At 32.2% G+C, this 71,207-nt stretch overlaps 7 protein-coding genes across 14 annotated transcripts; 5 read left to right on the forward strand and 2 right to left on the reverse strand.

Annotated features, from left to right (window-relative positions):
- Nucleotides 1-4,487: 4,487 nt before the first annotated feature.
- Nucleotides 4,488-18,478, forward strand: LOC137832274 (DUF21 domain-containing protein At4g14240). Of its 5 annotated transcripts, none has more exons than XR_016521348.1 (14): nucleotides 4,574-4,996; nucleotides 5,174-5,250; nucleotides 5,632-5,715; nucleotides 5,810-5,923; nucleotides 6,360-6,443; nucleotides 6,580-6,651; nucleotides 7,312-7,379; nucleotides 8,523-8,610; nucleotides 8,710-8,783; nucleotides 9,188-9,560; nucleotides 9,671-9,717; nucleotides 9,800-9,881; nucleotides 10,747-10,883; nucleotides 18,343-18,478. XR_016521348.1 is itself a non-coding variant. In XM_068640336.2 (13 exons), exons 1-13 carry the CDS (start codon nucleotides 4,774-4,776, stop codon nucleotides 10,816-10,818), a joined length of 1,458 nt encoding a protein of 485 aa, XP_068496437.1. In that variant the 5' UTR covers nucleotides 4,571-4,773; the 3' UTR covers nucleotides 10,819-10,977. The 5 variants fall into 5 exon arrangements, 2 of the variants coding, with proteins under 2 accessions (XP_068496438.1, XP_068496437.1); XR_011084531.2 differs by lacking the exon at nucleotides 18,343-18,478 and adding an exon at nucleotides 10,223-10,287 and having other exon boundaries at nucleotides 10,747-10,977; XM_068640336.2 differs by lacking the exon at nucleotides 18,343-18,478 and having other exon boundaries at nucleotides 4,571-4,996; nucleotides 10,747-10,977.
- LOC137832276 (Serinc-domain containing serine and sphingolipid biosynthesis protein) lies at nucleotides 18,405-23,126 on the forward strand. Of its 2 annotated transcripts, none has more exons than XM_068640341.2 (6): nucleotides 18,405-18,674; nucleotides 19,183-19,443; nucleotides 20,745-20,856; nucleotides 20,922-21,096; nucleotides 21,964-22,201; nucleotides 22,628-23,126. In XM_068640341.2, exons 2-6 carry the CDS (start codon nucleotides 19,311-19,313, stop codon nucleotides 22,918-22,920), a joined length of 951 nt encoding a protein of 316 aa, XP_068496442.2. In that variant the 5' UTR covers nucleotides 18,405-18,674; nucleotides 19,183-19,310; the 3' UTR covers nucleotides 22,921-23,126. The 2 variants fall into 2 exon arrangements, with proteins under 2 accessions (XP_068496442.2, XP_068496439.2); XM_068640338.2 differs by having other exon boundaries at nucleotides 18,467-18,674; nucleotides 19,207-19,443.
- A 1,889-nt stretch (nucleotides 23,127-25,015) lies between these two features.
- On the forward strand, nucleotides 25,016-30,775 carry LOC137832278 (Ribosomal protein L34e superfamily protein). 2 transcript variants are annotated; one of them, XM_068640344.2, is made up of 2 exons: nucleotides 25,016-25,756; nucleotides 30,500-30,775. In XM_068640344.2, exons 1-2 carry the CDS (start codon nucleotides 25,083-25,085, stop codon nucleotides 30,540-30,542), a joined length of 717 nt encoding a protein of 238 aa, XP_068496445.1. In that variant the 5' UTR covers nucleotides 25,016-25,082; the 3' UTR covers nucleotides 30,543-30,775. The 2 variants fall into 2 exon arrangements, 1 of the variants encoding a protein (XP_068496445.1); XR_011084533.2 differs by having other exon boundaries at nucleotides 25,025-27,929.
- A 3,696-nt stretch (nucleotides 30,776-34,471) lies between these two features.
- MEF18 (mitochondrial editing factor 18) lies at nucleotides 34,472-37,710 on the forward strand. The gene is made up of 2 exons (XM_068640342.2): nucleotides 34,472-36,752; nucleotides 37,382-37,710. The coding sequence occupies exon 1, from the start codon at nucleotides 34,559-34,561 to the stop codon at nucleotides 36,704-36,706; it is 2,148 nt and encodes a 715-aa protein (XP_068496443.1). The 5' UTR covers nucleotides 34,472-34,558; the 3' UTR covers nucleotides 36,707-36,752; nucleotides 37,382-37,710.
- A 2,244-nt stretch (nucleotides 37,711-39,954) lies between these two features.
- Nucleotides 39,955-41,370, reverse strand: LOC137832279 (uncharacterized). The gene has a single exon (XM_068640345.2). It carries the CDS (start codon nucleotides 41,148-41,150, stop codon nucleotides 40,212-40,214), a length of 939 nt encoding a protein of 312 aa, XP_068496446.2. The 5' UTR covers nucleotides 41,151-41,370; the 3' UTR covers nucleotides 39,955-40,211.
- A 5,052-nt stretch (nucleotides 41,371-46,422) lies between these two features.
- On the forward strand, nucleotides 46,423-47,353 carry LOC137832280 (uncharacterized). Its single transcript, XM_068640346.2, has one exon. It carries the CDS (start codon nucleotides 46,647-46,649, stop codon nucleotides 47,274-47,276), a length of 630 nt encoding a protein of 209 aa, XP_068496447.2. The 5' UTR covers nucleotides 46,423-46,646; the 3' UTR covers nucleotides 47,277-47,353.
- A 1,807-nt stretch (nucleotides 47,354-49,160) lies between these two features.
- On the reverse strand, nucleotides 49,161-57,806 carry RFR1 (REF4-related 1). 2 transcript variants are annotated; one of them, XM_068640347.1, is made up of 12 exons: nucleotides 57,295-57,806; nucleotides 56,148-56,258; nucleotides 55,517-55,864; nucleotides 54,872-55,191; nucleotides 54,683-54,774; nucleotides 54,178-54,544; nucleotides 53,014-53,224; nucleotides 52,423-52,537; nucleotides 52,147-52,308; nucleotides 51,204-51,858; nucleotides 50,754-50,960; nucleotides 49,161-50,497 (listed from the first exon to the last, which is right to left on the reverse strand). In XM_068640347.1, exons 1-12 carry the CDS (start codon nucleotides 57,585-57,587, stop codon nucleotides 49,380-49,382), a joined length of 3,999 nt encoding a protein of 1,332 aa, XP_068496448.1. In that variant the 5' UTR covers nucleotides 57,588-57,806; the 3' UTR covers nucleotides 49,161-49,379. The 2 variants fall into 2 exon arrangements, with proteins under 2 accessions (XP_068496448.1, XP_090159465.1); XM_090303339.1 differs by having other exon boundaries at nucleotides 52,423-52,532; nucleotides 57,295-57,640.
- Nucleotides 57,807-71,207: the final 13,401 nt, after the last annotated feature.

Here is a 71,207-nt window from a genome sequence, read left to right on the forward strand (position 1 = left end):
AGTGATATTTGAAGTCTACATTAGTTGATTCATTTCTCACTACCAAATCATAAACGCGTTAGCTTTTAGCCTCAGATTCTCCTAGATCAGAGAGAAAAAATTCACGGTTTTCGAGGCACTAGAATCTACAACTCTACACTCATCAAATCATTGTTAGCTCGAAATTCAAGATTTGACAACAGAAACGACTAGTACCGACATATAGTGACATGATTATATGAATCCTTTATCTAAGATAACAAACTTTTCAGTCAAATAAAGTTGGCAGGGACGTTCTAGGCAACATATATAATCAAATAAGGTCGGCCCATACAGTAAGTTTTTACATATCTTTTGAGAAGAAAAAAAATGGTGAAAGTACATAAAATTAAATAAAATTAATGTTCTGTTCGCCAAAGAAGAAACAATCAGAAAGAAAAGGCAGCAAGAAAAATATATGAGAAATAGAGTAGAAATAAGCGTTTAGTTAAAAAAATATGAGCAAATAATTTTATTATAATAATATTTTTATTATTTATACAATATATTTTCTTATTATATTAAATTTTTTGATTTTTTTATAAAGAAAATACATAATCACTAAAAACCAATTAAAAAACACAACATAATTTGTTCCTTTTTTACTTACTCCATCTGATTTTTAGAAGTTATTTCAACTTAGCCTCAAGCTTAGACTGCTTTATCTAAATTTTGATGAGGTTGTTTCTGCTTTATCTGAATGGTGCTTGTATTCAAAGATGTGTATTAAACGATAGCTAGAATGTATAAATAAAATCTTGGATGGTGTAGGAACAATGTCAGAATCGATTATGGTTGGACAAAGATAAATAATACCTACGCTCATATTATATATGAATTTTGTTTTATAAATAATTGATACGTAATGCTGATTTACTTACGGTTTTTTTTTAGTTACTTATGTAATTCTTTGATAGAATAATTGAATTTTTCTTGTAGTAAATAAATAATATTTATTTAAATAGACAACAACTTTTTATATCCAATAACCTATAACATATGTTGCAGATCCTACATCAACTAAAGATTAGAGTATTTAATAATATATAGTATATAAGTGGGTGCAAACCTCACCTTATAAGTTGGTTTTATGAGATTGAGTTATACTTGAAGTTTACTTTATAATATGGTATCATAGCCATTTTTTAACCTATCATAACAAATGTTTGTTGGACTTATCAAGACACCTGTTATCGAAATAAATTTTCAACAGAAATCTATATTTCGATGAATATAATCCTACCCAAAAGAAGCACATGAACTATGAACTATCTTGGTGCGCATCCAGATTGTATGTGATCAAAAGTTATGAAGGGTCGAAGCTTAAAAACAAAGGAGGGGTATGTACATAACTTATTGGATGAAGATTATTGAGAGTTGTATAATTTATATTTTAGGAATAGTAGAAAGAAATAGGTAGTCTTCCTAAGGTTATGTTCTAGGCTCCTTTATAGATTTTCTCTATTTTGTATATGAGTTGAACACCTCTTTATGTTTTTTTTTTATCAATTCAAAAATCCTAAGCATCAAAGTAGTTATGAATTTTATTTCGTAAAATAAAAAAGAAAGTGAGAAGCAGAAAGGAAGTGTTTTAAAAATTATGTAATTTTGATAGAATTTTGGATAATAAATAGTAAAGGAGTCTCTCTATTTTTTCTCTCTCTCAACCAAACAAACATAGCTAATTAATTTTCTCTATATCATTCTTTGTCCTCTCTACTAAACCTTAATAGTTGTTTATAAAATACAAAATTTGAAAAAAGAATTAACCGTTGAATTATTATTTTTTAATCATTATATATGCAAATATTTATTTAAATTTTTATTGTTAATGGTATTCATCAAAGTTTGACTTTGAGTAAAATGAAGAATTAAAAAGTTGCATCAAAAGGTTAGCATATTTTACCAGAAAATTCACATGTTGATTAATAACAATTTTGCTAAATATTTGGGCGTGGACCTGTCGAAATTTATTAATTTTATGGTTTCATTTATATATAGGTTAGAAGATTTTTTATTTAATATTTAATTATATTTTAGCATTTACTAATGTAAAGATAACATTGATTAATTGATAAAATACTAAATAATTTTAAATTATATTAAATTTTGTATATTTAATCTTCTTAAAAGTAATCTCATGAAACAGTGATTTGTTAAATCTAATACATTGTGTTATGAAAAGTGAATGACCAAAGTTAAATAAAAATAATTTTAAAGTAAATAGATAAAATCTGTTTGAATAAACTCATTAAAAGAATTTGTAGGAAAATAAGTTTTTAAAAATTCTAATGTGAAAAATTGTTTTTAGATAATCTATTTTTTGTAAAAGCACTTTTATATGATTAAATTTACCAAAAAGAACATATTTTAAAAATTAAATCATTTAAATGTTTACATAATATGAAGAAAAAAAATCTATTTTATTGATGAAACTATTTCCTCTTTGCCATTTTATTTGAAATTCTTTTCTTTATAAGTTTTCTATGATTGTCAGCTTCAAAATTCATTCCAAAAGTTAAAAAAAAATCAGATTTAAATAAATCAATTAAAAAACTATAATTCATTTCAGTTACATGAATGATATTTAACTTTTCTTTAACCTTGATATTTGTGGTAGTCATATGAATTCTGATTCGGCTACGATGGTGTTGAGATACTTCTCTTTCGGCCATTTTCCTATAATGGGCCTCATTCAAAAATTACCTTTGGCCTATTTGACTTGATAATTAATTTTCATTGATGAATGAAGAATCTATGACTGTTTCTTTATGCACCTCCATTGTTGTTGTGCCACCTCCATAAGTTTTTTATTCCAAAAATATATTTCTTTAATATTTTGAATTACATACTAGATTCGTAATTAGCTTCCGGATTATGTAATTCGAAAGCCTTTTGTGATTAGCTTTTGGATTACATAATTTGAATTTTTTTATATACATGAGATTAACTTCTGAATTGTATAATCTGAAAGTCTTTTTTCAGATGCGTGATTAACTTCCAAATTATATAATCCATAAATTTTTTCAGGATATAAGATTAGCTTCCGGATTGTGTAATCTATAAGTATTTTTTCAAATGCATGATTAGCTTTTGGATTACATAATCCAAAAGTCTTTTTTTTTATATGAGATTAACTTCTAGATTACATAATTCAAAAGTCTTTTATGATTATGAGATTAGCTTCCGAATTATGTAATTCAGAACATATCCATATTATATAATACATAGGCTTATGTTAAATCTATAAAAGACTAATGAGTTTTATAAATCTAAAAACACTTCCGAATCCCAAAATATCTTCCAGATTATGTAGGAGAGTGACAAATAAAGATAAAATAAGATTTTTAATAACATTACTTTTCGTTTCTGACAAAAAGTAATTCTATATGATTTATTAAATCAAGTTAAAAAATTCAATTTTAGGTAATAAGATTTTTAATAACATTACTTTTCGTGTGTGACAAAAAGTAATTCTATGAATATCATCGTTAAAATAAAATTTAATTAGATAAAGAAAAAGTATAGAGCTAGTTAATTGAATTCTATAGTTTACGTAGGATCATACCGGTAACTTGAAAACTTCAAATATTTATGGTCGATTGTGATTTGAAGTTGACTTGTGTTTGGAATGTTGCATAGTTTATCTCTGATATCTTTATTGGCATCATAAAGTAGAGTTCCTCAGATCTCCCTAAATATCAGACAAGTACCTGTAAAAGGTCTTATACTATATTCAATTTCTCATATTTTTTAAATGAAATTATTATTTTTAAAATTGTTAAACGAACATCTATAATCAATAATAAGATTTTATATACTTATTTTTTTTAAACTTTTTACCTTTTTAGTTTTTCATTTCTTTACTTTTATTAACCATTTTTTTTATATATACTAGAAATTATCAATGAATAAATTATCCGCAATAATGAAATATTGAAAATGTTCTTATTATATATATATGTATAAAAAAAATGAATGAAGATACTTTTTTTCATTAAGATAATTATTATGTATTTTTATCATTTTTGTTTTTTAACTAGATTTTTATCATGTTTTTTTACTTTTTACTTTTTATCTTCAGTTTTATTAACCAACTTCGTACTTTCCACAATACCCAATAGAAATTACCAACAATGATAGTATTTACCAGGATAGAATATTGAAAGTGATTTTTATTATATATTAAAATAATTAATAAAGATAGTTGTTTTTATAATTGTTACATCTGTAACGAATTGTAAAGAATCCACTTTTATAATTGTTGTTTTTTAAGTATATATTTTTTATGATTTAATCTTTTAATGATTTTTTTTTATTTTTATAATTATTATGGCGTTGTGCTTTCCCTAATCCAAATAATAACATTAATAATTCTATGTACCAAATTATAACGAACTAAAACTAATTTTTTTTGAAGGTCATTCCTTTGTAGTTAAAAAAAGATACACTTGAAAAAACAATTTCTTAATGGAACTTATCCATTTTCGTATTTTTTAAAAATATTATTACTTTTGCAAATACAAAAGTGGATTAGTATATTTTTGTAAAAAGTCTGAGATTCTGGTAGTCCAGTCCCGTCATCCACGTGTAAATTAGATCCACCGAATCCACGCAAAAGGTTATCGATTTCGCCAGGTGTTAAGAAGTTTGTTTGGACGTATAGCAGTTGCACTCTTGCATTTGCAGGCAGTAGAACAGAGCACAGAGAACAGAACAGAGAAAAGGAAGAAAAAGAATACGGAAAAATCGACGATGAATGTGGTGAATGCGTTAATGATGACTCAGGACCATTTCGGAGCACCTGAAGGCATACCCTTCGGATCCGTATGGTGGTTCGTCTACGCTGGAATCTCCGGCTTCCTTGTCATATTCGCCGGAATCATGTCCGGCCTAACCCTAGGTCTCATGTCTCTCGGTCTCGTTGACCTCGAGATTCTTCAGCGCAGCGGTTCTCCCTCCGAGAAAAGACAAGCAGGTTTTTCCTCTTCCTTTTTTCGTCGTCTACTCCATTTCTCTGTTTTCAGCGGTCGAATTTTCGAATAATCTTGTTAGATTACGTAATTTCGATGAACGCGCTTTTTGTAATTTAGTATAATTTTGTCGGATTACGTAACTAAGGAGTTGTACATAAAAAAGTTGTGTCCATATGCAGCTGTTATACTTCCTGTGGTTAAAAAACAACACCAGCTTCTTGTGACTCTGCTTCTTTGTAATGCTGCTGCCATGGAGGTAGGTAATTAGTTGGATTGCTAGCTCATTTACGTAAGAATTTTATTTCTAACTTGTTTGTTGGAGGAGAGGTTGTTATAATTAAGTAGATCAGTTTACTTTCATGCGATGTTTTTACGGGTGATCAATTTGAAACGAGGTCTCCTGTGAAACTAGCTTTTTGCGAATGGTTGTAGGTGCTTAAATTGAAACACTGCCGTGTTATGTAAGAAATGGATTAGACAGATTGATTAACCTGTTGAAAATGGTCACGTTGATTGGATTTGCTGTGATAGATGAATCTGCTTTTTGGATGTTGGAGACTTTGCTGAGTAATTGTATGCAATATATACTCTTTGCCTAACTTTTAAGCAGCTGTTGCTTTGAAACTTGCAATTGCAGGCCCTTCCAATATACCTAGATAAGCTGTTCAATCAGTTTGTTGCTATCATTCTCTCTGTGACTTTCGTTCTGTTTTTCGGAGAGGTACTCGGTTTTGTTTTATTTCATGGTTGTGGTTTAGCATCAACATTTGTATGCAATGAATATTATAGGCTCCTTTTTGCCCCTCTGGTTTCAGGTTATTCCGCAATCAATTTGTAGTAGATATGGCCTTGCTGTAGGTTCTAACTTCGTATGGCTTGTCCGAATTTTAATGATAATCTGTTATCCAGTTGCTTATCCCATTGGAAAGGTAATTAATCATATATTGGATAAATTAGCATATTTTCTAGTATATGAACAATTGATGCAGTTGATTACGCATCAACCCGTAGAGGTCATTTTTCTTTGTATTCTATTGTATGCTATATAACTAAGTAGAGGATGAAAAAGTGAAAATTAATAGCATTTCATCTTATGATCTTTCCATGAAACTTCACTTTGGAAAATCGTGTGTACAAGGTTTTTTCTAGTCTTTATTTCCTTACCATGTAAGCAAATGAGTATTAATGAAGTAGGATGCCTTTGGTCCAACACCAGATCATTAGGCTCGTCTTTTTGGGCAGTAATAGTCCTTTGAAAAAAAAAATAAAAAATAAATAAATAATATATATATATATATATATATATATATATATATATATATATACATACATACATTTTCCTTTTCTCACTGATATTTGTTCCAGGTTCTAGACTGGCTATTGGGGCATGATGAGGCTTTATTTAGGCGAGCTCAGTTAAAAGCTCTTGTCTCAATCCATGGCAAGGAGGTATGAAAATAATATGTTTTAGTATGAATGATTAGTTGAGGGATCTGTGATGTCAAAATGTGTAAAAAATTATCCAATTATTACCATTGTAGTCATTGCTGTTTGATTCAGAAATGTCGAACTTTCTTGTTTTCAGGCTGGGAAAGGTGGAGAGCTTACGCATGATGAGACAACAATTATAAGTGGAGCTCTAGATTTGACTGAAAAAGTAAACAGCACATTTCCCAGATGATATATTTTGAATATCAACATATCATCAATATTTCATAGGACATAATGACAGTACAATATAATTTGAAATATGAGATTCGTGTTTATAGCCTATCTTGTAACTTTATAATTTCAACACAACTTGAAGATGATGGAATGTGGAAACATGTGATGGTTGCTTCATGGATTTGATAATATCTAACTAGTTCTAGCGTGTGGGAATTCCCATTATGGGAATCTTTATGAGAGTAGAATTCCCTTTCAACATGCATCAGGATGTCAGAAACACCTTATCTGATTGCACTGTTAGTGTCTTCTGTTTTGGAATACTGGGAAAGATAAAGGGGTATTGGACATGGAATTGAAGGTACACGGGTATAAGCAATGCTTAAAGAGTGTCTTATTTTTTAAAATACTCTTTAGGCCTATCGAAGTATGACTTATTCTTGGTGCAAATTTTTCCATTCACTTCCCATGGTCTTGTATTCTCTAAATTATATATTGTCCTTTGTACTAAAGTCTTCTCTTTGTTTTACCTTAGTATTAGTTATCATGCTGTACTATTTTGACTTGTGCATGATATATTTTATACATCTGTTTTAGCAGCATACTTCTGTACAACTTTCCTTTCTCCAAATATTGATTTCTTTTTTACCAGACTGCTGAAGAGGCCATGACCCCTATCGAATCAACTTTTTCTTTGGATGTTAATTCAACATTGGACTGGTCAGTATGCATCTCCCTCTATCTTTTGGATTGAATTTGTGTTTTATTGTTCTTTGGTTTTTCCCTTAGTTTAGTTCTTATAATAGTGTGTAGAGATTATTGTGATTGTTATTCAGTGTGTGTGTGTTTTCAATGAAATAAATGTTTGTGTTGGGCTAAATAGACTTTTCAACAATGTAATATGACCAAATAGACAAGATGCAGGAAATCTAGTATATGAACTAGTCGATTGAAGATTGTAAAGGGACAATTGTTAAAATCAGCCTAAAAAGCCACAATTCTTAATTAATGTTCATGCTTGTATTCAGGTATTTGAGATATTAAGAAGAAAAGTCTAAGTTGCACCTCTTGGCACTCAGCTGCATATTATATATATTTGTGTGTGTAATGTATACATATTTGTGTGTTGGAGATCCCATAGCCACAAAAAGAGCAATGAGTACATTGAAAGAAAATAAAACAGAACAGACTGTGCCTATAGATAACAGTAGGCTACAGTTCAGAATAGGCTAAGAGAAAACAGTTTTTTACAATTACAAGGACATATTATATATTATCTTAAGTATCAATTTAACAAGGTGAATGTTTCACAAGTGACTTCAATGCTTTTCCTATTTCCTAACTGGGTTGTTCCCTTGTCTGACATACTTCTCATTAGTTCAAATACTAGCAACTAATGGATGCATTACCCAAGTTATGAAAAACATAGAACTGAGAGATCATGGTCAGAAATTTTTATACTTGTTGATTTACTTATTAAATCACTTATTATAGCTGTAGCCTGCTAAGATTGATCAATTCAACTGACAGGGGTGAGTTTAGTTGGCAGTCAAGTAACTTATTTTTGGTCACAAAGAGGGTGAATAGGTTGTAAATAGTTTATTGAAATTTGTTTGAAAAATGGATCTTTGACTGAAGTGGAATTTATTTGCTTACTTTTATAAGGACTTTTAGGTTGCTGAAGATATATTTATTTTCTACTGCACTTTCTGGAACATATTCTGTAGTTATTATCTCCCTCAAAATAAGTAGGACCTGAAGTCAGTTGCATACTGAGAGTAGAATTATTGGCTACGAAGTAGATCTATGTATTCACTCTTGCAAATTTCACCCCTTTAACCAGTGTTGTGAATCTCAAATCAGGGAGGCAATGGGGAAAGTTCTTGCACGTGGGCACAGCCGAGTTCCTGTCTATTCTGGAAATCCAAAAAACATTATTGGGCTTCTACTGGTGGGTGTTAAATCCTCCCCTGTAGACTTTAATTTAGTGTATCCCTTTTAATTACTTTCTATATTCTCTTTTCTTCACGTAAATTCTATTTAAAATTAGGTCAAAAGTCTTCTCATTGTACGGCCTGAAACAGAGACACCTGTCAGTGCTGTTTCCATCAGGAGAATCCCACGGTACATTTGTTGTCAAGGAGTAACTATGCTAAATTTTTAAATGGAGTCACAATGAGCTAAATTTTTAAATGGAGTCACAATTGTGAATTTTAAATCTTTGATATACCCTTGTGGAAGAGCCTTTTGGCCTTCCAACAGGGACAAAAAAACACTATCTCATTTAACTGATCCTGAAATTTAGTTCAATTAAGAATTGGGGTGTTAAGGATCAAATTCCTATCCGTTTAGTTATAAAGTCTACCCTTGTCAAGAATCAAGTCTCCTAAAAGCACAAGGGGATTAGATATCAGGATGTGAATATTTTCATGTCTTTAACTTTTGATCTATTAATTTATATTTGTTATTTTCTTTAAATCTAATTTCAATATAGGGAATATGTGGAATGTTTTATATTTTTTTTACAGAGTTCCTGCGGATATGCCTCTTTACGATATACTGAATGAGTTTCAGAAGGGCAGTAGCCACATGGCTGCTGTTGTTAGGGCTAGGGGGAAAGGAAAGTCTATTCCTGAAATAACTGGTGCAGAGACATCTGAAAGAAACAAAGGGGTTGCTGGGGATTCACAATTGACTATTCCATTACTTCTGAGGCAGGAAGGGAAGACGGAAAGTGTTGTGGTTGACATTCATAAGTTTTCAAGGCCTTCAAGCATAAATAAGTCTGCTGGTTTGCAACATAGTGATTCCACAACAAATGGATCCTTTTCGGATAATATTGATGATGGTGAAGTGATTGGTATTATCACATTAGAAGATGTATTTGAAGAACTTTTGCAAGTAAATTACAGTATTTTGAGATACGCCCCCATCGTCGGTACACACTAGTTGATGGAAACCACATCTTTCTTCTCTCAAACTATTGATTCCATGTGTTTCCAATGATGCAGGAGGAGATTGTGGATGAGACAGATGAATATGTTGATGTTCACAAGAGGTAATTTTTCAAATCTTAATCTGCTGACTAGTATGAAACTGCTGTAAATTAGAATTTGAATGTTACCTATTTTATATTTTAGAATACGTGTGGCTGCTGCTGCAGCTGCTTCTTCAGTGGCACGGGCTCCATCAATCCGAAGATTGACTGGTCAAAAGGGAGCAGTAAGTGATAAACTATTAGTCCTTTTAAAATAAATGATTTTAATGTCTATTTTATGTTTGTCATAGAATTGGATTTTTTTCATTCTGCTTGAACGAGAAAAATGTTCATTTTATGGGGAGTTGGATGAGGGAGGTTATGCAGGGACCAACCCAGCACCACAGGTTGAGTTCATAGGTGACTCAATGCTACTAACATTTGTCCCGAGCTAAGAAATTGCCGACCCTGCTCAACCCGTTTAAGTGTGTTTGTTTGCCACTTAAAATCTGGTGCTCACCTTGTCATTAAACTAAATGTGAAAGAAAATTATTGATGGCTCATGGACTGTGACCTATTTTAACAGTTATAGTTTGGATCGACATTTCGGCATATGGCCTACTTCTCATGCAACCGTGAATGATTTTGTAGGTATGCTAGGTACATTGAAATGATTTATATCTTGTTATACTTTTTCCCATGAAAGGCTTCATTGTATGACATCAGAATTAAAATGAATTTAAAACTGATGGTTTCAATGAGGACATTAGTGGTTTTTAGTTTGATTATGAAATTTGCATGCCCATATATATATATATATTGAAAATTACAACAGTCAACCACTTTGAAAGTAAGGATAAGTTGCATATTTCCCGACCCTCCGAAATTCTAATAAGTTGAAGTTAATTTCTTTAGCGTCAAGTAATATGAGATGAGTTATGTATATCATAAAATTTAAATTTTTTTAAGCCAGAAAGTTAGCTTAATTGTTGGGAATGTTATAACTTCAGTTTATTGAAAAGTTCTGTCTGTAATTCCTGCACAGACGCTCAATCTTTGTTTATTTTTGTGGCAACAAGTAATTTTTTGTCTTGATTTTTAATCATTCAGGGAGGCCAAAGTAAGACAGGACTGACTCTGAAGAAATCTGCTGAGAACGATGGATCGAATACAAGGCCATAGTGAGCTCTTTCTCCTATGGGGAGGGGATATTATACTTCCTTTTTTGTGCATAAATAGTACCAAAGGTAAGGATATGGTCATACGGTGATAAATGTTACATCTGCTAGTCAATATCTACCCTTTTCCTGGAAAAATAAATCTCTTACATAACTTTCATTATTCATGCATTCAAACTTTGTAGAAGTACAAATTTCATTAATAAATGATAAAATAAGCTATAGCTATGAATAAAAAATATATAAATTTTCTTTACTTTTTAAATTCACTCAAATAATCTAAATAGATGCTTTGTAATATTTTTATACATAATCAATTGTGTATATTCATACTTTATTATTTAAATTTATTATGAGTTTTTTTATAATAATAATAATAATAATAAATACTAAAAGCAAAAAATAAAAAATCCTACTTTTTTATTCATTTATATTCACTTTAATCATTTTTTTTTTTTTACTTTTCTTGTGTTTCTTTGATACCCTTATGTTGTGTTTGTTTTTGGATAGTTAGTATACACAACGCCCTTATGTTGTGTTTTGTTTTTGGTTAGTTAGTATACACAACGCAAATAATTATGTTCGTTTATATTCACTGATATTTGTGGATTTGTGAATGAGGAAATATACTGAAATAGGTTTTCTCCACATGTCTTCAAAGATTTATGAAGAAAATCATATAGATTATGCTAATTAATCGTATTACTCTTGAATTTTTCAAAGCAATTCTTGAAAAAAATATATTAAATATTAAATAAATTTATGTTATAAAATTATTTAATAATATTAATAATAATAATAAATATAATTATAATAATAATAATAAATATTTATAATAAAATATTATATAAAAATATTATTATTTAATATAGAAATAATTTTAAATATTTAAATATTATTTATTTTTATCAAAAAAAATTAATAGCTTTTTATAATTAGGTCATTTATATTTTTTTAAATGAAATATTTCATTAGTAATATTTTAAAATAGATTTTATATATAAACATAAATTAATAAATATGAAATTATTTTATTTATTATTTCAATTATAATATTAAATTAATATTTTTTTTATATAAATATATATAAGTAACACCATTTTAACATAATTGATTATTTTTACTATTATAATTTGAATATAATTAATTTTGAATTTTTTTTGCAAATTATTATTTTAAAAAGTGTAAAGTTTAATTCTTAAAAATCTTTTCATTTTTCTTTTACAAAATTTATATTAGTTTTCAATTTTCTTCTCATCTCATAAATAGTATTCCTATATATTATATAGACAGTACAACACGCTTGGAAATAGCATTAGTGTCGTATCATCCACCATTACACTTTAAGCTGATTGGTGTTTTTGTTATATTTTGCTTTTAGTTTCGACATTTTTTTTTTCATAAATTGATTCAATTTTGGTTGCATAATGCTGAATACATCGAAATCTTGAAATAACTTAATTACTGGTTTGTTTAGTACAGGGAGTTAAAAAAAAAGTGCCTGAAACCAAAATGATGATCCCCTATCAATTTAATCGAATTAATGCCATTTAATTTTTTAGAGTTAAATATATTTTTTATTCTTGTATTAAAACATAAAATTGATTTTTATTAATTTTATTTCTAATCCAAATTTTTAGACTATCCAAATTTTTAAACTATCTAAATAGTTGGTATTACTACAATCAAAACAATAATAAATTAAAAAAAATAAAAATCATTAAAAATAAAATAAATTATTTAACCTACAGTATGATCATTCCAATCATTTATTTAAAAAATATTTAATATTTGAATAATTTAAAGTTTGAATAAAAAAAATTAACTCTTTTTTACAAGTATTTGAATAATTTAAAGTTTGAATCGAAAAACAAAAATTAACTTTTTTTTATCAGCATTTAATATTATTTTGTAATAGACTTAATCGCCATGTTAACCGACTTTAGTTTCTTTTTTGTTGCACTCGTCTAAACAAGTAAAGATTTATTTATTTTTTCCATCCTATTGCTTTCATTCATCAAAATAACAATCTTTTTATCCTTTTTTCTTTTATTTTATAATTTTCTTCATATTTTTTCCTTTAAATAGAGAAAATATATATGTTCACATAAATCAATGAAGTTAATTAAAGTGGCAAGAATATTGATTAGCAAAAAAAAAATAAGTTGGATCAAATGCAGATATCTGTTCTTTAAACATATATCTACAAATTTGATTTCATATATGTAAATATAAAAGAAAAGTATGAGGTCAAGTCCTTAATTAAATATTAACACTTCAAGAGATTATATTTAACTCTGCACAAAAGAATAACACAAGTTCAAAGAAAACAAAGAATGTCATGGTTGATTTCAACCGGTAAAAAACACTAGTGACAGAGTACAAAACTTTTTAAATGAATGGGAAGAAAAGATTATCTAGATATTTGTTTCCACATATATTGAAAATTCAAAATTACAAAATGCTTGGTGAGAGAGTCAACAAAAACAATCCCCATAAAGTCAAAGCAAATTCTTTCACTGGTGTCTACTTCTGCAGCCTTCTGCTATAAGCAGTGCACTAAAATCCTGGACTATTATTGGACTGTTTCTTCCTGCACCTCCATATTTTCTTCTGCCACCTCCATCCACAACATGAAAATACATTTTTGTCTTTATTGTGTCACCCCATAGAGTAGTTTCTGGATTATGTAATTTGGAAACTCATTTGAAAAAAGACTTCCGAATTATCTAATCTAGAGAATAATCATGTATCTGAAAAATGGCTTCTGGATTATGTAATCCGGTAGCTAATTACAAATTTGAAAAATGACTTCCGAATTACGTAATCCAAAATATTATAAAGGGACTTTTTTGAAATTTGAAAACTTATGGAGGTTAGAGAAGAATGTATGGAGAGGAAGACTCCTATTAGAGAAAGAAGAGGAAAAGAAAAGAACTAAGCAACTTTTGATAATATTACAACATACTTATATTTTCAAACCTACTTGATTGAGTGAACCATGCTTCTGAATTGGCTTCTATACCTTTTGCACAAAATCAGAAAGCTCAACAGCATACCCTTTTGAGGATCTTTCCCTTAATCATCAAACACCTTCATAACCGCTCCTGCCACCTTAGAAGGATCACTATACACCTCCATATGATATAAAATCTAGTTTTCTGCTCCCTAAAGAGCCTTGAGAACCGTTTCCATAACTGAAACTTGGGAGATCTCCATGACAAGAAATGTCCTGCCATGCAGTAAATGCCTAGACAACATAGACGTTTATCACTTGATGTAATCTCTATATATATAGAAAGAAGGTAGTGGAGAAACTGAGAAATTGAGTAGTAGGTGTGTGTGGCTTGAATAGGCTGAAATGGAATCTTTGATGTCAAAGTGGTCTCTGTCACATTGTCCCCCTCCCAAGGTCACTTGAAAAGGACTTGCTGAATTCATACTTATAGAATTACCAACGCTGTCCGTATTTGCCTATATGTTATCTACCACCTCTCTGACTTTATAGAGTATATTCACATAACAAGGGCATTGGTGCATTTATTTATTATTTGTTTCATCATTGCTTTGTATGTATTCTCTTAGATAGTTTCAATATACAATTAAAAGTAGTTTTCTATTATAATAAAAATATCGATCACATTGTATGGCAAGGATTTCACCACTGACAGAGAAGCATAAAGCATTTACAAGTAAAAACTGCGAATTACTTTTGTATGAAGATGTGAAAAATATACAAGTATATTATATACACATTCTTGAAATATGAAGTCTGTTCTGACCGTCGTATCAAGGACATTAACTTTTAAATACCAATAGCAGTCCTATCTAAGTAACATCAGTTTCTGCTGGAATGAGTGGTTTTAAGCATGTTCAAGAAGTGAGACAAGACACATAAGACATGCACAAGCAAGGAATTACCGCAAAAAGTTCCTTTGAATATATTATTTTCCATTTATATGTTTCTGAGACAGCACAAACACATACTGGAAAGATAGTTGCTCCAAAAAGCGAGATTGAAAGAGAGAATTTACACTTCTGAGTTGATTTTAAAACCTCAAGTGCAGTCTGAAAAAGTTAGATACAAATGATGATTGGTTGCTAAGGATAACAGTCAAATAGAGTAATCCACTGAGGTAGATACATACAGAACCTAAACCTGATTGAAAATACTTCAAAAAGTGTTTTTGGCTAAGAGTACTTATGCCAATTAAGCAGCATAGAGATACAAATCCTCATAATATAAAGCTTCCCCCTCTGTTGCTGCACGATTCTCCTCCACTTGGCATATCTTCTTCCACCCATGTTTCTCATCATAAAAGTCTCTAATTGCATAACATGTGTTACTTGATCGGTTGCTAGAACTAACTGGCAAGGCACACAATTTATGGAAGGTTAAAATCCGATGTGGCAAGAGGGAATATGCGAATTTGATTCACATTTAGACTTGCAATGCCTCATCCAATGATAAGACTCCACCTGTGTTTGAATTGGATACCATACACGTGCCTCCAAATTTCATCTTAAATGCATAGCTTTTTAGTTTAATAATACCGGCCATTGGTGATTGTCCTTTCCATAGAAAAGTTTAACAAGTACACAAGCATTACCCTTATCTTAAACAGTGACTAACCTCACATCATTATCCTCTCAAACATCAAGGGTCTCTTTAACTTCCTTCTTCAAGAATTTCAAATGAGAGACACATGCGAGGGCTTGTTTTTTACACCAGCCTTGGGCGAAGATGCCAAAACTTCACGTGAGATCCACACTATGCAGTCTCTTGGGCCATAATGGGGAGCTTAGTTTGTTCTTCCTCAAACAGGTGAAGCATGTGATTAGTAAGCTTGTCAAATAATGTCTCACTGTTTTGGAAAAGATTGAAAAAAGGAAACGCTCCGCGTATCTTATCTTAAAGCAGAAGTATCATAGATAAGATATCTATTAGTATACATGTAACTAATCTTTGTGGACCTTAAGGATTTAATCCACTGAAATCCAGCTATCATGGGGCCTAGTAAAATAGTCATGGTGAAATTTGAGCCACTGAGAGGACTAGGAATAGTGTTTCACCAATGAGAGCAATGCACATGGAAGCCAGTTGCTGAATGGTGAGTATCAGCCATGGGGACACATTACTTCAAGGGTTGGAATTTTGTGCTGTTTTTTCATCCGAAATGAAAGAAAAGAAAGCTCCAGGCTGGTGGAAAGTCTCACACTGTGCCTTCAATTTGTTGGCTGTCTTGTGAAATGCAATAATGAGCAGAGAGTAAGATTATATTTGCAGTTCATGATGTGACTAACTGAGACTACACAAGAAAAGTACTGTGTCAACATTCTTTTTAGATAAACATCGTGCATGCAGAGGAGTTTTAATCCGTGTGTCAGGAAAACCTGTTTATCAGAGTGATAGAGAAAGATACTTTGTCCCATTCAATTTGGAACACATTTCTAGACATGGAATGGAACTGAATAATGAGCACGTATAGAAGTTTTGTAATAGATCAGAATGATCCTTAACAAACAAAGTCAAAGGTTTATAAATACTAAAAGCAACCTTTGTTTTTGCATGTATCTATACCATCATCCCATACCTCAGAAGGTGGAAGTCTTTTTAAAAATCCTATCATATTCTTGATCCTTTTGAACATCATATTTCTAATAGATTTAGCATTCATGAATCAAATTAGTAATACAAGTAATATACTGTAGAAAAAAGATAATTGGCAATACAATGAGTTTTCTTAAGTGGTGAGAAATATATATCAGTTATCCTCTTAAACATATAAGTAAAAGAGTTTGTGTGACCTATTAGGGATACTAATGAGTGGTAGATGGGGTGATGGTAGCATATATAAATGAGCAGTGAGTTAGAGATTGTAGTATTTGGCTAGAGAATTGCAATTATGTGAGGAGTGTGATTAGTCATTCACATGGATATGCTGGAGAAGGGTTGTTTAGATCTGAGACTGAACTATCAGAGAGCAGAGTAAACAGGTTCTACAGGGAAAGAAGAAAATTGATGTTTCAGTAATTATATTGGTCATTTGCAGGCTGGCGGCTGCAGGTTTCCACTCATGTCATTCAAATTTGTGATTTTCATGTTCTCTTCTCTGTTGCTTTTCTCTATTTTCACCTTATCCAAAACACAATACATGATACTGCATTATGTCCTCTTTCTTCATCAATTAAGTTTTTACTCATAAATATAATAAAGTATTTATATTTTTATTATAATATAATAAATAAATAAAATAGTTTTTAAGTAAATTCTTTTAGTATTTAGTAATTAATTTTATGGAAAACTTTAAATTTAATCAATTAACTTGTGTATTAATGTTAGTATATTTTATTTTTAAATTTGGGATGTGAGAAAAACTGTCCATAATTTTGAATATTATTTTTAATTTTGTAAAATAATTACTTCACAAATAATCATATATCATTTATATTATTTTTTATTAAATTTTAATCAATGATATTTTGATGATTTATTATATTAGTCAATTGATTTAATTTTTTATTTTATTTTATCAATCAAATTAACTACAATTTTTTCATTCACTTTTCACTTTTTTTCCTTTCACTTAAATTATCTCACTTTCTACTCTCTTTCTCTTCTATTCTTTTGAATCACAACCTTTGGTATAAATTCACTATCTATGTTAGCTCTTATTTTGGTTTCTCTACGTAACTTCCTTACACGGTTACTAGTTTTACCGTGTATCTAAATTTTGGCATTTTTTTTACAGTGTTGCATGATTTACATCATAGTTTATATATAAATATTCCAATTACCTATATTCAAATATATACGTAAATATTTAACGGTCTACTTAATAAAATTAATTAAAACTAAAAAAAATACAACAAATGTACAAAAATAAGATATATTTTCTATTGAACAAAACATTTTAGATGAAAAAGTAAAATTTACCTAACATATTTTTGTTTTAATATAATTATAAAAATTTAAAATCAAATTTGAAACTTTATTTATGTAACAGTGTTGTAGAAAATAATGAAGTTAAATACTTAATATGGAAAACGTAGCAGAATTTAATGAAAAGTGGTATGCTTCTTAAAAACGTTTTTATTTAAAGCGAATATCCAGTTTATAATCTAAATGCAGATGAAAAAGGTGGAATTTCTTAGATGCATACTTATTTGTTAGTTTATTTTTCATATTATCATTTGCACTAAAAAAAATAATTTATACACTATTCATTATTAAATTATATTTATACATAATCCTTCACGGAACGGGATTTTACTTTTTATTTAAAAATAGAAGGTTCTGTATCTAGTTGTGTTTAGTCACTTGTATTTAATTGAATTTGTTTCAAGGCTTAAAAATGTATAAAAAAAAATAGATACAGATAATAACTTTAGTTTATCTGTTGAGAATCGAAAGTTTAATATTTTTTACATAAATTTTGATTAGTTGAAAATAAGAAAAAAAAGGACAAAGTTGTTTAAAGAGTTATTTTAATTATTTTTTATAAAATGTTTTTGCTTAAACGACAAGGGGAAGTTGTCAAACGACACAAGCGAAGCTGTGAACAGAAGCAGTGTCCGTTAAATAGAACAGAAATCGATCATCACTGTGAAAGGAGAGAGAAAGCGTGAAGGAGAGGATTTATCTACCTCAACCATCAGTCGTCGTCATCGTCGTCGTCGTCAGCATGTCGTGTTGTTTTTCTTGCTGCGCGTCTCTGACGTGTGGTCTCTGTACCTCTACTGTATCTTGCATCTCCCAAAAATCCGCTAGAATCGGTTACTGTGGTCTCTTCGGTGCATCTCTGATCGTTTCGTGGATCCTCAGAGAAGTTGGAGCGCCCCTTTTGGAGAAGTTCCCATGTATTTTTCATTCCTTTTCTAAATCTTTCAACTTTCATCTTAATTTCCCATTGGGGGTATTTGTGTTCATCGTTACCCGAAATTTATTGGAAATCACGTAATTTTGTAGGTTCTGCTTCATATTTAGTGAACTCCACTTGTGATTATGTAGCTCCTACTAAATTTTAATCAATATTAGAGCATGTGTAAGAAGATGTTGTTGTAGTTTCGAATAAGTTTTAATCAATAAAAGAAAGAGGTTGTTAGAGAATGAGTAGCTAGCAGCAGTAGTACTTGTGAACTGATAGGTTGAATTTGTCTTCGTGGGAAGCCTCATTCTCCCCGTGTCTAGTTTTATGATTCAAGTTATCGGATAAAAGGTTGAATTTTTTGTCAAATGGAAACATATAGAAAATGATAAAGTGTATGTTTGGTTTTGAGAATATTTTAAGTGTTTTATTATCATCATCATTATTACTATAAGGTGTGTGGAATAAATATTGAATATTTTTCCTTTATAATGTGCTAGTGGTATATTAATTCTTAAATACAGGGATTGGTTCATCCGATACCCACACGAAGGATTGGTATCAAGTACAAGCAGTTCTTCGAGTGAGCTTGGGAAATTTCTTGTTCTTTGGTATCCTAGCCCTTCTTATGATTGGCGTAAAAGACCAGAATGACAGGCGTGATTCATGGCACCATGGTGGTTGGCCTGCAAAATTAGTGGTCTGGCTTTTGCTTCTGGTCCTTGCATTCTTCCTTCCTGATGCCATAATATTAGTATATGGTATGTTTTGTAGGCTTTACTCTCTTGCTGTCAATTCTTAGTGACATTGGTGATTGAATATCCAGTCTTACTTGAATAATTCAATTTATCAGATTGTATTTTAAATTGAAAAGTAGTTCTTAAAGAGGTTTTATGGCTATATTTCATGACTCTGAAACTGAATTCCAGATGTTTATACCCTCATCTCCCCAACACACATCACAATTTTTGTTTGAGTTTCATTCTGATGCATTCTCAATGTAAAACTCTGTTAGCCTATCAACCAATCTTGACACTTTATTTAATAAGTCTAACTTTGTTAACAACTGCATGGTATATCTAGTTCGTTACATTATGTGGTGACATATCATTTGATGCAAGCGCAAAGCTGTTTTACACTTATATTACATCTAAATCAAATTCATTTTCTTCTGGGTCATAGATTTGTTCTTTTGTCCCTTGTATAGACACCGGACTTGAAAAAAGTTCATGATCAGCTTAACTTAGAATTGGTTTGTTTCAAGGAGAATAAGATGTCATTTGCTATTGTTAGAGATCCCATATTAACTAGAGATATGATTAAATTATAATATATAGTGAGTGCAAGTCTCTCTTCACCAAATCGGTTGTGAGATTGAGTTAGGCTTTAGGTCCACTTTCTAAGATGATATAAGAACTTATTAAGGGTTTATCTTAGCAATGTTTATTGGACCTATTGTGTCACCAACTATGAGACCTCCACTATGGCTTTAGCAATATATAGTGCCGCTATGGCTTTTATTCATCCCCCATTTTGACCCCTTGCGGCCACTATGCTAAGCTGCTCTGCTACCATGCAGTGCCCTGTCCACCCTGCTTCGCAACCATAGCAGTGCTATTTAAAACCTTGCTTGCCCTTGTGCCTAAATACTGGACATGGGCAGGTGGCCCAACACCAAGACTGGTTAGATTTGGATATTACACTGAAAATGGATTGAGTCTAACTCTAACCCAAATGTTAGCTCAAGAGGGGAGGATTGCCAAAGGATTATAAGTTGTATTTGGGTGAATGTGACACATCTTAATAGCAACAAGCTAATCTCTTAATTTTCAGGTTTTACTATTGAATGTATGATATCACAGGTTAATATATAGGAATCTGTTTTGTTAAAGTTTTTCATCTTGTTAGTGTGGTTTATTATGCTGTCTGATTGCATATTATCTATATAGAATAGAACTGTATGGGAGGTCTGAGTTCTGAATGGGTTCTCTTTTCAGATTTTTTTCCTCCAATGGGGACCCTAATTTTAAAATTGACATGAGCATAACTGTAATATTTACAGGATTCATAGCAAAATTTGGGGCTGGCTTGTTTTTATTGATTCAAGTGATAATCTTACTTGACTTTACTCACTCTTGGAATGATGCATGGGTTGAGAAAGATGAACAAAAATGGTATGCAGAATTTCTGGCCCCATAGTTTTAATTTTTCCTTTGTTCTAATAATTTTTGTTGGTTAGGTATATTGCTTTACTTGCTGTATCAGTCGGATGCTACATTGCAGCATTTACAGTGTCAGGAATCCTTTTCATTTGGTTCAACCCTTCTGGATATGATTGTAGCATCAATATCTTCTTCCTTGTCATGACCATGATTCTTGCTTTTGTGTTTGCCATTATCGCCTTACATCCTACGGTAAAGACTAGAAATTCTTTTAGTAATAGAAATTTTAATATTTTTAGCTTTCTGTGAATGAGTTAATAATTGACAATGAGCAAACAATCTATACATATAACAATGATGCACTGGTAAAAATTTGGAAGATGTAGCTTAATGTTGAGGAAGAAATGTCATGAAAGAAACATCATCTGAAATATAATTCTTTTAATGAATGCCATGTGCCTTTCTCTTTTATGGACGTCTGTCATATTTAAATGTATCTGTTGCTTTGTGCTTACTATCTTGATATATGTATCAAACTAGTTAATCCTCAACCTAGTAGCTGTTATGCCTGTCTCTTTTCTGGCAATGTTTATTTGTAGCAGTGATTGTAAGTTTAAAATTCAACATTCCTCTCTCCAACCCTCTTTTATCCTTTGAAATAAAATTCTATGGATTTTTGGTATGATATGTAAAATTGAAAAATGGCAGATATAATCAGTTTTGGTCAGGAGTATTACCAGCAGGTGATACCTCTGTTAACATATCTATCTTACCAATTAGAGCAAAATGATTTTTGAATGTAAAAATTAGATAAGATTCTGGTATCTAGCCTGTTTTAATGAAACATTAGTTATCATATTATTATTCACCCACAAATAAGAAATATTTTCGGTGTCTGGTGTCTGTTAGTGTGGGAGATTGGTTAGATAGGTTGAGATAATAAGATCAGAAAATTATTTTAAATAATGCCCTTCTATTTTCTCAATTTTATTTGGTGTCTTGGGAATTATATTTGATTGGTTTGCAAGGAGTGTTGTCCTTGGTTTCATCAGTGTGCATTTGTGTACTAATTTATTTTTTATTATTGAAAAATGAATAATAGTCTGAGTGCAAAAACAGGTGAATGGAAGCTTGTTGCCTGCATCTGTGATGTCCCTTTATTGTGCTTATGTGTGCTACACGGGTCTTTCTAGTGAACCTCGTGACTATGAATGCAATGGTCTCAACAAGTCCCGAGCTGTTAGCACAAGTACCCTCGTTCTTGGCATGTTAACAACAGTTCTATCAGTGCTGTATTCGGCCCTTCGTGCTGGATCTTCCAAGACATTCTTATCACCACCATCATCACCTAAATTAGGTAATAAAACATGTTTGAAATCCTTTATGATCTCTTATCTTATGATGTCTGTGTTGTTATTTTGAATTGTGCATTTGATTTAACTTATTTTGAAGATACTCTCCCCTCTTCCCCACTGGTCTGAGAGTTTTTGATACAATTGTCTATTTTGCCAAAAAAAGGTTCTCCCAAATATGCAAAATTTTATCCTCTTTGGGAATGTAACAGTCGAATTTGGACTAGAAAAAACTGGAAATCAGTCCTCTGACAGGTCAAGTTTACTTAACAAGTCATCCAAGAAAACATTGATTGATAAAAAGTGATCAAATGAGATACAAATGCACTTATTTATTTAGAGTTTACTGAACAAAATTGTAACCAACATATTTGAGTCCAAATAAACCTGTTATCCTGGTTATGTCTCATTTTGCATGTTATATATTTCAGGTGAGAGCAAACCTCTTCTTGAAGAAGCAGAAGAAGGAAAGGCAAAGAAAGAGGAAAAGGAAGCACGACCAGTTAGCTATTCGTATTCATTCTTCCACCTCATATTTGCCCTGGCTAGCATGTATTCAGCCATGCTTCTCTCTGGATGGACCAGCACATCGGAGAGTTCAGATCTCATAGATGTTGGTTGGACCTCAGTATGGGTTCGAATCGGCACCGAATGGGTTACTGCTGTATTGTATATCTGGTCTCTCACGGCCCCTTTGTTCTTCCCTGATCGTGAATTTGCATAGTTCTCTTCTCACATAAATTACCACTACTTTATGACATTCTCCATGGTTGGTCTTTGGGTATTGTAAGTTATTTATGACCTTCTGTGTCTTCATGCTGGAATCTTGTGTGTTGCTTGCAATACATGATATATGTATATAGATTCACCCCTTCATGTCAGATGTAATACATTTTATTGTATTTTTCAAAGTTTATCTTATTTCTTTAATTATGTACACTGCTGAATCTAAATCCGATATAAATAACTTTGTAGTTTATGGTCGACAACACATTCCACCCTTCCTTTCTAAATTGAAGTCCACTATCTTATGTATGATTTACTTCCTCACACTTCAGCTCCTTGTCAAGATGTCAGTAGTGTCAATTCTCAGACAATGTCATTACTACAAACAATTAAAATATACATATAAGTAAATTATTAATTATTAACTATTTTTAAATATAAAGACAAATTTGTAATCTTATTTTTTTATCAATTAAAAGAATTAAAATTTCATTACATCTATCATTATATTCATAAATTTTCTCTTCATTTTTTCATTCTATTTATCTTAATACAAACAACTTTATTTTTCTCACAATAATTTTTTATTGATCCAAATCAAAGCATTAATATTTAATAAAATTGATGAGAAGTAGTAAAATGGCTACTTTGGCACTCACTTTTTACACATGAATGGTATTTGTCTAGATTGAAACAAGGATGTCATTTAGGTAGTGATTTTGAAAATTCAAATTTGCCATTTCTTGATCATCTTCATCTCTAGGCACCAAGGTTATTCATCATTATAACTTGATGAAAAATGTGACAGAGTATCACCCCAGAGCCTTATAGTCACAGTCACGAACTTAGAACATCCCTATTTAGTGGCGATGCTCCATCTGCAACATCAATGCCCACGTGTGAAGAAGACCGAACAATACGTGCCTTTGCATTCATAGCCACCGCGCACGTTAAATTCACAAAAATTCTTTGAAACTTTCAACAAACTCATGAAATTGAAACACTTTTCATCACAGAGTCTCAAGATCTCGACACAAAACTGAATACTCAGTTATGTAAATACTTAAGGAGCATTTTATAATTCTTTTTACACAAAAGTTTATTTTTGATTTGTAAGGTTAATATAAGCCTTTTCCCACTTATTTTTTAATAATTTTTATATAAACAACTATCGGTTTTTGGTTTTTGGCTTTATTTTAATTTTAAAGAGGATGACGTTAACTTGATTGTTTAAGCAGGCATTGTCAGAGCTCCAAAAAAAAAATCATATAATGAACGTAAAGAGACAGCCTTAAAACACACTACATTCCTTCATTTAATAGTATTCAATAAACTTAAGAAAATGTGTTGAATTTATTTCACACAAATATCAAAACTCTTATTTATGAAGGCCATTGACAAAAATTATAAATATTTCTTAAAAGATACCTATTTAAATCACCCACTGCAAGTCATCTGATCTTCTTGTCTCTTCTAAATAAATTTACTGTAATATTTTTATTTCTTCTATGTAGGTCCTTAACTTTAAATAAAGCATTTCATTGAAGGGGGTGTCGAATATTGTTTATCGTTTATAAATATTACAATTGAAATAAGGTTTAAACTTTTATTTATTTTTTATAATTCAGTTTGATTTAAAACTTAAATCCAAATTTGATATATTTTTTTTTACAAAAACAATTCTCTATATGAAAGATAATTTTGTTTGATACGAATTATTAACAACGAAAAAAAAAATTAGTATGTATTTCATGTAATTGCGTATAAAAAGTTATTGCTTAAACAGATATACGCGTCAATTTATTTTTATAGTTTAGAAATACAAGGCATAGATAATTAATTGAAAAATATTTTTATATACTTCTGTAACTGTAAGTGTTTATTATTAAACTAATGATTTAGAATTACACGGTCATGTAATAAGGTTATAATTAAAAGAAGAATATTAAGAAGTTTTACATAAGTAGTATTTTATAACTAAATCCCTTAACATGTATATTTTGAAATTTGAATTTTTAATGTTGAAATTTATATTTCATTAAAACATTGGTGATGAGTTAAAGTTTTAGTTAATAATAATTTGGTTTTGGTTTTGGTTGTTGGAGTAGTAAAAAAAGAGGGAAAAAAGAAGTGTTGTGTTGTGTTGGGGTAAAGAAGAAGATGAAGCCGAAGATGAAGATGGTGCAAGAGGAAGAGGAGGAGGTGGGATTGGGAATGAGCAGAGGAATGATGGTTCAGTGCAATGTGAATAACAAAAGCCATAGCCATAACCATAGCCACAACCACAGCCACAGCCATAGCCATAGCAATAACCATAATCACAACAATGTGTGCAACTGCAAGCACTCTCCCTCGGCCACCTTGGACCTTCTCATCCTCCTCCTCGTCCTCTTCTCCGGGGCCTTCCTCCTCTCCTCCTATTTCTCATACATCTTCCATTCCCTCTCCCTCCTCCTTCCCTCCCTCCCTCTCTCCTACCTCCTCCCCTTCCTCCTCTTTTTCGCCCTCTCCCTCGCCGCCGCCGACTTCTGCTGCGGCCCCCGATCCCGCCGCTGTCAGCGCTCCGGATGCAAGGGCCTCAAGAAGGCCATGGAGTTCGATTTGCAGATTCACCGCTTCGGCTCCGCCCCCTCCCCCGATGCCTCCGCCGAAATTGACCGCCTGCCCTGGAAGGGCGGCACCGAGGCCAACCCCGATTATGAGTGCCTCCGCTCCGAACTCCGCAAGATGGCTCCCCCTAACGGCCGCGCCCTCTTGCTCTTCCGGGCGCCCTGCGGCTGCCCCGTCGCCAAACTGGAGGCCTCCGGTCCCAAAAAGGGCAAACGTCATAAGAGGTTCGTTTCTTCCTTTCTCTTCTTATGTGACTCGGTTGTGTAATGTTTAGATCGAGTTGCAGATCTGTTCCGTTTTACGGGCTTCGAAAATTATATTGAATCATGTAGGTTATAATGGTGAATGTTGTTTCTTTGTTGATTCTGTGTGGCTGAGATTGAGTTTCTGTGTGTTCCTAGTTTTGAATTGCTTTTTAAGATGTACATACATACATTCATAGATGCCTTTTTCTGCGAAGTGAAAAGCTGGTTAGTGTCTTTTAATCGAATTCTTTGTTGAAGTAATGGATTCTACGAGCGCTTCATATTCTTAGTTGGGGATATCTGTTTGCCTTATGGAGGATTTAAGTGAAGGATCTGGGGGTTCTTAGAATTCACTGTATAGGACTAGATGGGATAGCATGTGCTTGTAGAGTGTAGAATCCAACTTTCTCTTGGAGTGGCTTTGACTCTTCTTTTTCACTTTTAATTGTTAGTACTTGGTATTGAGATTAACATTGTTTGAGATTGTATGAGATAGGGGCTGGAATATTGATTATCTTCATTATAATTGTTTTTGTCGTTGTTCGCAATTAGGCTGAATGTCTGTAGACCTTATAATATTCTTTCCCTAATTGTGAGAAAGAGAGAGAAACGCTTTGTACAACTTCTCTCTGTATATATGATAGGGCTTGGAGACTGCCACCCAAGCAAGTTTTCTCCCAAATTCTTGTCCCTGATTTCAGTTTCAATTCTAGTGTTGGTGGTGCCATATCTTCTTTAGTTCAGTTCACCTTCTCAGCCTCTGCCATTGCGGAGCAGTTCACCTTCTTTAGTATCATGTCTTTCTGTCTGGCCATACCCCAAAGCACAGTTGCTTGTGCAACCATTTAACTCACATGCAGCTGTTTGTTGATGCGCTGTCTTTGTGATGCGAGAAGACTGTGCTGCTTGCCTTGTCTAGTTTGTTGGTGCCTCGTTTTATTTTGTCATACTTTAGGCTTTGGTTCTCTGTTTAAGGGCTCTCTCTTTGTGCCGTAATCATCTGTTTTTGTGGTTGCTTCCGTGGGGGTTCGGTGCTGGCTCTGTTGTTGTTTGATGCTGTTTGGCTCTCTTAAGGGCTTGTTGTGTGATGTGTCCTTTGTCTTTTTCAAAAGCACCAATTTTTTTATCGGAAAACTTATAAGAAATCCTTGATCTCCAGTTATCAAGATTTGGTTTCATGGTACAAATACTTTATGATGATCTAGTGCAGAAACAGAAGAAATTTATACAAATGTCTGGAGAGATTCTGAACAAGCAGACTGTGGACAAGCCAACACTTATGATATCATATTCATCTTATCATTGTCTTTTCCTTTTGCCTTTGAGAAATGCACCTTCACATCTACTTAACCACTTGGTTAAGTTAATGTCCAGTGAAAATTTTCCTAAGGTTTTCACTCATAAATGCTTAAAAATCTCAATCCTAAAAGTAAAGTGTCACCTAAATGAAAACTCTTAAAATCAACTCACATCACTATATGTGTTGGTGAAGTGTCCAAGCTTTTGAAACATTTATATCCAATACAACTAAGAAAAACACACAAGTATATTTGTAATATAGAAACATAAAAACATGGTCTCTACATAAAACAAAGAGGGAAGTTGTTCTCTTTATGAATTATTTTAAAAAAGTAATGAGACTGATTGTGTTATTTCTATTTGTAAATAATAGAAAACAATTTATGATGATAATGGTTTATAATTTTTTTTAATCTAAGAATTGTTATTTTAATTTGGATTTGCACAATTGTAGTTATATATTTATTATGTTTTATGAATTTTTATATATTTTTTAATATGTATCTTGCAAGTGTTGTATCATGTTATGTGTATAATAATCTTATTGCCATGTTAGATACGCATTGTATCGTCATGTTAGATATGCATAGCATCCTATCCATGTATTATAGGCATCTCCAAGTGAATCCTACGATTCTGGCTGTGGGTTATGCAAGTGTGATGTGACAATGCTACGAAGTCTGTGACAAAGGCAATCACAGCTGCCTTATGCGTTGAAGGTTTGAACCGCATCTAAGCATTGCATACTCATTGAGGGTGTTCAGATCAGTTGCAGACAATAAATCCAGCTAGTGGGTTAGGGATAGAAGGCGGTGTTTAGGGTTCAGGAACGAAGGAATAAAAAGAAAACCAGGTCAGATGTGGGCTTTGGGTTTGGGTCTTTCATGTCTTCAAAATTTAAATGGCATTTTTAAAAAAAAAAATCTCACATGTAGAAGGTTAAGTGTGTGTCACTTGACTTTTTGTTTATTTTAAATAGTTAATTGGGCTGTAATTATAAATTTAAAAGCCCAACAGTGTTTTTTTAGGGATAACCTAGAGTTAGAATCATGTTAATACATATTTGTTTTCATATCTAATATTTGTGTGTTAAAATGATCCTCTAGATATGTTTTCTAGGTATTAGTCAGGTATATTCCATGTTTTATTATTGATCATGAATTTTTCAATTCACGATTTCTATTCACAATGCAAAAAACAAGCTTTCCCATTCATACTTTGTATCCTGAACTACCTGCCAAGATATGATATTGAGCCATGTCCATTAGCACATCTGAACTCATCTGATTGAAGCGACTTCTCTCAGAATGATAATTTTGTAAGGTAGGCCTCACAACTCCCATTTGTTGTGATAAGCAAGCAATCTTGTACATTGCTTTAATCCCCTCTTTTGCATGCAAACAAAGCATTTTAAGATTGTCATTTTATTTGTGGGAAGATTGTTTGGGGAGATGAATAATTCATCGGTTGGTTCTAATGATCAACTAGTGGACACATTCACTAATTCTTGTTGTGGATTCAGGATGACTATTATATATGTAGTAAGCTAGAATGCATATTACTTGTACGCACTAAAGGGAGGTGTAGAAATTATAATAAGGTTGTATTGAGATCTTACAAGATATAGGCTGAAATTGTGTTAGAATTCGATTGTAATTGTTTCCTTTTGCTGTACATAGTTAGGCCAATTCGGCTAAATATCCCGTGGATGTTGTAATATTCTTTCCCTAATTATTGGAAAGCCCTTGTACACTAAAGTATTTTATATATTGATAGGGATGTGAGACTCTTCCAATCCTTTGTCCCTATTTTTTGGTTTTAATCTTTGTAAGGTAGTGGTCTATAGATGAACAACTCATTCACTTTGTTGAAGCCATTCAAGTTTGTGTCTTATTTTTTCTTCTATCAATTCACAATTATAAATTATATTGTTTTTATGAATTGTGATTGTGGTTGTAGTTGGTTGTATAATATTAATATATATATATATATATATATATATTTTAAATGATTTCATTTTAAAAACTTTTTTCAAATTTATATACTGAGTACTGCCAATTTTGCTATTTTATTATTGTAGTTTGTTAATATTCCTTTTAGTATGAAGTTAAAATGTTGAGTTATTATTGTGTTAGAAGTCAAGTTTAAGGCTTATATGTGTCAAGTCAAATATAGGTTTTTAACATTTTTTATATTACGGAAACGCACTTTTATAAGTTTCCAAATCAAGTTTACAGAAGTTTCTCAAATTTAACCACCTTGGTTGAAGTAGACTAAAATTTGTCATAAATGAGTCTTCAACTGAGCTAAATCTCACCTGGTGGGATAAGGTTTTGTTGTTGTTGTTGTTGTTATATTATTGGTTTATTCACGAGGGATGCTAACAACACTCCATTTATTACTGATTGGAATTTATTCAGAATAATAAAGGTTGGTAGGTCCCACTTTAAAATTAGGAGAGGCTCTTTAAGAAATTAAATTCACCAAAATTTGTGAATATCATTAAACTTTAGCCGACAGTAGAATGAGTGCTAGAGAGTGTGTTGCTATCACTTCTCTTTATTTTCAATAAGGTTAGGATCTTATCGGTCAGTTTCATTTCATCTTACAATAGGTCAGATTGTAATTATGACAACAATAAAACAAGCTTGTGGTAAACTCGGGCTTTTAGTTCTCCTGGATTGTATTCAATAAAGCCACCAACGAACTGCTTTTCACTATTTATTATGGCCAACATAACCTTATAGCTAAATAATTGTTCAATATAATCTGACAAAGCCTGAATTATATATAAATAATTGGTTTATAGTGTGTATTACTTTATCAGTAAGTTGACTAATGAACCTATTGGTAGTGATTCTCTCACAATTTTTCATTAATTAACATTAAAATTATTGGTGACACCACAAACTTTGGTACAAAAAGCAGGAAGGCTCAACTGTGTTTCCTATGTTCTATAATCATTGTTTTATGAATGAGTAAAAGCGTTTAATAATTTCCAACCTGTTGTGCTTGTGAAACTGATTATCATCTTGTCCTGCATTTGACTATGAAGTTTGTTGGTAAATTATTTTTTGAAATTGTCTTAGTGTTATTTGTTTCTCTCATAAACTACACGTTCCAGAAATTATTGGCTATCCCTATGCATTTGGCTAACTTTTTTGGTTTCTTTTCTCCTTAAAAGGACGGGCTTATTATAACTTTAAAGAAACTCTAGAATGTAAAAACTTTTTTTTCTTTAATATAAGGCTAAAAATCAGAGCTTCTACAAAAGCCAATTGGAGGAATTTAAGCATTTAAGGGGTTAAAAAAAGTTGGGCCAAATGTTACCTAGTTGAATTGCATACTTGAAGTTTTGTTTGATGGACATGAATATCTTTTTGACTGGTAAATCTGAACTTCTGGTTTTAATGATTTGAGCAGGACCCAACCCAGTGCTACTCTTAATGGAGGAGATCATCGTTGATTGACTGATGTTTTCATACCTGGCATCTCATTTATATCTTTCTCATGGTTCTCATTAACTGGAAAAACTACAGATTAGAACCATTTTTTTAAGAGAAAAAAATAGCAATCTGGTCTTAACAATCCTTCCTTATATCTGCACGATCTAGTAGTCTATATAAACTGCAATAAATATGTTATTCATCATCGACCCATTGCATTAATTGTAGATGTCCTAAATTTGCTGACTCCATTGTCTCTTAAATTATTACACCTCAGCCCTTCAAAAATATACATTATGGATTGAAATGGATGCTCAGGCCGTAGATGGACTAGTTCATGGTGTGAATATCGTGATTGTGCCGAATGTGGACTTTTATGTTTCATTACACCTTTGAAGCTGCTAAATCCTTATGTGGACCCTCTACCGTGCAAGAAACTGTGTTTAGTTTCCAACTTGCTTATTTCCCTATTTATCAACTTGAAAACTCTATAAATACATTTTCTCCTATTTAGTGTACTGTATGTGGCTCTAAATTTTTTAAATTTGCATTTTTTTTACTAATAAGAAAGTGTTTTAGAAGTTGCGTTAGAGAGGATTCTTAGCACTTTATTAATTTATATATACTAATCATTAAATAAATGGAAAAGTTTGTCTAAAATATTTCTTTTTCATTTCGTAACTTGAGTCAGTACATATTCATTCTTCATAACTGAAAAAAAAAACATTTGTCTTCCTTTCATAAAGGTAAGACTATTATGGATAATGTTTTTATGGAAAAATTACCCATACCTCATATAATAATACTAAATGTCATTTTTATTCTCTTTAATAGAAAAGAATCTCTTTTAATGTTTTCAATGAAATATACTCAAATCCTCTTATAGTTTTTAAATAGATATTCATTATTATTACTATGCTTATAGTAAAAGAATTTTTTTCTTATGTTTCCTTTTTAACGAATGACTCTAATATTTTTTATTTTATTTGAAAATAATAAATTGACTAAAACTTAAATAGAAATTTTATAAAAAATAAATAATTTTTATAAAAATTGAATGATTTAATTATTATATTGTTATAAAAGCAAAGAAGGAAAGACTTGTTATTATTCAGAAAAAAAAACATAGAATATATAAGAAACCATAAATTGTTGAGGGATTAAGTTTTTGGTAAGATACTTATGTTAGGTGTATTGTGAGACACTTTATTAGATACATTATCATCCTGTCGTGAACTAATGATAGGTTTATTTCTAAAATTTGAACAAAAATGATTGTGACAAGGCATGGTGAGAATGTCAACTACTTGTAGTCGTCTTGAAAAATGTAAAAGGCAAATTAACTTCTGCTGAACACGATTATGTACAAAATGAATATAAAGCTCTAAATATTTTGAACGAGAATGCAAAACAAGATTAACAACAAGCAAAACAACTCCTAAGTTATCATACTATATTACATGAATATCTATATGCATGTGCAGCTCATATAGAAGAGAAGAGATCCATGTTACAAAATTTCGTTTTAAGGCTTTCCAATTATGATCTTGTGGTCGGACTGAGATATCTTGGTGATTGCAGGAACATGCAAAAGACTGTTAAGAATAAGAGGTGAATTATTATAAGAAACATAACACAGGGCAAAACCAATGTTTTGAATTTGCATACATATATCATTCCCTATTTTTATCATTGCCATTGTACGAAGTTTTATAGAAAGATTATTGGAATAACTTGTTATGTGATGAAAGACTCCAGTATCCGGTATCATAAAGAGTCATTAAGAATAAATGGTGTACCAAGAGTGGATGAAGCAATATCATATGCATTAAAAAAACTGTGAATGATGTGCAGTGATAGTAGATTGATTATTAGTTTCATATATATGTCAACAGTGCATAACAATGTGTTCAAGCTATCCACAAAGTTGGCACTGTTTTTTTTTTAATTAGAAGCAAGGCTTCAACCTCCTTCACCATGTAAGATTGAGGTAACGAAAGTGTCAAACTCCTTAGGCAAGCCATCCAGAATGGCTTCCACATGATCATCATTCGAGATGGGAGAATCAATCATTGCTAAATAATCTAAACATTTCTTGATATCAAGAAGATAAAGTGCATCATATATGTTTTTCTTTGGAGCACGTAGTTGAATTTTTAACTTCTTTTAGAGGATAATCTTGGTTTTCCAAGAATCTGAGAAGGTTGAGACATTTGACAGTAACAAGAACCTGCTACTGCTAGGTAAGAAAGTTTTCATAATCAAGATTCAAGAAAATTAGTGTTAAATGTACGAGGAAGCGAAGCATTAAATGAAGACAAATTTGAAGAGTTCAAGGTAGAAGTTAAAAGCGTGAAAGTCATGGCCAGAATCACAAAGAGTCTAGATACCATGTTATGAAAGAAGAGAAGGAAGGAATTCAGAAAAAGAAAACAAATAGAGAATATATAAAAGAAACCAAAAATTGTGGAAAGATTAAGTTTTCAATAAGACTTTTATGTGAGTTATAATGTGAGACACTTTATTAGATACATTATCATATATATTAACCATATAAAAAATATATTAAAACCTAAAAAATTAATATAAAAAGGTTTTTAAATACATGCTAAATTTTATTAACTTATTATTATATTTAAATAAAAAATTAATTTAAGTATAAATATAAATATAAGTAAAATAAGAGGCATGTAAATTACTTTATTACTAGTATAGGAGGGTTGACATCTATTTCAAAATTAGAGAACCTTAATTTCATATTAGATTTTGAAAAAGATAAATGTAATTTCTTTAAGGAAATTATTCCTTTTTTCTTATAAGAAAATCCTTAATCTTTACATTTAAATTTTTCATTTTTATAACTTTTATTTAAGTTATGCTCAATAAACTATTTTTAAATAAAAATAAAGAGACAAATATCACTTAATTTTAAAAATAAGAAAGATGAATATGAGATAAAAGAATATTTATATAAAAATTAGAAAGAATGTATATTATTTTTATGAAAAGGATAAGTAAGATAACGTGAGTATAATTTAGCATCAACTTAGTAGAAAAAAAAAATATTAACATATTTGTATATATGAAATTTGCAATGACTGAAATGATTTACACTCGTGAGTGAATTAAAAATTAAATGGATGTATGCTTAAATAATAAAGTTTTATTACTTTATAATTATTCTGATCTCAAGTTTATTAACATTATCAAAACTAATCATTATATTTAAGATATTATCCATTTAAAAAAAAATTGTTTTTAAAAGATACATTGAAGACTTGAGGGAAGAAGACATGTGTAAAGTGTAATTTTGTCTAACTCCTAAATGAGGTGAAACAATAATATTTATATTTTATTAATTTTTAAATAATTTTTTTGTAATTAAGTCTTTAGTATTTTGTTTTTTTTAATAATTTCCAAATAAAAAATATTTTAGTTTATCATAAAAGATAATAAATCTATTATTAGTAGTTTGTGATTACTTTTTATAAGTGCATATATTATTTTTTTCAGATATAAAAACTCGTTTATTCTAACATTTATAAAATAAAATTTATATAATATGCTCATTATTAAATAACTTTTATAATAAATAAGAAACAATAGAACATTAACGATTAGTTTAAACAAATAATTAGAAACATTTTTTTTGAACTTTTAAACCGTAAAACTTATTTAACAAAATAAGAACAATACGCAGTTTTTTTTTTTGTTTAAGTTGTATCAAATTCGTCTTTTAGTTTTTAATAAAAAAGTTTTTTTTTAGTTTTTTTAACCTAACCTCTTAGTGAGGCACTAAAAAAAATAACAAAATAGAAACTAAAAGTGTTTTTTTATTTTCTCTAAATTAATAGACTATAGTAATTAAATTTGAGAAAGAAAAAAAAAAAAACCTCAACCTAAATGTGAAAGGAAAATATTTAATCCTGAAACGGAACTAGAATTTCTTAACAGAAGTGTAGAATAGATGAGATGAAGTGTGAAAATCTTTAACAGCTGAAAAAGATCGAATTTTGAGTCTAATGGTTGGTGTCTCATGTTGGTGTTCATTTCTGCGAGTCTCAGACTCAAAACCATACTTCGATCTCTGACATTTCCTCTTTCAACTGATCTTCCATCGATAAACCCAATACTAAGATCAACATGGCTTTCCATTTCCACTTCCACTTCCACCAAAGCCCCTCCAAAGTTGCAGGATCCACAACACTTCATTCGCATTTTCTGCAATGCGAGGCTTCACCAGAACCACTACGAGTGCGAGCTTGCATTGGTTTCCGCACTCAAATGCTGTTCCTCCTCCGTTCAGGGCCGCCAACTCCATTCTCTGACATTGAAACTTGGACTCCACTCCAATACTTTCATTCAAAACAGCTTGATCAACATGTACGCAAAACGCGGTTCCATTAAAGATGCCCAAGTTCTGTTTGAGGCTTGTCCCTCGTTGGATCCTGTCTCCTGTAACATTATGGTTAATGGGTATGTCAAAGCTGGTCAATTGGACATTGCCCGCAAACTCTTTGACGTAATGCCTGGCAAAGGTTGTGTCTCCTACACCACCATGATAATGGGTCTTGTCCAAAATGTCTGCTTTCGAGAAGCTCTTATGGTTTTCAAGGACATGAGGTCCGATGGAGTGGTTCCTAATGATTTGACCCTGGTGAATGTGATATATGCTTGCTCACATTTTGGTGAAATTTTGAACTGTCGAATGATTCATGCGTTGGCTATTAAGTTGGTTCTTGAGGGGTTGGTTCTTTTTTCGACGAATTTGATGCGTGCGTACTGTCTTTGTTCGGGTGTAAGGGAAGCAAGAAGGTTGTTTGACAAGATGCCTGAAGTGAATGTGGTCTCGTGGAATGTAATGTTAAATGGGTATGCAAAGGAAGGTCTTGTTGACATGGCCAGGGAGTTGTTCGAGAGAATTCCTGATAAGGATGTGATTTCTTGGGGCACAATGATTGATGGTTATCTCCTAATGAATTGTTTGCATGAAGCTTTGATGATGCATCGTGCAATGCTACGAACTGGCCTTGCACCTAATGAAATCGTGGTTGTGAATTTGGTTTCAGCATGTGGTCGTCTGAATGCAATTGGTGATGGTTGGCAATTGCATGGAATAGTTGTCAAGAAAGGCTTTGACTGTTACAATTTTATACAGACAACCATCATCCATTTTTATGCAGCTTGTGGGATAATGGACCTTGCTTGTTTGCAATTTGAAGTGGGTGTAAAGGATCACCTAGAATCATGGAATGCTCTTGTTTCTGGATTCATAAAAAATGGAATGATGGACCCAGCAAGGAAAATGTTTGAGGAGATGCCTGAAAGAGATGTGTTTTCATGGAGTACCATGATTTCTGGCTACGCACAAACAGACCAGTCTAGAATGGCCATTGAACTCTTCCAAAAAATGGTAGCCAGTGGGATCAAACCAAACGAAGTTACCATGGTGAGTGTATTCTCTGCAATTGCCACCATAGGCTCGTTAAAGGAAGGAAGATGGGCCCACGAATACATGTGTATTGAATCTATTCCATTGAATGACAATTTACGTGCAGCTATAATTGATATGTATTCTAAATGTGGAAGCATCAACAGTGCCTTACAATTTTTCAATAAGAATCGAGACAAAACCTCTTCCGTGTCCCCCTGGAATGCAATCATATGTGGGTTAGCCTCACATGGACATGGAAGTATGTGCCTAGAGGTTTTCTCTGATATGCAGAGGTATAATATTAAACCCAATGCAATTACATTTATAGGAGTCCTTAGTGCTTGTTGCCATGCCGGGCTGGTGGAGCCTGGGCGAAAACTATTTAAAATCATGAAGAGTGTATATAATGTGGAACCAGATATCAAGCATTATGGTTGTCTGGTTGATCTTTTGGGCAGAGCTGGGCTATTAGAAGAGGCCGAGGAAATGTTAAGGAGCATGCCGATGAAGGCTGACATTGTGATATGGGGAACTTTATTAGCGGCATGTAGAACTCATGGAAATGTCCATATAGGAGAGAGGGCTGCAGAGGGTTTGGCAGGGTTGGCACCATCTCACGGTGGAGGTAAAGTTCTCCTATCAAACATTTATGCAGATGCAGGAAGGTGGGAGGATGTATCATTGGTTAGAAGAGTCATACAGAATCAGAGAATGGAGAGAATGCCTGGTTGTAGTGGCGTTGTTCGATAGCTAAAGGAGTTTCAGTTCTCATAGATTTTGCTAATTAAAGAAAAAGGTGCTGATCTTTTGAGCGAAACCTTTTTCTGAGAATCATCTTGCTTTCTGATTTTGTATATTGTTCATAAAAACTCTATTAGTTGTGCTTTAACGATAGTATTACTTATCATTCATATGAGCTTCGAAATGATTTGTTTGCATAGCAGAAACAAGGGAATACCTGTTCTACATCTGCTACTGGAAATATAGAATGGTCAAATTTGCGGAAACAAAAAGAGGAGGACTCTGATCCAATTTAATCCATTATATATCTGTTATGTATAATCTACATTTAATATATATCTGTTAAGATCGTAGGTAGAGTTTATGAATTCTATTTCTGTTTTTTGGTAATTAGCTTATTTTGTTCATGCTGTCTGCACAAGTCTTCAATGTATGTTTGTGTTGATGATATTATTAATCAAAGACTTGTATAATCTTCAACACGCAAGCTCAAGTTTGAAGGGGTAGATCTGAATATATTTACCATTGAGATTTCAAGTTCCTGCATGTCCTGTGCATATGACAGAAGTTGTTTGTACGTAGTGTAGACGAGGCATTGTGCATGAAAACATTTTGCTGCATGTTTGGTTTCTTGGGAAGTATGGGGCGAGTGCTTAATTACTAAGAATGTGAATTTGGATGCAGTGTTGTGTTCAGTCGTTAGACCTCGTCTTGTTGGCATGAGTACAAAAACATATTCGCTGGATGTCCCCTCACTTCATGGAAGCTTGAGGTGAATGTTTACGCTGACTTCATGACAAAACATGGATCTCATTCATCCTTCAACATCCCTCCTTTGGTTTCTCACCTACTGATCTTCACGAGCTTTTGTTAGCTAAAGTTCTTGTACTACTATTTTTTCTTCTGCAATAGAAAAAACTTTTGTTAGAGATTTCGAACCAACTAATAGTATGATTATAGTAATGAATGTGATTGGAAGACAGTTCTCATAAGTTAACATATTATACATATTTAGGAAAATTTCTAATGTTGAAGTGAGTATGTGTTGCATATTACTTAAATTACTTCAATACATTGACACTGGTTAAATAATTAATGAAGTAGAAAATTTCCAATTAGAAATCACATTTAAATTACACAACCAAGCCAATCCAGGTTTTTTATTTTTTTACAGTGTCTCAAAATTATACTGATTTTGATATATTAAAAATACTTTTTAATATAATAAAATAAAATAAAAACAGTAAAAAATATTTGCCTAATCATTACCAACACTTTATAGAAAAGATAGTTTCTTTACCTTATACCTTAAGCATTTGCCTAATTATTTTATGTTCTTTGAGTAAGGAATCAGTACAACTATAATGAAAATATTTTGTAGATATATGTGTATTTTTAGGAAGCTCTTTTAACAATTTTCTTTACTAATGTTTAAATTTTAACTTTCCCGATAAAAATACGATCTAATACTTGTTTTGGTTACCTACCTTCAAAAATATTATTCTTTTATTAATTTAAGCAACTAAAAAAATACTTAAAAAATTATAAATAAAACATATATTTAGTCATTAGTATTTGACCTTTATTAATGTATCGGTCGGAATCGATGAACCACATCACCTAGTATCTTTAGTATTGGAAGATGTTCGACCAGCTAGAGTTAATGAGTCAAGATAAATTAGTGAGATAACTTTTTGTAACTACACTCTTTTGACGGAGAGTTGGAGACAAAATGAGAAAGAAAAAAAAAAACACATATTACGTCCTTAGAAGTACAATTAATAATCATAGTATTGTATTAACTTTAAATCTAATATTTTTGGGAGATGAGTAAAGTCTATAAAAAAAATTGTTTGACAATATTACATTAATAAAATAGTTTTCGAAAGTTCTAAATGACGTGAGATTGATTTGAAGGCATAGAATGCCCCTATCTTTGTTCTTGTTTCTTTTCCATTTGCATATGCATTGCCCACGAAAACGTTACTTTTCCTTTTGCTTTCTCTTTTGATTTACTCCCGTGGATCCAACAACCAAATTTTAGTAAGAAAGCAACGTTGGTCTGATGGCTACAGAAATCTGAATACCGGAAAATGACATCTCATCCAAATGTATACAAATTCTATGAACTTTCATATACTTTTTTTATATTAGATAATACCAAATATATATAATCATCTGAATACTATATATTATATTATTTCAAAGGGGCCCGTTACCACCACATCAAACTTTAATTTGGTAACTTACTCAACTGTTTCTAAGTGTTTAGAGTTAAGCTGTTTGCATTTTTAATTAATTAAAATATAATATCTTAGTCAAAATTATACTTAGATTTTTTAATGCAACTCAGCAGACAGCAGCGTACACGCACCTTTACAAGTTACAATCATTATACGAGACACCTCTCACCACAATTCTCTCCAAGAAACTAACCTTTCAAAATATTAAACAAGTCTGAAGATAATTGGATAATGTTTGAAACGGCTTAAATTCCATATGCGGATGTTTTTGTGTAAGTTACGTGTTTGGGAATAATATTTTAATTTCTCTAAAAACTTTTTAAAGAAATAAATTAGTTTCAATTTGAAATTTTAGTTTATGACTATTTTTAATAATAAAAAAATCAATCTTATATATACTATTAATAGATAAAGATATTTCATAATATATAATTAGGTATAAATTTTTTTTATTAGTGATAAAGATTATATGAACCACTTTAGGAGTGATTCAACACTTATACAAAGAAGTAGGAACGATCTTATTAATTCTAACAAAAACGAACTTCATCACCGAACTAAAGCAAGTAAAGACATACCAGAGGATCTAGACACCAATCAGAGAAAGAAAAGCAAGCTGAGGGGAACTTAGACGAGATAAGATTGAGTTAAATTTAAAATTCATTGATTATAAACCTCAATGAACTTAAAATCAACTGGTTATAATTTATTTTTTTACTCTAAATAAAATTAATTATCTTAAATCATTTTCTGATAAACTTATCTAAAATAAAAATAAAAACTTCTTTTAATTATAATATTATTTAAATTATTTTTCAAATGATTCAAATTATGTTACAGCGTGTAGTAATAATGAAACAAAATGAGATAGGTGATGAAGAATACAAAACCAACGCCCCCGGATTCCTCCTTAGCGCAGGGATTGAAAAAGACAATGGTAATCGGAATGAAAGTGATTATTATAATCCCAATTTAACGTATGTAGGAAATTTCTTGCCCACATTTCCACAAACGTAGAAACACAAAATTAGTAATAGTTGATTAATAATGTTTTTGAGTGTGATATGAGTAATGATATGGTACAAGCACACACAATTGAAACCAAATCCTCGTCTTTAGAAAGCAGAACTATAAACCCACATCAATTAATTAATCCAAGATTAGCCACCAAACGATAACACTCCAATCCCACTGTACACACACACATACCCCTAATCAAGTAATTAAGCAACTACTAATCACAAATTATGAATATCTTAAACTTTGTTTCTCTACCTCTCTATGTCAAGAGGCGAAAAGTTTTTGCCAACTGGAATAAAGCTCATGGGTTTGCCAACTATCTTTTGCGACTCCACGTCGTCATTTTCCTTGTCTGTGTCTTCTTCTTCCTCGTTCCCCAATGCGAAGTATCGCACCTTTTCGCCGTACAACTTAACCAAACCTAAGTAGAAGGCGATGCCGAAAACGGTGACTCCGACGACGAACCAGCTGAAGAGAATGTTGACGAGGGAGACGGCGCGGTGGAGAGATTGGTGGTCGTTGCATCTGACAACCTGGTGGCCGTCTTCATCGTTGATGAAGCAGCCTTTGGGGATGAGCCCTGGAGTCCATAGCATGAAGCCTATGACGATGAGCCACAAGCCCTGGAAGAATATGGTAAGGGAACGAACGAAGCTAAGTAGGAAGCTTTTGGGCATGGGGATTCCCATGAGGGTTGTTGAGAAAGAGAGGAAGATGAGGAGTTGTAGCATGAGGTGGTACTGTCCTTCGGGTCCATTGTGGTCTGCGGAGTGGAGGTGGAAGAGGAGGAGCTGCTGAGCGAAGGCGACGGAGCCGAGGAGTTGGGTTAGGGGGCGTTTGGAGGGGGTGGGGATGCGGTCGAGGAGGAGGGCGAAGGCGGCGTAGAGGAGGAAGGTGAGGGAGATGGAGGAGTGTTCGAAGTTGTGGAGGTGGTTGGAGGGGATGGTTCCATCAGGGTCGAAGGGTTGGTGGCGATTGGGGCCTATGAAGAGTTCCATGGAGATGGAGGCTATGGAGGCTGCCATGATGAGGAGAAGCTCCAAGTACTTGAATTTGGAGGTGGGGAACCATGTTGGAGCAGTGTAGGAAGTGGGGTTGAGAGCATGGAGCTTGATGTGGCTGAAGAGGTGCCACAGACCAATGAGCATGAACCCTGCACCAGGAGCTACATGCCCCACAAGAGTGCCCATAACTTTAACCTAGTATTCCTTGTCGAGGTTGTTTTTTTTAGTATGAGGCAATTGGTGAGGGAGGGGTCGGGCTTTTAAGGACCCACTTACTCATTCTAGAGGGCTCTCAGGGAAAAACAAAAAAACAGAGGATTTGAATATTGAGTCCAACGTTGGTGGCTTGGGGAATAAGGGTCAAAGTATGTGTTTGGTTATGAACACATGAATGAATGAATTAATGGATTATGAGATGACGAGTGGCGTGAGGTAGAACTCAGTGACTTTCTAGGTCAGCAAACAAATCCTTTAATTAATCAGTATAAGATTATAATAAATAAAAAAATTGATAAAAAAATTTAAAATTATATTAGTCAAAACTGCTAACTCATCAGTTTACAAGTAATTTGACTCGATGTAATTTTAAAATGAATAAAGTTTCTCTGATATTCTAACAGTGAAAAACATTATATTATAAATAGAACTGGTGTTAGAATATTATTACCTTCTTAAAATTGTTTAATTTTAACAAAAAATTATTTCTGTTTTGAATTATAATTTAAATATAATATGGTGTGGGGTGGTCATTCCTTAAATAATGTCTCAGGATTTGTAAACTTATCCCTTCTCGTTTTTATCCCTTTAATTCTTCATCACATAATATATCATAATATCAGTAACACAGGTAAAACTAATGGATTTCACCAACTCCTCTTACATGTTTCACTACTTAGATAAAATACTATATCATTTTCATATATAATACTATATATATTCCTTACATATCTTTATGGTATTTTAAACCATCTTATAGAATATTCATCACACAAGGTCTGATCTTATAATAGTTTATTGTTTTATGTTTAATGTTAATTTTAACATTTTTTAACAGTTTGAAAATTTTATTAATATTACCTGAATTTTATAGTATCTAGCCATCTTTTTTCATGTCTTTTATGAAATTTTATAAAGAAAAATATACATGTATTATTATTTTTTCATTTTATATAACTTATTTATTTTATGAAAATAAGATAATTAAATATATTATCTAAACGATTTCTTTGTCCTATCCTGTCCTCTACCTGCTAAAATTCACTCTTTAAACTATTTTTAAACCCTCATTTACAAGCTATCACAGTGGCACTAGAGGGAAGAGGAGAAAAAGTTTAAATATGATTTTTAAGGAGAGAGTTATATTCATGTTGCATGACTTTACAGGAGTCAAATAAAGATAACGCTTACTTAACAGAAATTAGTTAACAAGGAGCAAAGGAAGTAGTTAATTTATTCAGTTTTGGTTTAAAATCACCTACCATAGCTCTAGTAATTAATCATAGGATGACTATTTGAAGAAGTGTGAAGATTGATATCAGCAGAAGTTTCAGCACAGAATCATTATTAGATATAAAATCAGTATGAATAGATATATTAGATATAGATTTAATGACAGTGAAGGGACAAGAGTTTGAAAATTATTAAATAAAAATTATAAATAATTAGTTGTTATATTAATTAAATTAAATATTATTTTTAAATTAAAAATTATTAATATTTAAATTAATTTTATTATTGATAAATAGTTTTTTAAATTAATATTTAAAAGTAAAAGGACAATTATATATTGTTATAAAGATTACAATCGTCTAAAATATATATATATATATATATATATATATATAAAATGTGTATTGATAATACAATGTTACTAATCCTCCAAAAATTTCTTAATATAATTTGTAATTGTTGTCTGAGTATAGATTTTAAATTCTTATTCAATAGGTAAATAATAACATCCAACAACAACAAATTTATTGAAACAAATTCTTCAATTTAGCTTCCGAATTGTTAATTTACTATATTTTAGAAACCACAACTTGTATTGATTTTTTTCTTGTTTTTCGAGCCCATAAACTTTTTCCTGTGTTTATGGATTTGAGCTTCGTGTTTCATTAAGTACGAGTTCAAATATAATATTCCAATTTATGTCACATATTTGTCTAAAAATATATTCATCAATTTCCTTAAAATTGAAACTTCGTGTTCACACTCTTTCATCTTTCTAAAGAGGATGAAAAATAAGTTAGTATGGGAGCTAAAGTCTTGTCGAGTCGTTTGGATCCATATCGAGTCGAGTTGGTTTGGGCTTATGAGAAGTCGAATTGGTCTAGGTTAATGTCGTATCAAGTCGGTCTGAATCCATATAGAGTCAATTTGATCCGAGTCCATGTCAAGCTGAGTTGATCCCAGTCCATTTCGTGTTGAATGAGCTCAGGTCCAAGTTGAGTGGTCATCGGGTCCAAGTCAATCGAGTCGGCTTGAACCCATGTCAGGTCAAGTAGGCCCATACCCATGTCAACTCGGGCCCAGTTAAAGCCAAGTCGGTTCAGTCCATGTCGAGGTGAGTCAGTTCGGACTATGTTGAGTCGAGTTGACCCGGACACATGTCGAGTCTAGTCGACTCGGGTCTATGTCGAGTTAAGCATTCTAATATGAGATCAAACCTAGTTTGTCCAAGTGCAAGTTGACGTGAGTCGCCCTGGATTCAGGTCGACTCGATTTGATCTCGGGTTCAAGTTTAGCCGAGTGACCTTGGATACAAATCTAGCTAAGTGAGTCCCTATATAGATCTAGTTGAGTCTGATTAAGTTGTGTCCAGATTAAGATAAATTTATTCTAATTGAAAAAGTAAATTTAATCTACTTTAAATAAATTTTAAAAAATCCAAATAAATTTGATCTAGTTAAAATGATATTAATTTTAAATTCAATTCAATTGTATAATCAATTATCCAACGGTTTACTTGTAAGGATAACTATATATCTTAAATATATTATCAGAAATTTATTCATCGAATTCGTAAGAAAACGACAGTAAAAAAAAGTTAATTTTAATTAAATTTTCATACTTGAGAGATTAATTTGTACCTCTCATAAAAGAGGATTGGGGCCCTTCTCTTCTTTCTCTCATGGATCTAACATTTTTTGAGGAATCGAAGAAAGAATATTCAAATTTGAAAAAGACTTGATCTTGTGTTTTGAACAGCCATTACTGTTATAGTTGGGTAATGCTGACCAACTTCTGTTTTTGTTCTTGTCTTACTCAAAAACTCATTCTCAAACACGTAATACAAGATTGCCAAATCGCTTTGCTCACCCTTTTTTATGCAAAAAAGAAAAAAAAATGCATGAATGGATGTGACTTCAATTATCATATTTTATGCATTTAATTTACTTTTTAATCAAATACTACTATTTCCATACTAATATATACCAATTAATGTTGCTGTGTGAGCCGTGTTTGCTAAGTCGAAACTAAAAGTTATTTTAATAATTTATAAGGACGATCTTTGTCGAAAATCAATTATTAGGATATTTTATGATAAACATGATCATAAACACTTTTAAAAATATTCTTTATTCAAATTAATCTATAAAAAATATTTTTTTTTTCTAAATTTTCTATTTTGGTTTATGTTTGAATTACTCATTTTTAGTTCTTCTATGCTATTAGTTTCTTTTATTTTATTCTTAATAATTTATTTGAATATTCTTGATAAGTGGCTTAAATGATAAAAAGAAATTAAAAACATATTATTTTATTATTTACAGAATTTGAAGAAGCGAAGACTCTGAATTTCGAAATCACATTTTAATTTCCATTATGTAATTCCACAGTGAAGTGTTGAGGAAAGAGTTTCTGGATAAATATTACACTTAAATTATGAACGTAGATATTAGAAAAATAAGCTTTGGATTATTTGGTGTATGACGAAATGTATAATTCCAGAGGATTACGCAACAATTAATATGGAACATACAATTTATAGGAAAGGTTTCTAGAACTCTCAAATAAATTTCAATCTCATTGAAACAACTATTTTGCTAGGAAAATGAACAAGAACTGTTCCATCTCCCTAAAAATGTCTTCACGTGCAACTTGTTATTGGTGATTGAAACTTTTAGATGTTTATCCTTCAGCCCAAAACTATGATAAGCAACAATAATTTTTTTTTTTAATTATAACACCATTTTGTATGCTAATTTACTACAAATTATAATGTTAGTCCAACTTAATGTATTGCAAGCAAGCCTTAATAATTTAAGTACGAATTTAAATTAAATTTAGAACTTTTGTATTTGAAAACTTCGAGTTCTCATTTATATCAATGCTTTGTACAAATTAAAATTATTAATTAACTTATTTTTATATTCTTCTACACGTTTCAATTTTCTATGAAAAAGAAAAAGAAACATTTACATTCCAATTTTCTCATTTTCCAAAAATGTCTACAATGGTTCCTTCAGACTTTTGAAGTCATAAAACTACACGACGTTTACCTACACTAATCAATTATCTATCATTGTATATTTTTAAAAATATTTTACTCTAAAGTAATTATGTGCAACATTTCCAGTTTTTTTTTCACGAGTAATAAAATTATAACTTACCTGTAGTTGTACTGCTTTAAATCTCATGTAGTGTGAATTTGTTTTCAGAAAATAAAATAACATGTTTAAAGTATTTTATTTTCATGCAACGATAAATAATGCTAAAAAGTATTTTCTGTCTTTATGCATTATATGGATAGGAAAAACTTGGGTAAAACTATCAAAAACAAAAATCAGATTACACAACACAACTATTATTCATGTATTATTAGAGAGAGGAGGAGGGAATCAGCAAACTAGATTTTTATTCCATTAAAAAATCAAAGTTATTTGTCACACTTTTCATAGTTAATTAAATAATTATTAAAAATATGGAATATTATATATTAAGAAAAGGATTAATATATGATAAAATTACAAATCAAATTTGCGTTTGACTTGAAAAATAAAAACGCGGACAGTTCTTTCCTCTGTTTTTAAATAAAAAATTTATTAAATTATAAATTAGATCCCATATTTTTTTTCTAAATTTTAGAAATTTCACAACTTCATTTCAACCCTCAAATTCGAGTATGTTTATTTATTTTATCTTTTGTATCTTAATTAATTAAACTAATTTTGTGATGCTTTAAGTGACTGTTAGGTCCAAGATTAAATTGAAGTAGGATATAAGAAATAAGCTTATAGAAAATTAAGATTTAACCAAAATTTGATTAATTTTCTAAAATGAAAGGTTTTGAATCACAAAAGAATATATTTGTTGGCATGCACAGTGACTAATCATAAAAAATTAAAGGCAAATTGTAAGGAATGAAAAAAATAGAGTGAGAGATTAATGTAAGTGTAGTATACTAATATAATACTAATAATTAATAATAATGAATGAAAGAATGAAATCAAAATTCAAAATGTCGAAAATCAATTTAATGGGAAGAATTAAATGGTTTAGTAACTATCAGCAATTTTGGTAACTGAAGGAGACGATTTGAATTCCGAAAGCATCAAAATCGGAACCCTAAAACGAGAGTGCAACACAACCTTCCGACTCGAATCCAAACAAAACCTAACCATGTAAGATCGAAGCTGAAGAAGAGGATCCAGAAACAACCAAGAAAGAATCCAAACCTCGATGGCGATCATGACGAGAAAGCGGCGGCGCATGATGGTAGAAGCGGCGGCAGCGGTGACGGTGACGGCCGTCCTGCCGGAGGATCTGATGATCGAGATCCTGGCTAGGGTTAGGGTTAGCAATCCCTTGCAACTGAGGTGCGTGTGCAAGAGGTGGAAATCGTTGGTGGTGGATCCCCAATTCGTGAAGAAGCACCTCCAGAAATCGTTCTCGGACATCACGGATCTCGTCTCCAAAGCCATGGAGGACATGAACGCGTTTCAGTTGCAGCTCAATTACGCCCCAGCATTGGCGGAACAACAGGAAGATGAAGAAGAAGGTGAGGAAGGAGAAGAAGAGGAGGAGGAGGAGGAAGAAGAAGAAGACCCACATTCTTTGGTGAACGAGTTGGCTCAGTTAGATAACATGTTGGTGGTCGTTCGTTCTCTCAAAGGGAGTTTAGAAACGATCAAGGTTGATGTGCAAGCCATCAAGGAGAGAGTTAAGTGTCTTCAGAGTTTTCTTCAAATTTATCTCAAGACAAGAGTTTCTTCTTCTTCATCTCCTTCTCCTTCTTCTTCTTCTTCTTCTTCTTCCTCTTCTTCTTCTTCTTCTTCATCTTCTTTTTCTTCTAATTCACACACTATGTGATTCTCCTTTTTCTTTTGTTTAGTTTTCTAAATTTTGCAACTGTTGATCTATAAATAACTTCACATGGTTGCCTCTTCTTCTTTTTTTGAAAAAAAAAAGTGATTTGAAATTATGGAAGTAACGGGGGAGTAAATTATTTGGGGGTTTTGATGCCATTGTTTGTGTTGAGAGATGGGTAATGTGGAACTGGTCTTTTTTATTTGTTTATGTGCTTAGTTAGTTGAATGTGAAGAACAGAACAAATTTGCTGCATTGTCTTCTTCTTGCTTGAACAAACAACACATTACACATCCACTCAAACTCTGTGGTTCAACATGAATTTTAAATTATTTTGTTTCTGCACTAATTCTGAAGCCAGTGGGGTCTATTCTAGAAATGATTTTTCTAATGTTTTCACACGCAGTATTAATGGTTGATGTGATAAATCATGGCAAAGAACTTGTCATTGTTGCAACCTGCATGGTACAATTTAAATCATGGCTTTATTTTTTATCCTGTAAGAGCTGAGACAGCAACTCTTCATCTTCGTGCACATGTTCAAACTTTACTGTTCTACACTATCTTTTCATTCTCCTTTGAAAAGGAACATCAACTCTAATAAATAATTTTGTCTCCACCATTCATAACATACCGGGCACAAAAAGTTAACCAACCAATGTGCATATCATCTTCACCATCCATTCAGTATTTAATACTTATCATGGGATGATTTTTTTATGGTTCCATCATAAACTACTTCACATGCAAAGATTTGTGTACTATTTAACAATGTATTTGCTTAATGTAAAGTGAGAAATGTATAAAGCAAGAAAATAAGATGTTATTTTTAAAAAAATGCTAAGGCTATATGTAAAGGTGATTAAATTAAAATCAATTTACTACTTTTTATAATGCTTTTGTTTATTTTAAAGAAGTGAAATATAAAGGCAATATCACCAAAAAAGTTATATACATTTATAATGGCACAAGGGACAATGGAAAATTGATATTAAACTATATATACTTTAAAGGAGAAAATATACATTTTAGTATTAATTTCAATTGCAGGTATAACAAAATTTAAAATTAGTTTTAATAGAAACACGATTAGTTTAATTAACTGTAAGTAGTTTCACTTTATCCTTTAAAATACAGTACTACTCTTGCTTTAAAAAGGACTAAGTCCTAAAATTAAAATACAGAGTAGAATAAAAATACAGAATAAAATAGCGTTGTAGGATTGCTTCCAAAAGAAAACACGAATAAGCTTTAGACTATATATATATATATATATATATATGAATTACTTTTTTAACTTCAGTATAAATAACCTTATTTATATTTGCATATCCGCAGTTACCGACTTTTGTTTTCCAAACATGCAGTTATTTTTCATCAAGTTGAAGGTTCGGACTCCTTCACTTATAATACACAAATTTATTCCTTTTCGCTTTTCAATAACCTAAATTATAAGTATGATATGAAAGGAATAACTCCTAATAACAATAAAAAAAAGAACATGTAGTAATGGTAAAAGTGTAGAACATTCAAAATGCTCATGAAAGTAATGTATTTCATAATATTTAAATTTAAAGTTTAAGCAATAAATAATAGTATCCCTTGGAAAAAATAAATTTTTCACTTTTCATTCTAAGGAAAAATTAAAATAACATCTAAATATATTCTAAATTAAAATAACATCTAAACCACTGTAAATCGATTTTTTAGATTTTTTTTATCAATTTACCACTTTTTCATGTGAATAGTAGTTTTATGGTTCAAAAAGGATCGGACACTAATATGGTTCACAAATTTCGTGGTTGGTCTAGTCTAATTCGTACAACATAGTTTATAACTAAGATGTTATGTTGGAAAACATGTAACTCTAGCAATGGTGAGAGGAGGTTGACAGCAATGCCAAATGAAATTGGTTAACTGCTTAGATGAACGTTATAGATACAAAATTTTCCATTCTAATAAGTGGTACGTGGTACATTTCAAACAAAACTGTTAATTAAAAATACTGCACAACTTTATAAACATGAAAGTTAACTAATGTACAAGTCATCCTAAAAGGAGAGGGTGCCCTCAGAACTCAGAACTCAGAACAGAGAAAATGTTTATTTATATTCCAGTGTCAATTATGAGCTCGGCTGCAGCACCCATTGTGCCTACCCCACCAACACCCAACAGAGCAAGAGCAAGCTCCTCCTCGTTCAACTGCCTCAACCCATTACTCAGTCTCTTCAACACATGCACATCCACTTCCAGCACCCAGTTAGGTGTGCAATCTACCATCAAACTCACAAAACCTGACACATAGGCACGCCAAGTAGCTGAATCACAGCCTAGTGATATCTTACCATCAAGTGCACTGGCCAGAAACTCCATGTGGGTACCCAAAACCTTTGGACGTCGCTTTGAAGCTGAGGATGACGAATCAACTCCCCAAGCAAAGGCACCACAGAGAACTGCAAAGTAAGCAAGTGCATATCCACCAAGCATCGCAACCATTCCACCAGACTTTTCTTCCTTGTCAAATCTCTGAACAGATATAAACCAGGACGGCAAAGTTTCTTTAATTAATAATTGAACCAGCATTAACCCTCCTGATATCCATACTAAAGAGGCCCCAAGGGCAGCAGCAAGCTTCACCCGGGTCATTGAGGCCGCGAGTGAAGCCTGTCCATATCTTATGCCATCTTTGGTTGCTTTCAACTTTTCCAATCGCTCCCTTACCAACCCACTGCATACAATTTCCCTAACAGAGTGCATTAAGATGGAAACAATTTCTTCTGTTAAGAAAACGATATCTCTGATTGACCGATAAGCACGTAAATAGAGGATTCCTGGAGCAACAGGGCACAGCCCTCCGCATAAATGGTACTTAAATCCATGTCCAAGTAGGGCTCCAACGCCACCATTGCATGAGATAGGAGAGGTATTCGTACCAAGGGTAGCTGTGAAGCAACTTTTTAGAAGTTGAACTACCGCATCACTGTTGTGAAGGAAGACAGTTCTAGATGCTGAGAAGATGAGGAAGTCACTCCAACGTTTAGCCTTTAGGGTCCACAAGGAAGCCACAATTGGCATGCAAGGCCATGGACAACCTGCAGCGAGGCTCTCCAATGTTTGGCCTGCCAAATTAAGAAAACGCTCTGATGCCTTATCAACTTTGTAGGTTATGGTAAGGCTTGTGAAGGCAGCCAAGGGCAATGGAAGTGTGGCAGGAGAGCTGTCTCCTATGAAAACGACGACCATTGGTCAGAATACTAATAAACAAATTTATAATAACGTTGGGAGACAGAAATATACAGGAAGAGATCAGCTAAACGGCAGTTGGTATTAATACTCATTAAACAGTGTAAAAGACAAACTTAATAGAAATATTTGTAATGAAATACAAGTTAAAGATGCAAATTTTCTCTGCTGAAAATGCATTAGAAGTCGGATTCTTAAAAAAGTTTATACAATTTAGGATCATAACAATGAGAAAACCTGAAGCAAGGCTAGGCACATCAACACCAGTTGCAGCCAAAATTTTCCTGATCTGTCCCTCAACGTTAAGCAGATTTGCAGCGGGGCTAGGCCAGTCTGTTCCATTCATATATACAGGTTTCCAAACTCCTCGAGTTACTTCAGCAGAGAAGTAACTTATTATGGTTGCCAGAGATGCAGGAAGAAAATCAGCTAAATCTTTAAGCCCTGATATTAAGAAAAACATTTTGGTATTACTCCACTGTTGTGTACATCAAGGAGCATATACATAAACAAGAATTTGGTTGCTCTTGCTATATTTAGAGACATGACCAAGAATTTTGAGACAGACTGAGATCCTTTCAAAGTATGCTAACAGTCAGTTAGATTTTCTTTCGTAATTTAGAAATCACAAGTTGAACAAGCTATTTGGTAAGTTCCATTGGGTTTTATCTGATCAAACACACATACCTGTTGCCAACTCACGTGGAGACAATCTTCCATGAGCACAGGCTGTAAGAGCAGCATCAACTACAAAGGGAATGGCTTCAAGAATATCCCAAGCAGGCAACTTTGGCCCTATAGAAGCATCTTCATTTGCAGGTCCAGAAGAGCTACTGCTTCCAGATGTAATAGTAGTTTGGCTTCCTCTATTAATCTTTCTGAACATCATGTTCAAAAGTCCCTCAACAATCTGATGAAACGGGGTTCCATGGACAAGACCTGAGAGTGTTGAGGCTATACATGCTTGATGCTGCCGATACCACACTTTTAATTTTGGAAAGGAGTCAACAAATACAGAATTTGGCGATGATAAACTTGCTATTTCTGAGAGTCTCCTCCTGTTACGATCTTTATGGACGTTACCAGCTGACATTAAGTGGGAATTCCGTACTAATAGTAGGTATTCAGGAGTTAATTGAGAACCAACGGTAGGTACATCTCCAATTCCATATTCAAGAGGAGGACGATTAAATCTCCATAACTTTAAAAGAAGAATAAATGCATTTGAAAACACAGCATGGGCAGATATTTCTTCCCCTGATGTTAGTGTCCATGAGGTATTTGGCACACATGACCCAAATACTTCACAGATTGGCATCAATGAACACGCAAGCTGTGGAACCTGGTTGGAGAATTGGGAAAAACATGAATTCAATTATCATAATAATAATAATCCTAGCTTGTGTATAAATACAAGGATCCTGTACAAGGTAAACATTATATAAGGCATAAACAAAAAATTTTCCGACTGAATATTTCTTAATTAGTTGCCTTTTGACCTATGTATAGCAAAAAACGAGGACCTAAGCCTGCTACTCTGTTTAGTAATAGGTAGATGCCACCGGAGGAGAAGATTAGCAAGTAACCAAGTAGAAAGGGGTTAAATATTTAGGAATTGAATCAAACTTACCAAGCCATGCAACGAAAATATTTGAACACAATCAACAGATGCGATTCCAACAAAGAGAACATTAAGTATTGGAGCGTAATTAATCAAATAGTTGTTTCCTTCAGTGTTTTCTGCAGGAACTGGTGGAGACAACAACCTAAGAATGAAATGTACAGTGTGTTCCTGCAATAGGCAGAGATCCAAATTGTATCAAGATGGGAAGTTGGTCAGAGATCCAAATTCTACTGAGCAAATTATTGGAGTTTTTATATGCTCTACTGTCTAACTCTTCATTACCTGTATATTCCAGCCACGAATTAGGGATGCCCCGCAAAGAATGGCAGCAGCAGATATCTTTTCATCTTCTGATCCCCCAATTGCAACTTCAAAAATTTTCTCCAGTTCTGCTAAACTTCCATCAAATCCAGGAGCGTAAATTCAGTTGCTTTACCTTTTGGTAAATTTACAAAAAAGAGCATCTGACATACCTGGCTTCAGGAAAGAAAAAAAAAACTGAAGACCAGGCAATGAAATTTTATTTAGTAATTTATACTCTACCCACTTATAGTTATTCATGTTAAGTTATAAATTCAGTTTATGATTAATTATTGTTGAGTTTGGTAAATTATCTCATGTTTCAGTATACTTGATGACTCAAATGATAGAAAACAAATTTACACAGAGGTCGTGCCATTTGAAATTTCAGTTGCCACGATTACCTTTATGGCATGTTTATGACTGAGGGTTTCAAAAATAAAAACTTTCAAAAAAATAGCTTGGTTAAAGTCATAGCAGTGTGGCTATGAGCCTACAAAGAGGGAGTACAATAAATATTGTACAGGAACACTCTTGCCAAAATTAGAACATTAAGCCAAAATAAGATCATACCATGTAGCAGGACTTGAAACCAAAGCATTAACCATCACTGAAGTAAGTGGAGCTCCCTTCATAAATGATGACCAGCCAGGTATTTGAGCTGGCATGCACTGAGGTATTTGATTGATACGTCCATTTGTATAACCTGGCCATAAGTATGCAGACGTGTCCAGTAGATTGCGAGCAATGCAAGCCTCAACTATCAGATGCCGCATGTTTCCAGCTGAAAAAGAAGAAATATTTGAATTAATTTAAGTTTATACGCACATACAAGCAAAATTACAAACAAGAAATTCAGTAAAATTATTACAATATAGGAAAATGTAACCATTAAAATGGTTAAATTAGATCTATATGTGACCATACATTAACTGCTCTTTGAATTTGGTTATTTGTACGGCAGCTAGAAGAAGTTCCTTAAAAAGAAATAATTTTACCAACAATTCCAAGCTTCTTTTATCTTCGCAAAAATCTTTAGCTTCTGAATGGAGCCTCATGCAAAGAATATATGTTTCTTCCAAAATAAACTAACAAATATAAAATGCAGAATTACGAAAAAGTGAGTTGCTACACCATAAATTTGATGGAATACAGGAACAGAACAAGCCTTAGAGAGGGGAATATGATTTTACTCAATTCAACTACGGAATGATTTTCTTATTACAATCTTTAGCTGAAAACACTTTATACAGTCAATAGTTTTTGCTTACAACAATAAAAGGAAAATATAGAACTAGTCCAATCCAACAGATATTGTAGAAATCATACTCACTGATATATGTTCTCACTAGTGTCTTAAATCGCTCATAATAATTTGTAAAGGATGATATAGGATTATTCTATGATGTTCAAGTATCTTCACCATTTTTTAACAGGTATTCTGAGTATACGAGTTCTTTTGACAATGTTCACTATGTAGACTTATTGATTTACTTAAAATAGATAACAGATATTACCTCCGTAGCAATGAGAAACATTATCATACACATCTTTGGTTGTTACAGTTCATCTCAGCATGTAAGACATGTTTTTTTCAAATTTGGAAGAAAGTCACACAGAATCACAAAAATGCAAACACCCTTAATAATGCACTGCAATAATTTAGACAAAAGTTGTCCTAACTCTTGAAGATTCAGATACAAATTTCTAATTGGCACTGAAAGCAATACCACTTACAACAATCAACTGGCATCTCCGTCATGTTGAGGCAGTCAAAATATGCACTCCCCATTGTGATGCCAGAAACAAATAGCATTGCTTTTGCAGCAGCTTGATTTGCAGCAGCGACAACAGACTGAGGGGGAGCAAGCAAGCTTTGATAATCACCCAATACTTGGAGACTCGAGACTAAATCATTGCTACATTTTCCTGGAACCTTTTTCCCTTTCCAGCAATCAAAGGGACCACTGTCTACTTCACCAACTGCTATCCTTTCCTCCTCCTCCTCCTCAATAAGATTGCCAACAACAAGAGGCATGATACACAAGAGCATGCATAAGCGAGTATCAAGATGGGGCATTGGGCCATCAATAGGATCTCTTTCCTGTAAACAAAACAATACATAAATTAAAGGAGTAAATTACTTATGAAAATTCCTTAATTACAAAGTGCAATTGGACAACATATATTTAAAACTACAACTTCACATGAAAAATATCAAGTTGCACAGAAACAGTTATACCCTCTGAAGAAGACGAAGGGTCGCTAACCAAAGGCCTAAAAAAGTGTCATGCCAAGAGGTGCCATTTATTGCTCGCAATGTCTTTACCAAACCTACACAAAAAAATTCATATGACAAGAACCTAAATTAAAGATGAAAAGGTAATATCCACTATTTCAGTCAAATTCCAATAGTTATTCTCAGCCTCACCACTAATTGTTTCAATAGCACTTGTTGCACTAACTTGATAGCCATCCATAGAATCCTCCAGCACCAGATCGAGAGGAATCCAGAGAGCAGAATGACTTGCACCATGACATAGTGAGGCAGAAGAAGAAAGATATTCAAAAGACATAACTGTCTGGAACTTTTGCTGTGAATTTGTTTTGTATTCCCGAGACAGGACCATACAAGAATCTGAAGACAATTGCAGAAGTGCCTCAGGGCTTAGAGTTCTTGATTTTCTCAATGCTAATGAATTTGCAGCCAGCAGCTGCAGCCTCTGAGTAAAACAAAGCCAATGTACAGGCCTGATAAAACAGAAGAAATAAGCTGCGCAATTACCAACAACAATAACCAAGCCTTATCCCATAAGATATGATCGGCTGACACATCATTGAAAACAAAGCCGGATAAAACCACTACACTATAATTGTGTAATATATAATTGCATGGATACTAGAAAATTCATTTTAACAACCCAAAAAATTGGAATGAAATGACAAATAGAAAATTATACGCCAAATCAGATTTATAGGAAATTCTGGACTGAAAATATATGTTCTGATTGACAATGTTAACAGGAAAAGTTGACAGCAAATACTGAGAAAAGGTACAAAAGTGGCAAATACTTACAAATTTTGGCGAGCTAAGTAAAGAATCCTTGAAGATAATTTATCCTGCAAAAACTGCCCAATCATCTCAATAGCCATAATTGTATTAACATTTTGCAATTTCTCATGATGTTCAGTCTTTTTATCACTATAATTATCAAGCCCATCCAGTTCCATGTCGTGATACAGCGTAGCCCATGTAGACTTTTTGTCAGGAGTAAATTCCAGCAAACCTTCATCATCTAATGATGCATCAAGCAACTGCCAGACAATTGAAAAAATAAATTCAACCACCACAATGCCTGGCTCACTTTGTGACACGCCAAATATGTTGGAAAGATGAAGAACACCATCTATAGATTTCATGACCCTGTCCATAGTATAAGCAGAAGAATTAACAAAAAACCAGCGCCAGCCACAATAGCCTATTCAAACTCACAGTTCATATCTATCTCAACCATTTACTTTTACGATCAAGAATGTATGGGAGTATCCAATAACAAAACCATATCACGTTAATATTATTTACTGCTTAGAAAATATTTTACACAGAAATGTTAAAACCTCACAGTCTGTGTAACTTGAAAAGTGTAAATAACATGAAGCAAAAATTTATTTAAAAAGAAGAATTACATCAATAAAAGCTTACTTACTTTTGATAATCCGGTCTGTTTATCTGAGATTTAAGTTCAAAAGCATGTCTTTTGAGGAGTTCCAAGTATAGCCTATATGCTGCAGGCTGGACATGTCTACACGGAATAACCCTGCCAAAAAGAATAAAGCTACACGATATATTAACAGACGAAAACAACAATACATTGGGGAACACAGGCGTATAGATGCTGTTCCAAACTCTTGCAGAAAAACAAGTCTCTATCTAAACACCAAACAATAATAATTAATAAAAAAAATAAAACTATAAAAATCGTAGTCTATTGTTCATGATACATTGTCAATGAACGGAAATCATGAGCAAAAGATGAAGTCTACAAAGATGAGGATGCCACAATTGATGGGTGAGCATATCTAAATAGGCAAAACTAAGAATGTGATTAACAGGGAGAAGGTTGAAGTGGCTTGCGAAGAGAAAAAAAATTATGGAAAACCATTTAAGATGGTTTGGCTACGAAGGAAGTGGACCTACACAAACAATTTCAGATTATGCTCCATTGAACAAGAAAAAGGGAGACAAAAACAGACACGATGAGATGCTAGACTATTAAGAAGTGTTTGGGTACACGAGACTTCACGAATCTATGACACAGACAATATGTACTAAAATCCATGCAGCTAACCCCACACAGCAGCAGGAGGCATGGTAGTTTTTGTTAAGAGAAATTCGTACACAGCGAAAATCAATAAAAAAATGACAGATGGTTATGACTCGGAAGCCTAATAATGGAAAAGGCAAAAAAAAAACAAAAAACAGCGGCTAGATTATCTCTCTAAGAACAATTAACTTCAAGAAGAAAACATCACTAATAATTAGCTTGTAACAAATAAAAGAATCCACTCGTACGGCAAAGACTGCACCATCGATGATTTTCACGGCATCAATAGTAACCGGAGGTTCATAATTACATCCATTTATTTTCCAGGAGCAGCCAAGCCGGATCCGATATGTGAAGTGGAAACAAAAACAGTAACAGAAAGTGGTTATGGCGACAGAAGAAAAAGGTGGCAGAGTAATAAATTAAGAAAAGAAAATAAGGAAGAAAGAGGTGGACGAAGAGTGAAGAGAGGAGAACAGGAAAATCGAAATTCCTAAGAAACAAATTGAAACAAGAAGATGAGAAGGACCTGACAGAAAGGAGAGCGAGGAGAAGCACGGGAGGAACGATCTGAAGGGTCAATGCCTTTTCAAGAAACTTCCAGAGAATAGGGACATTGTTGTCCCAGCAAATGTAAGAGACGAGAAAGTGAGCGAGTTCGACGGAGGGAAGAGCCTCTCCGGCGGAGTTCAAATTGGAATACATCTGAACGGCCCAGAGCAGAGGATCACTCCCCTTCTGCTGCGCCGCCTTCGTCATCTCCGCCACCCCCTCCATCCCCAAAAATCTCATTTCAACTCTCTCCCACCATACATAATACATACATACACACACAAACACTCCCTCTCCCTCCCTGCAATCTCACTCTATGCAAATGCAATGCTCTGTGTTGGATTTTGTCTTTTAAGTCAAACCACCCAGGGGCCTTTCGGGAATTTCACCTCCGGGTATCTAGTTCCTCGGGGATCGTGACAAAAAGTAAACGCATATACAAAACATCACACCCTTCATGTTCGCACTCTGCACTGCTCTTACACCCATGCTGCGTATCGTTTTGATTAACATAATTCGTTCCAATTATTATATACCAAGAGGATTAAACTTACTGATACTTGATGATTTTAATTATTCAACTGGTATTTTTTTAAAATTTAAAACACCAAATCGATTTATATACATATATATTGCCAGTTTTATAATCAATTTAGTGCATTCATTACCTTATATTATATATAATATGTTTGGTAAAGGCCTTTACGGGAATTTAATGGAACAATTTTATTCTTTATTTATTAGAATGGAAAAAAAAAAGTAATCACATTTTTAGTAAGTTGTGTTCTAATGGAACAACTCCATATAACATAACATAAGTGCTCTCTCACTTACTTTAACTTTAAAGAATTATTTAAAGTAAGTAGTATTTCTCACACCACAATTTTGGTAGTGAATTAAATTACACAGAAATTAATATTTTTCATTTATTTTAAAAATAAAAAAACAATAATTTTATTAATTTTTAAATTAATCAAATAAATATTTATTACAAATTTTGTTAATTATTTAACAATATATTTAAATGTATATTACTTTTATATAAATCTTACTTATTCACAAGATTTCATTCACTGTATATATTAGTTATTATTTTTCTTATTAATCTTTAATCTTATTACATGTTTTACTCATAAACCACTCTTAATTAAAATCGTTTTGAGCCTCACAACTTTTGTAAAATTAATTCAACATCAAAATAGTGGTGATCAGTGCAAAAAAATCTATCAAGTTGAAACACAACTTTTATGGTACAAAGTCTTTTTAATACAATACGACTTACCAAACAACGTAAGTGAATTTATTTATTTAGTAAACAAGGACAAAATTGCACGTGCAAAATTCCCCTTCATGATATAGATATCTAATCTATCAGAACTTTTGTTTTCTCCGTATATTTCTAAATTTGTTGATGGAAAAGAGATTAAGTATATGTATTTGGTTATTTGCTTTTTCTTTTCTTTTGGAGTGAGTGTATTTTCTATGTATGGAAATTTTGCTTTAACAAAATAGGGTTTTTTTTTTTATATTTGGTAAGCTTAATTTGAAGTGATGAAGTGTATCTTTTTAAACGAACCGTGTCCATTGGACTTTGTATTAAACCAGATGAAGTTATAGGTTGTTATTACACCTTGAAAACAGCCATAACAGAGGTTACATGTGAGTTAGTAAAATAAATATTATTATATATTGATGAGGTCATGATTTGAGTAAGGTGGATTCATTATTCATGACCACACTGTCTAACTGAAATGATGTTATGTTGTCCTAAAAGGGTTGGATTGTAATTTGACAGGATGGGAATTTTCTTGCTTAGTGCAACATTTTGAATTTGAGAATGGTATATGGCCAACTCATGCTTGCACAATTATGGGGGAACTAGAGCACTTGATTTGTTATTTTGTGAATGAATCTTGAACTTCAAAATTAAGAAACTCTCCTCTTGGGTAGAAGAAATTTGATGATATTGGATGAATATTTTAGAGCAATATTTTGGTGGATTCAGTTGGTGGGAGTTTGGAATTTTATTATTGGAAGAATTGGTATGATTTTTGTTTAAGGGTGAAGTTTTGGTTGAGGGAGGTTTGTAAAGTAAAGTGGTTAGGTTAGGTGGGGATGATGACATGGTGGCTGTGTTATCCGCACCACAGAAAGTGGGTCCAGAACATCAAGTGGTTGGGTTTGAGTAAAGGTGAGTGTGAAAGGGTTGCTTCTTTATGCCCACTCTTCAATTCAGATAAGAAGGGAAACTCTAATGTCCATCTTCAATCATTCATCACTGGAAAATGTGGTCTCTCAGTTACTCTTTCTCCATTTCACAAATATCTCTGTCTAGTTTTTGAGCTTTTGAATGGGACATGTTGGTAGGTGAGGACTAGTGCCTTGATCAGTTACCACTTAGCACCTTTCTATGGGACCCTCATGCCATGTGGTTCCACACCATCCAAACACTCTTTCAGAGAGAAAGAAAAAAAAAAGTTGTGTTTTTGGTAACCAGTAGTTGAGGAGAAAGAAGCTCAGAAATTATGAAATGTCAAATTGGAGAGAAATTCCAAATGGGAGCAGAATTAATAGCAACTTTGTATTTCCGTTATCTTAGAGGACATACTTTCTCCAAAAAGTCATAACTTATCATTCATCCCTTCACCACGTGTTTCGATACGGCATCTTAAGAGTGTGATTTATTTTTTTTTAGACAATTTTAAATGTTTTATAAATATTTCTTTAGATAATTTTTTTTAAAGAAATTTAAAATTTTATTAGAGTAATTAGATGATTTGAAATTAAATAATTTTAATTTGTACATAAAAAAAAGTAAGAATTTGAAATTTTTATATTTGTAAATTTATATTTTGATTTTTAGTTTAAGTCGACTTGAATCTGAGTAGATCAATTCAACTTGACATGAGATGATTTTACATAATATCTATCTAATATATTGACTTGATTCAACTTTACCAAATTTGACCCAATTTTTCTCAATCTCACTTTAATCCAATTCAACTTGAACTCGACTAAACTTAACTCGACGTGAATCTAGTTAAACTCGATTGTGTGTTATCCTTTCTAACCTGACTTAACTTGATTTAAAACCAAAATTTTAAATTTTTCTTTAAATATTTTAAAATTTATATTTTGATTTTCATAATTTTAATATCCTCAACCCTAAATTAACATAAGATTGTTGATTTTGGCTTAATCCCAAGTCCCACATCGGTGGGTTCATTGTTTGGGAAGGAGGTTTGAGGGTTATAAATTAAACGCTCCTCCTTCACTGTTAGATATCTCAATTTGTAATATCTTCTCCCATAATAATAAAAGTGATATGTTTAAGCTGTGCTCGGAGATTAGGCTAAACCGGCCGAACTCCGTTAACAATTTTCTGGTGTGTTCTTTCCTCTTTATCTCTTTTATTATTCCGCTTTATTTATTCAATATTATTTGTCGGGTAGCTCTGTTAGTGTTCTGTTTTAGTGGGAAAATTACCCGTTTTTCCCAACAAGTGGTATCAAGAGCCAAAGGTTCGCCTTGGGTTGTTTGAAATTATTTGTAATATTGAATATTATATTTTGAGTTTGTAATGGCAAATCAAGAAGAAGAAGCATTGGTGGCAAGAGGTCGTCAACAAAGTCATACAAAGGGGAGAAGAGGGAGGTCTAAGTCTAAAGGTCAAGTCGTTGCCAAAGATGAGTGTGCTTTCTGTCATGAGAAAGGACACTGGAAGAAAGACTGTCCAAAACTGCAGAAGAAAGGGAAGGCTCCACAAGATGCAAATGTTGCAGAATGCAAAAGTGATGTGGAATCATATATCTCTTTAATTGTCTCACTTTCAGCATCATCGTATCCAGATGAGTGGATATTGGATTCAGGTTGTACCTATCATATGTGTCCCATTCGAGATTGGTTCTTTGAATTTCAAGAACTTGATGGTGGAGTTATTTACATGGGTAATGATAATCCATGTAAGACAGCTGGGATAGGTTCAATCAAGTTGCGGAATCATGATGGATCTACCAAAATTTTGCCAAAGCTGAAGAAGAATCTCATCTCATTGGGGGCTTTAGAATCTAAAGGCCTAGTTGTGACGATGCGAGATGGAATTCTTAAAGCAACTTCAGGAGCACTGGTGATGTTGAAAGGCGTGAGGAAGAACAATCTGTATTACTATCAAGGTAGTAATGTGGTGGGGACAGTAGCGACAACAACTTCTAGCTCTAAGAAGGATGTTGAGGCAACGAAGTTGTGGCATATGAGGTTGGGACATGCTGGAGAGAAATCCTTGCAAATTATTACCAAGCAGGGACTGTTGAAAGGTACGAAGGCTTGCAAACTTGAATTTTGTGAGCATTGTGTTCTGGGAAAACAACGAAGAGTGAAGTTTGGCACTGCAATTCACAATACCAAGGGTATTCTGGATTATGTGCGTTCAGATGTGTGGGGACCTGCCAAGACTCCGTCAATCGGAGGTATGCATTATTTTGTCACTTTTGTTGATGATTTTTCTAGGAGAGTTTGGGTGTTTACTATGAAGAACAAAAATGATGTGCTTGAAATTTTCCTTAAGTGGAAAGCTCAAGTTGAAAACCAGACAGGAAGGAAGAATAAGGTTCTCCGAACAGACAATGGAGGAGAATACAAGAGTGATCCGTTCCTGAAGGTATGTCAAGATTGTGGCATAGTTCGGCACTTCACTGTTAGAAAAACACCACAGCAGAATGGGGTTTCAGAGCGTATGAACAAGACACTTGTGGAGAAAGTTCGTTGTATGTTGTCTAATGCTGAGTTAGACAGAGAGTTTTGGGCTGAGACTGTGACATACGCTCAACATCTCGTCAATCGTTTGTCATCATCTGCTATAGATGGCAAAACCCCGTTAGAGGTATGGTCTAGAAAACCTGCAACTGATTATGATTCTTTGCATGTTTTTTGTTCTATTGCATATTATCATGTGATTGAATCAAAGTTGGATCCACGGGCAAAGAAGGCTCTTTTCATGGGCTTTAGTCCTGGAGTGAAGGGATACTGTTTGTGGTGTCTAGAGGCAAAGAAGACGATTATCAGCAGGGATGTTACCTTTGATGAATATGCCATGTTAAAGAAGGTAAATCCAGAAGGAGTTGATAGTACTTCGCAACAGGTGGAGTGTGCCCGAAAGCAGGTGGAGTTTGAGCAGACAGTGGTGATCCCAACACAAAATACCAAAAGTGACTCTCCTATGGCAGAAGAAGAGTCAAATGAGGAAGAGGTTCCTACCCAAGAATCTCAACAGCAATCAACGCCAATTGCAGTTAGAAGACAGAGACGAGATATCCAGAAGCCTGCTCGTTTCATGGATATGGTTGCCTATGCACTTCCAGTTGTTGATGACATTCCATCCACTTACCCAGAAGCCATTTTGAGTTCAGAGAGTGGTAATTGGGCAGGTGCGATGGAAGAGGAGATGCAGTCTTTGAAGAAGAACAAGACGTGGAAGATGGAACAATTACCAAAAGGTAAGAAGGCAATTGGGTGCAAATGGGTATTTGCAAAGAAAGAAGGATTTCCTAATAAAGAAGATGTTCGCAACAAGGCAAGGTTGGTTGCTAAAGGCTTTGCTCAGAGGGAGGGAATTGATTATAATGAGGTATTTTCTCCAGTTGTTAAACATTCCTCCATTCGAATTTTGTTGGCCTTGGTAGCACAGTTGAATTTGGAGCTTGCTCAACTTGATGTAAAGACCGTGTTCCTACACGGTGATTTGAAGGAGGAAATCTATATGACTCAACCAGAAGGATACAAGGTTGATGGTAAAGAAGATTAGGTTTGTAAACTTAGCAAATCGTTGTACGGACTGAAACAATCTCTGAGACAGTGGTATAAACGATTTGATAAGTTCATGAAGGATCAGAAGTACAAGAGAAGCAAATATGATCACTGTGTGTATTTGCGCAGACTTGAAGATGGTTCCTACATTTACTTACTCTTATATGTTGATGATATGCTGATTGCAGCAAAGAGCCAAGTTGAGATTGACAGGTTAAAGGCTCAGTTGAATAAAGAGTTCGAGATGAAGGATTTGGGGGAAGCCAAGAAGATTCTCGGCATGGAGATAAACAGGGACAGGGAGAGGGGAAAACTTTGGTTGTCACAGAAGCAGTATTTGCAGAAGGTACTACAACGTTTTGGTATACACGAAGATACAAAACCTGTAAGTACCCCACTTGCTCCTCATTTGAAATTGAGTAGCCGTTTATCTCCGACGACTGATGAAGAACAAGAATACATGGCGAAAGTCCCATATGCAAATGCAGTTGGAAGCTTGATGTATGCAATGGTGTGTACAAGACCAGATATTTCACAGGCTGTGAGTGTTGTTAACAGGTACATGCATAATCCGGGCAAGGGTCATTGGCAAGCTGTGAGATGGATTCTACGGTACCTCCAAAATACCTTAGATGTTGGATTGGCATTTGAGCAAGATGAATCACTTGGTTAATGCATAGTTGGATATTGTGATTCTGATTATGCAGGTGATTTGGATAAGCGGCGGTCTACAACTGGCTATTTGTTCACTTTAGCAAAAGCGCCAGTTAGTTGGAAGTCTACCTTGCAGTCTACGGTGGCTTTGTCTACGACAGAGGCAGAGTATATGGCGATTACAAAGGCTGTGAAGGAAGCAATTTGGCTTCATTGGTTGCTTAAAGACTTGGGAGTTGGTCAGAAACAACTTGAGTTATATTCTGACAGTCAGAGTGTTATTCATTTAGCAAAGAATCAAGTCTTTCATGCACGGACAAAGCACATTGATGTTAGTTATCACTTTGTGCGTGAGATTCTCGAAGAAGAGGAGATTGTTCTCTAGAAGATTCACACTACGGAGAATCCTGCAGATATGCTCACCAAGGTGGTTACAAGGACCAAGTTTGAACATTGTTTAGACTTGGTTAATATCTTGCACATTTGAAGTTGGCGCCCGGAGGCGCAAATTTGAAGCACTGCAAAGTTTGTTTTTGTTATGTTTTGGGAAGATGATTTGTATTAGGTGTGACTTGAAATTAAGCCAAGGTGGAGATTTGTTGATTTTGGCTTAATCCCAAGTCCCACATCGGTGGGTTCATTGTTTGGGAAGGAGGTTTGAGGGTTATAAATTAAACGCTCCTCCTTCACTGTTAGATATCTCAATTTGTAATATCTTCTCCCATAATAATAAAAGTGAGTTGTTTAAGCTGTGCTCGGAGATTAGGCTAAACAGACCGAACTTCGTTAACAATTTTCTGGTGTGTTCTTTCCTCTTTATCTCTTTTATTATTCCGCTTTATTTATTCAATATTACTTGTCGGGTAGCTCTGTTAGGGTTCTGTTTTAGTGGGAAAATTACCCCTTTTTCCCAACAAAGATAAACTCGAATTTAGTTTGAACTTACCCAACACAGATCCAAGTTCAACTCGATGAAATGGAATCTAATCTAATATAAGTTGGTCTTCTGAAATGGAATTAATGTAGCATTTTGGTGAATTCTTGGTGGTGAAGAATCGTAAGTGTAAATGTAATAAGATAAAAGATTTGGTGAGACGGATCATATCATGCTTAACTGCACCACCATCTCAACGTCAGAGTTGATATGATTTGATTTGAAGGTAGAAAAAATTGGATTAGATAATAGATAGATGACGTAAAAAAAGGGGCATGGCATGGGCGTAGTTTAAACTAATCTTGATGATTCCTAGTCCCTACTTCTTTGTGAGAAGGAACATATAAAATATTATGAATTGTTTTTAACCTCAACCTATTAGGATCCATTAGAATTTAGATGGCTTTGGAATGAACCTTGATACCTAAGCCATGGCGGCAAAGGCAAGCAATGAAGCATAATTGAGAGAAGTCTTAATATTTGTCAAAAAAACCATTGGCCTTGAAATTTGTGGGCGATGAAGATATTGGCTCACCTAAAGTAAAACTTCAAACCTCATCAATTAGGCCTCGAGATATTATTATGGTGGCCAATACCAACAAAAAATGGGGAGAGAGAAAGGATATTGATTGATTGGGTCAGCTTCTTCGTTGTGAAGGTTGGTTCCATATGATTGGGAGTCAATGTCTTTGCAACTGCTTCTTCTTTTTATTGGACACATTTTTTATAGATTTTGTCTTCATTTCTATATTATTTTTAATATTTTTTACCTTTTTTATTAGTTTATATATATTTATTGTGACAGAGAAATGAAGAAGGTATAGTAATACAAAATATAATATTTATAAAACTGGTGGTAATATATAAGAAATGCTACTCACATACTTCTTAGCATACTTTTTTTAATATATTATTTATTATTAAGATTTTACTGAAACTAGTAATATATTACTTCGATCTAAATTAAAACCAATTTTAGCATTCTCCCAAATAGGTGATTTGTATTGTCTTTCTCATTATTTTTTAATTAATTTAATAAAAAAATGTTATGATGGTGTAATGATATAAATATAATAAATAATTTAGGATGATTATTTGAAAGTTGAATGGAATATTGAAATGAGTATGTCTCATAGTTTATTATCGAGTATTAAGATAATGAGATTTTATAGTGTATTGTCAAGTATTGAGATGACGAGGTGTATTGTTGAATATCAAGATAATGAGGTCTTGTAATTTATTATTTAAGTGTCTAAGATGGCATGCTTTGTAATGTATTACTTGTGCTTTCAAGATACTGATATCTAACTTGACATCTTAACATCTCGACAACATACATTATAAACACATCCTATTCGATAATAGGGGTTTAATAACGTATATAACAATAATCACACAATAAACAATCTACAAATCATGATCAACGGAATTTGAATTTATTTGGACATAGTTCAGTTATCGATATAATATAGAGGACTGTACCGGTCGGCACCGAACGACCGAAAGGTTTACGTTAAATGACTTAATTAAATAAAGAGTGTGGTTACACGTGTAACAAGCAGTTGTAACTTCCGTTGAATAAGTCAATCACCTTCTCTGGAACACTCCCTGGATTTCAGGAAACCACCAAGCACGACCCAGAGACCACTAAGCATGTCTCTAGCCATCAGTTGCTTGGCCCACAGGGCCAAGGCCCAAGTCAACCTACTAAAGGGACTTCTGAAAGGGGGAAAAAGTACGTTTTTCATAAGATCAGAGAATTCTCATTGAGCACCATCGTTGACTTGAGCGTCGGAGTACAATCGTAGGTACCCCACCGGCCGACTGAGGCACGCGAAGAGAGAAGGAAACTAGAAGCATATGACAGCTAAGAACGAAGTAAGTATTGTGTATCGACGTGGATCAACATTGCTTAGCCCCCAATTAGGTGAACATTAAAAATATATTATAAAATAATTAGGTGAACATTAAAAATGAAAAGATAATAGTATAATTAGGTGATCATTGATGAATTTTTTATTTTACTATATATCACTACTTTGAATCAATAACTAACTTGAGTTTTATAGTGTAATCACAACTACCTCTATCGATCATTCGAAGGCCAAAAACTAAAAGACTGAAGACAAAAGATCCAAAAATAAAAAAATCCAATCACTGAAATCCTAAGTACCTGGAAGAATATGCAAAGGAGAAACTCAATCCTACAAAAATTTTACCAAAACATTTTATCAAAAATACCCCAAAAACATTCGAAGACCGAAGACCCAAAAACAAAAAACCCGAAAACTAAATACCCAAAAATCAAATATCCAAAAATCAAAATTCCAAATACCTATAAGAATTTGTAAAAGAAAAACCCGACCCTACAAGAATGTTAGAGAAACAAATATAAAATATATTTATTATTTGGATAAAATTCATTAATTGAGATGTATATGTTGGTTGAAATGATAATTCACATAGAAAGAGTTTATATTAATAAATAATAATACAGAATTTTGTATTGGTGTAGGAGCGTTTGTTAGATACGCGATGTCGTTTCAGAGGTTGGAAAATCCGAACTATTGAGATGAGTATTTGTGTTTTGTATGAATGAACAATGACAAAATAATTTTAAAATTTATTAATAATATAAGTTGGTATATTTGTAATATTTTAAAAATAATAATTGTTTTGATTGATGTGTAAGTTATAAGTATTTTATATTAAGGAGAAGAGGGAGTAATAAATATAATAAGCCCCCGTTTATATTAAAGGAACATGTTATACCAGTCAGGTATTATTTTCGTGGCATTGACAATATTGAGTACAAAATTAATCCTCAGATGAAATCTAAAATATTAAAGCATGGCATTTTTAAAACCCTTATATAAATATACAAAATATTTTTTCTAGTGATGTAATATTGTAAGGGTTCATGAGTGTTATAATTTTTTTAATATGCTGAAACACGATCGTTTATTCTATAAGAGAAATGTGGAGAGTGTGAGCTGTCTAAAACGGAAGGCATTTTAAAAAAAAACACACAATGTTTCTTCGCTTCTGAAAATAAGTATCTTGTTAGGATAAACGTTAACTAAGAAAAGGTTAATTATTACTTGAAAAAACCATAAAGTTAGTATAATTCAATTTTAAATAACACTACAATTTCCTTTCAAGAGTTTATCAATTTTATTCATAACTTTTATTTGAAAAATTAGTGATTTTTTTTGTGAAATCTTATATATATATATATATATATATATATATTATATTATTTGCGATTATTGTTTGTTTAATTTTAAAATATAATATATTTAGCATATAAAATAATCTATATTATATTATATTTTAAAAAATATTACATAAGTTTTAATTTATAAAAATAATACATTAAATAATTTTATATTAATACAAAAAGTTTTAGATATGAAAATATTTTTCAGTTAACAGTAATTATTGATATATATATAATGTAATATAATTAAAATGTATTAAATATTATAACATTATTTGATAAAAAATGACACATGTGTTTGGATTGAGAAGGAGAGGGATTTGTGGGGGAGAGGAGAGAGAGAATTTTTTAGAATTATAGATTTAGAGATGATAGGATGAATTTATGATGATGGTTTATTGAAATTTGTGAATGATGTGATACTTCAGAAGAAATTTAGAAATTATTTTAAAAATATAAAATGTAAGTTTATAAATTTATCCTTGTTATTAAAAAATATTTGAATAATGAATTATGATATATATTTTTTTAGATTTGAATTAATTAATTTTTTTAATATATAATATTCATAATTACTTGTGTTTTTCAGCAAAAATTAAAAAATATAATTAGAAAATATTTTTGTTAAATTAAATTAAAATAAAATTATTAAATATATTATAAATTATAAAAATAATATTTATTATTATATATATTTATTATTTTATATAACTATGTGTCGTTGATATTATAATTTTATTTTATTATTTATTATTATTAATAGTATAATTAAATATTTTAAATTTATTAAATAAATTTATATAATATTTAATTTTATATTATAATAAAATACATGTACAAGATATTTGTTAAAATGCGATACACATAATCAACACAAATCTCTTCATTTATTTAAAAATTAGAAAAAACACTCTTATCATCTCCTGGTGTACTTCCTCATTCACTTATACACTCTCAAAATCATTGAAAAAAATAGAACCTCTTCCTCATTCCTTTTCCTAAACATGTTATATATGTTATATATTAAAGTCCAGGGGCATGTGCAACGAGTTTGGTGATATTTTACGGGGGGACAACATGTACTCACGCCATGCCATTTATTGATGTGTGTTCACATAAAACCAACTCCTAACAAAGCCCTAGACTTTTCATTTGCCCATTATATTCAGATCTCAGTGAGAGCTATATACTCATAAATGTCAATGACTCAATTAGGAAAAACATAGTATTAAAACAACAAAACTTAAAATAATTATTAGAGATCTGAGTTTTGCTGAAGTTTTATACACTTGAAAAATGTACTTTTTAGTTTTGGACCAGGAAAGAAAGAAGAACAAAAAAAAATCCACTACCTTGTGTAAATGTTAACCGCATTGTGGAATTGTGGGACCACTGAATTAAATGAGAAGTCTAAACGGTAGTCACGAATGAAAGTTTGATTTAGTCATTTGAGTTTAAATGAAAATTTATTTTGTAGTTAATTTTAGTTGCCGTTAGGTGTTTAATATTTGAAACATGATATTTGTGTTGTTTTTTTTGCAAAAAACAAATAACAATTATTGCAATTAGATGTACTTGGTTTGACTTTCGGATTTTAGAATCGACGTTAGGCATTATTGGGTGCGAAAAATGCTGTCCACATTAAGCTTAAATTAGGAAGGTGTAGGTTTGCTTAACCATTGTACCTTATGAATTGTAATTATTAGATAATTGAACAAAATAGCAACTAATCCAAATCGGTGGCATCAAGGAGTGAATTTTTTTTCAGTTTCCAGTGTCATAGGTTACCAAATACTAATACTAAACTTGGGTTATATCAAACCTTAAACTCTAAACTACATATTATCTTAATCCTATTGTCACAATCAGAAGGTGAAGGCAAGGTTGTGTGAAGAGAATATAGCAAAAGAAGTGGGGTAGTAGGAACTTCCACATATTATACTGATATCACAATCACAGATTCAAGCTTGTATGAAAAGAATGCACCAGAGGTAAACAGAAGGAGAAAGTTTGATAGAGTAGAAAGAGGAGTGAAGAGGAAGAAAGAAGGTGGAAGTGTGAAAATATTTTTTTAAAGTCACCCTTGAAATATAATGATTGTATCATAACTAACTATAAGACTTTTATTTATTTCTAGATTATAATAAATCATAAATAAAATATTAATAATGAATTAAACGATCTTCTTTTTATTATAATTTTCATTAATTTTTTAACTTTCTTTCTTTTTTCTTATAAAAAAAGTGTTTTTTAATTGCAGAAATGAATTCATTTCCAACTTTGAATTTGATTCTTTAAAAAATGAAAATCCGATCAACTCAATTTTCTTGTTAAAGTAGGTATTTGAAGTTTGATCGTGATGACGTCTTAATTATCAATTTTTATTTATTTTTATTCTTATGATTATAATAAATCATAAATAAAATATTAATAATAAATTAAACAATCTTTATTTTTATTATAGTTTTCATTACTTTTTTCATTTTTTTTCTTATCTTATCAAAGTGCTTTTTAATTACAAAAATGAATTCATTTCCAACTTTGAATTCGATTCTTTGAAAAATGGAAATCCGATCAACTCAATTTTTCCATTAAAGTATGTGTTTGGAGCTTGATCAGATGACGTCTTAATTGTCAGACTTTTATTTATTTCTGTTATAATAAATCATAAATAAAATATTAATAATAAATTAAACGATCTTATTTTTATTATAGTTTTCATTACTTTTTCACTTTCTTTCTTATATTATCAAAGTGTTTTTTAATTACAGAAATGAATTATTTTCAACTTTGAATTCGATTCTTTAAAAAATGAAAATTTGAAAAACTTAATTTTCCCGTTAAAGTAAGTGTTTGGAGCTTGATCATGATGACGTCTTTTTTGGTGAACACAAAACAGTCAAACACTTTCAAATTATGTAACTTGACCAGTGCAAAACACTTCAAATTTTTTTAACAATTTTGTATAGGGGTATTTTTAGAATTACAAAATTTACAGGATGCTCCAAAAACCTATTAGGTGCAGGAAGAAGCAGCCACAAAAAATAATGAATCAAAGCCCACTCACATATAAAAAAAAAAATAGAGTGTTTATGGATGTTCAAACCTAATATTTATTGTGACTATTGCAAATTTCATTAAAAAAATAAATTGAATTTCTTTATAAATAAAAACTACTAAAATAATAATTAAATAATTATTTATAAATAAATTAAATAGCATAATTGTTCTTATATAAGTTCTTCGCATTGATATTTTTAATTGATATATAAACTAGTTT

Source organism: Phaseolus vulgaris, chromosome 6 (genome assembly GCF_051622355.1).
Source record: "Phaseolus vulgaris cultivar YP4 chromosome 6, ASM5162235v1, whole genome shotgun sequence".
Classification (NCBI taxonomy): domain Eukaryota; kingdom Viridiplantae; phylum Streptophyta; class Magnoliopsida; order Fabales; family Fabaceae; genus Phaseolus; species Phaseolus vulgaris.

What these genes read in the sequence shown, in the direction of transcription:
- LOC137832276 (XM_068640338.2), top strand. Translation starts at nt 18,500, where the DNA reads ATGTCGTGTTGTTTTTCTTGCTGCGCGTCTCTGACGTGTGGTCTCTGT. An exon ending in CCTTTTGGAGAAGTTCCCAT is followed by an intron (nt 18,675 to 19,206) that starts GTATTTTTCATT and finishes TCTTAAATACAG; the next exon opens with GGATTGGTTCATCCGATACC. An exon ending in GAGAAAGATGAACAAAAATG is followed by an intron (nt 20,857 to 20,921) that starts GTATGCAGAATT and finishes TTTGTTGGTTAG; the next exon opens with GTATATTGCTTTACTTGCTG.
- LOC137832280 (XM_068640346.2), top strand. Translation starts at nt 46,647, where the DNA reads ATGGCGATCATGACGAGAAAGCGGCGGCGCATGATGGTAGAAGCGGCG.
- MEF18 (XM_068640342.2), top strand. Translation starts at nt 34,559, where the DNA reads ATGTTGGTGTTCATTTCTGCGAGTCTCAGACTCAAAACCATACTTCGA.
- LOC137832278 (XM_068640344.2), top strand. Translation starts at nt 25,083, where the DNA reads ATGAAGCCGAAGATGAAGATGGTGCAAGAGGAAGAGGAGGAGGTGGGA. An exon ending in AAGGGCAAACGTCATAAGAG is followed by an intron (nt 25,757 to 30,499) that starts GTTCGTTTCTTC and finishes TGATTTGAGCAG; the next exon opens with GACCCAACCCAGTGCTACTC.
- RFR1 (XM_068640347.1), bottom strand. Translation starts at nt 57,587, where the DNA reads ATGTATTATGTATGGTGGGAGAGAGTTGAAATGAGATTTTTGGGGATG. An exon ending in CCCTTCGTCTTCTTCAGAGG is followed by an intron (nt 54,545 to 54,682) that starts GTATAACTGTTT and finishes TTTTGTTTACAG; the next exon opens with GAAAGAGATCCTATTGATGG. An exon ending in TGTGCCTAGCCTTGCTTCAG is followed by an intron (nt 50,498 to 50,753) that starts GTTTTCTCATTG and finishes TCGTTTTCATAG; the next exon opens with GAGACAGCTCTCCTGCCACA.
- LOC137832279 (XM_068640345.2), bottom strand. Translation starts at nt 41,150, where the DNA reads ATGGGCACTCTTGTGGGGCATGTAGCTCCTGGTGCAGGGTTCATGCTC.
- LOC137832274 (XM_068640336.2), top strand. Translation starts at nt 4,774, where the DNA reads ATGAATGTGGTGAATGCGTTAATGATGACTCAGGACCATTTCGGAGCA. An exon ending in GTTAATTCAACATTGGACTG is followed by an intron (nt 7,380 to 8,522) that starts GTCAGTATGCAT and finishes ATCTCAAATCAG; the next exon opens with GGAGGCAATGGGGAAAGTTC. An exon ending in TATTTGAAGAACTTTTGCAA is followed by an intron (nt 9,561 to 9,670) that starts GTAAATTACAGT and finishes CCAATGATGCAG; the next exon opens with GAGGAGATTGTGGATGAGAC.